The 72,089-nt window shown below is 41.7% G+C and overlaps 1 long non-coding RNA gene across 1 annotated transcript; it reads left to right on the top strand.

Annotated features, from left to right (window-relative positions):
• The first annotated feature begins 19,897 nt into the window (after positions 1 to 19,897).
• On the top strand, positions 19,898 to 60,019 carry LOC311081715. The gene is made up of 3 exons (XR_014605987.1): positions 19,898 to 21,151; positions 50,569 to 50,616; positions 59,593 to 60,019. It is a non-coding gene; the product is annotated as an uncharacterized lncRNA (long non-coding RNA).
• The last annotated feature ends 12,070 nt before the right edge of the window (positions 60,020 to 72,089 follow it).

The raw sequence follows: 72,089 nt of genomic DNA on the forward strand, positions 1-72,089 counted from the left end.
AAATTAATAAACAATCACACATCAAAAATAAAACAAAGATAATAATAAAAAGATGAACATCAATCCAGAAACCCCCACTAACAGGTTTAGTACAGTATACAATATATTACAACAGAAGCGTCTTTAATAATACTGACATAACCCACAGCAGAGGAATCATGTTTAATAACACACACATAACCCAAAGCAGAGGAATCATGTTTAATAATACAGACATAACCCAAAGCAGAGGAATCATGTTTTGAACAGATCCGAGAAGTTGAGATAAAACATCTCTGAATGTCTTAAACTGAGTTTAGAGTTGAAAGTCTAGTTTTGCTCGTATCATCCAGACATGTTTCAGTGAGTCTCATTAGTCTAGTTTCCATCCACTTTTTGCGCTGTTATGTTATCGACAAAGTGAATATGCGATAAAAAAAACATTACGAACTTTGCCGTCTCCAGACTGTTTCCATTCAATTGGCCTTTTACCGATAAGATTGTGTGCGTGATGACGTCACGAATGATGAAAGCGATTTGTCGCATATGTTTTGGTGTATCGCAAAAAAAAAAGTGCCCTTGAGCCGTTTCCATACATCTTTTATTTTATTTTATTTTTTATCGCAAATTCTACCTTTTGGGGTTCCAGTCAGCACCCCCCCAACACCAAACAAACAAATAAAAAAAATAATAATAATGGAGAGAGTATTCAGGCAGTTAATTGAAATTTGCCAGCTTACTGTCATTTCAATTTCACAAATAATTGCAAGTGTCCGAAATATCAGAAGACGACGGCAGAATTAAACAGTTGCTCATCTGATAGGGCTCAAATTAACTACCGTTATGCGACGAAGTCCAGGGGTCTGGGAGAGACCACGCAATACGACGTTCTGGGACGAAGTTGTGGAGAGACACTTTACAGAAAGTCTCTAGGTGCAACATTTTAGAATGACACGGCCGACGTTTGAGATGCTGGGTGGATCATTCATTAAAGTCCCACTCCGATCATATTTTGAGCTATTTTTAAACATTCTCAGTGGCCTTTAAATGATGATTATGCCGTTTTTAGCCAAAATCACAAAACCTGTGCCGTTTCACACACACACACACACACACACACACACACACACACACACACACACACACTCTCTCTCTCTCTCTCTCTCTCTCTCTCTGATAATAATTAATAAATGCACGCAAAATTATCAGTGAACTTGATAAATGTTGCAGATATGTTTTACATGCATGCACAAACAAATGCCTTTCAACTTATCTGTGCAAAATTCAGAATAAAATGAATGTGCAGCAATTTGTACAAATAGAGAGTCTGTAGGCGGCCTACTGTGTTGTTGCCATTAAATAAGCGCATTTAGTGTCATATTTGTTAAAATATTATAATGTTATTTTTTCATCTATGTTGATTATGAAAAGTGAACCGCACGAGTAAGATAGAATGAGCAATATCGAGAGACATGGAGCGGGTCAGACATGATTTTGACCACTTAATTAAGTTAAGTTTTGCTGAAAGACTTTTTTTAAAGTGAATTTCGTTTTGTATAAATTGTATCTTAATTTTAATATTTTTTTTATCAACCTATTGCCTGCATTTAATAAATAAAAATATTTAAATATAGCAGACAACAATCATAGAGGCGCCCACGCGGTCACTTGCATTGCTCGTGAACAGGAGCGCATCTCATCCTAACTTAACGAAACTCAGCATATGCCTCACAGACATGAAATATATCTTAAGAAAGCTTGAAATGTCTTTTTAACAATTTAAAACGAAAAGAAATAGGCTACTCTCTGGTTATGTAATCCATGATGTGCATTTCTCTCTATAGGCGCGTTCACTACTACGGAGATGGTGATCGTCAACTTCATCTTTACAGCTGTTGTTGCTGTTAATAAACTAAAAATAATAAATAGGCCTATAATTTTATTAAACAATAAATTAAATGAAATTGTAATTGTATTAAAAAGCAACAAAAAAATCCTGTTTAATTTTTTTTAAACCTATGCTAATTACGCATTAAATTCAGGTAGGCTACTGAGTCGCTGTCCTCAGTGCCGCAGAAAAGCGCTGAAACGGAGATGAAGGGGAACCCATTTTTTATTTTTTTGGCTTATTTTAACTGGCCCATCCAGTTTTCTTTGATTCACCTACAATCAAAATCCTGGCGCCGCTAGTGCTCACGTGATGAAAATCATGTGACACCACATTTATTTGCGTTAAAGCCCTTTTTTTCGACAAAAAGTGTTTCCAAACTAGTTTTTCGCGTCATTTAAAGTGTCGACATAGAATGTATGCGCTAAAGTTAAACGGAAAAGGATTGTGTCGACATTTGCAAAAAAATATCGATAATTGCCATTTCCATCAGCTATATCGGTAAACATTTTGATGCGCTAAACCTTTTTTCGCAAAAAAACACTTGGATGGAAACCTGGCTATTGTGTCTCATATTTCCTCTCTCTTCTCTGTGTATCATTGTCTGTTTCTCTTTATTTCACTGACAGAAGTTCAGCTGTGTTATTAATGTAATGAAGAGACAATAAGAGAAACGGAAATACGGACACAGCCAGTTGACGTTTTTTTGTGCGAGACTTCCGGTCAGGCACTTCCGGTCACTCACTTTTCACCGTAGCGGTTAATCAAACAAGTCTTCGTAATAACTAACTCACCGTTATGGCTTCGAGGAAGACCGGGATTGTTTGTGCAGTTAGAGGATGTCATACAGTTTTTGCCCGTTGCTTGAACACTATAGACACATGCTTAAACCAAAGTAACATAACTTGAAGTTGTTGTTACTATACCTTAAACAAAGTGTAACCATTCCTTAAACAAAAGCGCTGCTTTGCACTTTAGTTGCAATTCTGTAACACACTTGCTCCTAGACACTACACACTATTTCATACATAAGACACTTAGTTCAAAAATGAAATCTCAGGGTACCACTGGGAAAACACATCTATTCAAAATACAACACACATTGGTTAATTGAAAAGACGTAGACACACACCTGAAAATACTTACTTACAAAACTGAACACCAATCAGCCAGCTACAAAAAGGCCTCAGTTAAACCATTTTGAGAACTTTGCAAGCATGGAGGCAGGGAGAGCTAGAGGCAGAGGAAGAGGAAGACAGAGAGAGAGAGGAGGACGTGGTCGAAGAGGCCACGCAAGGACCATTATTTCGGATGACATAAGAGCAACTTTGGTGGACCATGTCATAAACCATGGCCTGACTATAGCCGCTTTCCGACCGGAGGAACTTTTCACAGTTCCTAGAACTATTAGCTAAAGTACCCGGATGTCGGCGTGTTCGCACCGCAGGAACTAGGAACAATTTTAGTTCTAGGAACTCCATTTGGAGGAACTAATTTAGGTCCTACTTCAGAGTAGGGTCTAAACCAGCACTATAGGAACTACCAGTGACGTTAGTGTACGCTGATTGACCGAACGCATGCGGAACACCAGCACCCGCCATTTTTAAAACAGCTAGAATGTAAACACACAGATTATAGCCTATATATTTATTCCATAAACTAACTATACAAACATGGAAAACAGTGATAGGTGGGTCTCTAAACCTTTATGCTGAAGAGAAAATCCAACGCAACTTTGAGGGGACCAAGCCAAACATGATTATGTTTATCTGCCCAGCTAGCAACACTGGACATCAACCACACGTCATAGGCTAATAACCTTTTTTTCATATACTGTCTACTTTCTATAACAGTTCTATCTAATAACATATTAAACAGTACTGTTAGACAGATTGCTAACTAATAAACACAGAGAATGTGAGCATTGTTTGCTCTGGCGTTCTCAGCGCCGGCAAAATAAAGGTCCGTCGCGCCGTCAAAATAAAAGTCACCGTGCTTGCGTCACTCCCTTACCCCTCCTACCAGTTCCTATGGCCACTTGGCCAGTGCGAACGCAAACAGCAAAACCGAGTTTGGGGGAGAGTAGTTCTTAGAACTGTTTAGAAGTGGACAGTTCCTAGAACTAAGTTCCTGTAACTACTTGGTCGGAAATCGGCTTATGAGGGAAGCTGGGCAGAGAGTCCATCCTAATCTAAGCCGTTTCACAGTTTCATCCATAATAAGGACATTCCGACTGGAAAACAGGTATGTCTTCAACTCTCTACTCTACTCAGACTGTATCTAGAGTATTTACAGTACTGTACCATATCACATTACTGTATCACATGTATTCCAGGGTGGCTAATGCACCTTTTCCAACAAAAGTGGTAGTTTTGTGAAACATACCGTGATAACGTGTTGAGATTGTTTCAGTACTGTGTATGGTAAATACAGTAAAGTTCAGTATACACAGTACTGTAAAAAAGAAGCAAACGAGAACAATTTGTGGTAGCATTTTTCTACAGAATGGCTAGAAGACCTACTGGGGGTGGACGTCAACGCCTGTTCACCCAACAGCAGGAACTTGCCATAGTGAACCTAGTCAGAGCAAACAATGCAATCCGTCTCCACCAGCTACAGCAACAAATACTTGCAGATAGGCAAGTATTCAACAACATAAATCGAGTAAGCATTACAACTATCAGACACATCTTGGTAAAGCACAACATGACCATGAAGCAATTGTACAGGGTCCCATTTGAGAGGAACAGTGTCAGGGTCAAAGAACTTCGACATGAATATGTACAGGTAAGTGTTTCAGTCCTTTACATTTACAATAAAGAATGGGTGCAGTCCAGTAACAGATGAATATGTACCACTGGATTAGTACCACATAGATGCATTCAGAAAGCTACACAGGTACCTGTGTGGTGGGGTGGGTCGGTTCTGTATGTGTAGTAGTGTAGGTGTGTGCTTTGAGTAAAGCCATCCACAATATGTATTTTTGGTTACAGAGAATCTTGGACATGGATGGAGCTGCCCAGCCGCATGAATGTATTTACATTGACGAGGCTGGATTCAACCTTAGCAAAAACAGACGACGGGGACGTAATATAATTGGCCAAAGGGCAATTGTGCACGTCCCGGGGCAGCGCGGGGGAAATATCACATTGTGTGCTGCCATAAGTCTTCGAGGGCTACTGCACCATCATGCCAAACTGGGTCCCTATAATGCGCAACACATAATCACATTTCTAGATGCACTTCATGATGCAGTTGTACAGGATGGACCAGAGCAGCCCAAGTTTGTTGTTGTTGTCTGGGATAATGTTAGTTTCCATCGGGCTGCTCTGGTCCAGAACTGGTTCACTACCATGATCAATTTGAAGTTGTGTACTTGCCCCCTTACTCGCCATTTCTAAATCCTATAGAGGAATTTTTTTCCGCTTGGAGATGGCGCGTATATGACCGCCAACCACATGCCCGTATGCCTCTTCTGCAGGCAATGGAACAGGCCTGCGGAGACATTGAGGTGAGGTCAATCCAGGGATGGATTCGGCACACAAGGGGATATTTTCCCCGATGCTTAGCAAGAGAAGACATTGCTTGTGATGAGATCCTGTGGCCAGACCCCAACAGACGGCAGGATCCATAAGCCCACTTGCGCACAATTGTGTTTTTCTGTGTTTACAGTAGTGTATTGTTTGTTTTATTTTTGATTTAACTGAATTTACTGTACTGTAAAATATACTACTGTAATGTAATGATTTTGAATTCAGTATTTCATTTTTTGGTTGTTGTGAAGTTCCACAGAATGCCCTCTGTGGAACTGAATAAAAACATTAAAAACAAAAGACTGCAGTTTATATAAATATATTATATAAAGTAAATATTTATATAAAGTAGACTAGTGTGTTGCTGCTGATCTGAAAGTGTATTCATATGATGCAAGTGGGTATCATTTTGTCATCAGAGTGACATTTTGACAAAGGATTGTTAGGTTTTGATAGCAGAGTTTCAATTTAACATAGATGTGAATGGTTTATTTCCCAGTGTTGTGTCTTATTTGCTTGTGTGTAGAGATTTGACACAATGAGCCAAGTTTTGCAAAACATGTTCAAGCAACGGGCAAAAACTGTAATAACTAGTACAAAAGAAAGATTTACTTGGAGCAGGAGTGTTTTAATCATCGAACGCGTACAAGAGCTAAATGTAATTGCGAGGCGCCCTACGACCTTTAACGCTACCCCCCGCAAAAGAATGAGGAATCCCTTCGTCTGTGGTTAAAAGCTTTAAATTTGAAGAAATCACCGAAGCGACCGTATGTTTGTTCTTTTAATTTCGTGAACACAAGACCTGATCTGGCAAATAGATGTTTTAGTAATGAAAATTATATACATAAAAAAATCTTGAGCTCAAACTTGACTTTTGACCACTATTTTTAAGTTACTGTACTTGTATTGTCAGCAAAAAGTGAGAAGTCATGCTAAGACAAAAGGCAGTAACTCCACATTATCAATATTTGGTTGCTGATCACCATTAACAAAAGCATTATAGTAACACCTATAAAATCTAGTGATCATGGCATTTATTTTGTATGATTTACAATTATTTATAGTCATCTACTTATTGCTATCCTGTGATTTGGTTGCATTCTGACGGCATTAAGCATTTGACATGACAATACCTCCATAGATATATTAGTCCAGCGTTGGCTCGACTGTGTTTAGGGCAGGGCGGGGCTGAAGGCGCCGGCGAAGTTTTGGCACTCTGCCAGCTAGATGCATGAGTGTTTCAACCAGGTCCGGTACCCAAACTGGGTGAGGCGGGGCTTTAGTTCTTTGTTGTATTCATCTGCTACGGCATGTGTAACATTTTTCTGTCAACTCTGCATAATCCTTTGCGATCGATATTGTTAGTGAGCCCAGGGAAGCGAGGAAACGGAAGAGCCGCACAAAAAACGGAAATTGGACCCATATTTACTTCCGCGTTCGAAAATAAGGCGAATAACATCTCACTGTTACTGATTTATCATGCAGCTCAAAGCATTATGGGTATAATCTCTCATCAGTCTATTCTCATTCATCAACACAGTTTCACTGATCCATAATAATAAAGCCTAAACCCAGGATAGAGTGTGTGTGTGAATGTGGTCTGGACTGTGTGTATGAGGCTCAGTGTGTCAGAGACGCTGTAGAAGGACAGAGTTCCTGCACTGTGATCCACACACACTCCTATTCTACGACTGATGGACTCTACAGGGAGTTTAGTCTCTATGTTATTGTGTATGAATGAGAAACTGGAGGAAGAGCAGAACAAACTCCAGGACTGATCATTACATCCAAACACACACTCATCACCCGATCCCTTCCTGCTGATGCTCTTATATGAAACTGATATACACACACTCCCACTCCACTCAATCTCCCAGTAACAGCGTCCACACACACTCTCTCTACACAACACCTGCTGCCACCCATCAAATCTGTCTGGATGATCAGGATATGGCTGGACTGTGTCAGTGCGAGTAATCTCTCTGTTTCTCTCAGACAGACGGAGGTGTTTATTCACAGTGTTCGGATCCAGAGTGAACTGATGAGAATCTGATGGAGAGAAAACACACATCAGTGAATTACAGAAACTTTCTATCTTGAGTCTTCATTTCAGATCTGACTAGTTCATTTAGGATTGTAAGCAACTAATGATAATAAAGCACTAAAAAAATATCATTCTGTAACAGCTTTTGTCCTGAATGAGGTTCTGACTGAAATCGCCATGGTTACCAAACAGAAAAGATAGGATTCTTATGGTCAAATATTTCTGTATATTTCTTTTACAGTTTTTTTAATTGCTTTGCCACAATTTTCACAAGCAAGTTTTACATTTTCAAAACTCTTCGTACTAATATCACAACAGATCATCAGAAGTGTGTGTGTGTGTGTGTGTGTGTAATGGAGCAGGCTCCTGTACCGCTTCCTCTCCACCACCGGAGGGATCCGTCTCCGGAATATTAAACACCTTCATGAACTCAATATCCCATCATACCTCTTACCTGGGACTGATTGCATTACACACCTGCACTGCACTGATTACACACACACCTGCACCTCATTCACACACACATAAAAGCCACTTCCACACTCCACTTCTCTGCGAAGTATTGCATTGCCCCGGCTTTCAATTCCAAGCGTTTATCTCTGTGTTTGCTGATCTGATTACTGACCTAGGACTGTGTACCCCGACCTCTGATCGTTCTCTGCCTGCCCTGACCCGGATTGCTTATTGGACTTTGCCTTTTGCTGCCTGCCCTGACTTCTGCCTGTGACCTCGTTCTGCTCTGTGTTCTCTCCGTTGATCTGTTTGCTGTTGATTTACCCTGCCTGTTGACCACTCTAATAAAAAGCTGCAGATGGATCCCTCAGCGTCTGCGACATCATTACAGAATACTTCGCCACTCTCCGATCCAGCAGCGGTCATGCAGTTATCCACGGAACTTACGACCCAAGCCTCACGTCTTGATGTGCATCATCAACAACTGAGCCATCTGACTTCTCTCACTGAGAAACTTGTACAGGGTCTGCAAGAGCTCCGTACAGCGATTGGGAACGCTCCCACTGTTCCTGCCACACCATTGCAAGATGTTTCTCCAGCAGCAGCGAGCCCTTCAATCAATCCTCGGCTTGCTTTCCCTGAGAAATTTGATGGTAACACCGCAAAATGCAAAGGCTTCTTGCTTCAATGCACCCTCTTCGTGGATCAGCAACCCTCACTCTATACCACTAACGCGAGCCGTATAGCGTTTGTCTGCTCACTGCTCACGGGTCGAGCATTGGAATGGGCTACCGCGGTCTGGAGACCAGATGGGTCATCATTCTCCACCTTCGGTGAATTCCTCCAGCAGTTTCGTCACGTTTTCGAACATCCCACTGAGGGAGGAAGTGCTGGAGAACAACTGTTAACTCTCTCTCAGGGAAGAAGAACGACGGCTGAATATGCTCTCACCTTTCGTACACTCGCTGCCCAAACCAACTGGGTAGAAGATACCTTGAAAACCCTCTTCAGGAAGGGGTTAACCATCGAACTCCAGTCTGAATTAGCCTGCCGGGATGAGGGGAGAAATCTGAATGAATACATCGATCTAGCAATTCAAGTTGATAACCTAATCCGTTCCAGACGCTCAGCTCGAGTCCCACTGCGCTATCATCAGGAAACGCCCACCTTGCACGAGCCCATGCAAATCGGCTTCACACACCTCACACCCGAAGAACGAGAACGCAGGATGCAGAACCGTTTATGCCTGTATTGCGGTCAGCCCGGACACATGAAGTTCGCCTGCCCAACTCGTCCCTCTTCTAACACCCCATCGGTGAGTTACTGTGCTAAAGCCAACACCACTACATCCAGTTTCACTCTACCAGTTCGTCTAGTTATTCAGAATGAAGTTATCAGTACCACCGCTCTGATAGACTCAGGAGCTGCTGGGAACTTCATTTCTCACAAGTTCGCTGTTCAGTGCAAACTCAAATTAAATCCTTGTCATTCTTCTTTAGCAGTGGAGGCGCTAGATGGTCGACCCCTCGGAGAGGGAAAAATTCACAACATCACTGAAGAAGTCAAATTGCACATCGGATCACTACACTCAGAAAATATCAGATTCTACGTCATCCAGTCCCCTCATCACTCTGTCATCCTTGGTCTTCCTTGGTTACGAAGCCACAATCCGCACATCTCTTGGAGGGAGGGTCAGATCACTCAATGGGGCACCACCTGCCAGAACCACTGTCTATCCAGAGTCACTCGTGTTTCCTTTCAAAGTCCGGATACCCCCACGTCAGATCCAGAAGAACCGACAATACCACCTGATTATGCAGACCTCATCGAAGCCTTCAGTAAGAAAAAAGCCTCTCAACTTCCAGAACATCGCCCAAGTGACTGTGCCATCGACCTCCTTCCCGGCGCTTCTCCTCCTCGGGGAAGAATATTCCCCCTGTCCAGGCCTGAATCCGAGGCCATGAAACGCTACATTGATGAGGAGTTAGCCAAAGGTTTCATCAGACCCTCAACCTCACCGGCAGCCGCCGGATTCTTCTTCGTGAAAAAGAAAGACGGAGGGTTACGACCCTGTATCGACTACCGAGGGTTGAACGACAACACTGTGAAGTTCAGGTATCCCTTGCCTCTTGTTCCTGCCGCCCTAGAACAGCTCCGCCAAGTATTTCACCAAACTGGATCTGCGTAACGCTTACAACCTGATTCGCATCCGTGAGGGGGACGAGTGGAAGACTGCCTTCTCTACCACTAGTGGGCACTACGAGTACTTGGTCATGCCTTTCGGGCTGTCAAACAGTCCTTCAGTTTTCCAGGCTTTCATGAACGACATCTTTCGGGACATGCTGGATAAATGGGTGATTGTATACATCGATGACATCCTAATTTACTCAAGCTCTATGGAGGAGCACATCCAACAGGTCAGGTTGGTCTTGGATCGCCTGATTCAATACCAACTCTACGCCAAAGCCGAGAAATGTGAGTTTCATCAAACAAGCACATCTTTCCTGGGATACATCATCAGCCATGAGGGGGTAGCCATGGACGAGAAAAAGGTCAAGGGGGTTCTGGATTGGCCCTTACCTCAAACCGTCAAGGAACTTCAACGGTTCTTGGGCTTCGCCAACTTCTACAGGAGGTTTATAAGAAATTTCAGCATTATTGCCGCTCCATTAACCGCCATGACTAAGCGTCACACTGCTCGTCTGAATTGGTCAACTGAGGCACATCAAGCATTCCAGGAATTGAAGGCTCGTTTCACGTCCGCACCAATCCTCCGTCATCCAGATCCAGAACGCCCATTCATCGTGGAGGTAGATGCCTCCAACACAGGGGTAGGGGCAATATTATCTCAACGACAAGGCAATCCAGCCAAGATGTACCCCTGTGCTTACTTCTCCCGCAAACTCACCCCGGCTGAACGTAACTACGACGTGGGTAATCGTGAACTACTCGCCATGAAGTTAGCTCTGGAGGAGTGGCGCCACTGGCTGGAGGGAGCAAGTCAACCCTTCATAATTCTCACTGACCACAAAAACCTCGAATATCTCCGCTCAGCCAAACGTCTGAATCCCCGGCAAGCTAGGTGGGCCTTATTCTTCACCAGATTCCATTTCACTGTGACATATCGACTTGGCACCAAGAACACCAAAGCAGACGCTCTCTCACGTCAAACAGAAGAGACAGTTCCAACCCCTACTCACGAGAATATCATTCACGCTAACCTGCTAATAGCCCCAGTTCAATGGGACATTATCACGGAGATCCAACAAGCCAACCTTCAAGTAAGACCACCTCCTGAATGCCCAGCTAATCTCCTCTTCGTTCCAGATTCTCTTCGTCTTCGACTCCTCGAGCAAGTTCACTCCTCACCCAGTTCTGGTCATCCCGGGATCACTGCTACCACCCACTTGCTCCAAAATCGCTTCTCGTGGTCCACTTTGCTGACTGATACCACGAAATACGTTCAGGACTGTACCAACTGCAACACATCCAAATCACTCAGACGTTTGCCTGCTGGACTCTTAACACCTCTGCCGACACCCCGGCGCCCCTGGTCCCACATTGCCATTGACTTTATCACTGATCTTCCCAACTCCCAAGGACACACTACCATACTCACCATAGTCGATCGATTCTCCAAGGCCTGCCGTCTAATACCCTTACCCAAACTTCCCACTGCACTCGAAACAGCTGAACTCCTCTGCAACCAAGTATTCCGCTTTTATGGTCTGCCCGAAGATATAGTTTCAGATCGGGGACCTCAGTTTACCTCCAGGGTTTGGACCGCATTCTTCAAGCATCTCAATATCAACATCAGTCTCACCTCTGGGTACCATCCTCAATCCAACGGGCAAACCGAACGTCTGAATCAGGACGTCATTCGCTTCCTTCGTTCCTACTGTCAGAAACAACAAGCAGAATGGAGTAGATACTTGTTTTGGGCCGAATATGCCCAGAATTCGCTGGTCAAACCCGCCACAGGCATTACTCCCTTTAAATGTATCCTGGGCTTTCAACCGCCTCTGTTCCCCTGGTCAGGTGAACCCACTGAGCTACCATCAGTCACTGAGTGGCTACACAAGAGCGAGGAGGTTTGGGATCAGGCTCACACTCACCTACTTCACGCTGTCAGACGACAGGAGCAACAGGCTAACCGCCACCGTCGTCCAGCTCCCGAGTATAACGTCGGCCAGTGGGTTTGGCTGTCCACCAGAGACCTAAGACTCCGACTTCCATGCCGCAAACTCAGTCCCAGGTATGTTGGTCCGTTTCAAATTGTAAGACAAATTTCTCCGGTATCATTTCGATTAGACCTGCCCACTAATTATCGTATTTCTCCCACGTTCCATGTATCTCTTCTGAAACCTGCCGGTGGTCCGAGAGGAGAGCCGGAGGAGGGAGCCACATCTCAGACTCCCCCACCTATCCTGGTCGACGGCGAGGAGGTGTATCGTGTGCACAAGTTGCTTGACTCCAGACGCCGGGGCAACATTCTCCAGTATCTGGTCGACTGGGAGGGGTTCGGTCCGGAGGAGCGATCCTGGGTCAACTCTGGAGATATCCTTGACCCCACTCTAACTGAGGAGTTTCACCGGATGCACCCGGGAAAACCGGCCCCTCGACCTCGTGGAAGACCCCGGCGTCAGTTGCCTCCTCGCGTCAGGAGCCGCTCGCAGGGGGAGGGCTCTGTAATGGAGCAGGCTCCTGTACCGCTTCCTCTCCACCACCGGAGGGATCCGTCTCCGGAATATTAAACACCTTCATGAACTCAATATCCCATCATACCTCTTACCTGGGACTGATTGCATTACACACCTGCACTGCACTGATTACACACACACCTGCACCTCATTCACACACACATAAAAGCCACTTCCACACTCCACTTCTCTGCGAAGTATTGCATTGCCCCGGCTTTCAATTCCAAGCGTTTATCTCTGTGTTTGCTGATCTGATTACTGACCTAGGACTGTGTACCCCGACCTCTGATCGTTCTCTGCCTGCCCTGACCCGGATTGCTTATTGGACTTTGCCTTTTGCTGCCTGCCCTGACTTCTGCCTGTGACCTCGTTCTGCTCTGTGTTCTCTCCGTTGATCTGTTTGCTGTTGATTTACCCTGCCTGTTGACCACTCTAATAAAAAGCTGCAGATGGATCCCTCAGCGTCTGCGACATCATTACAGTGTGTGTTTGTGTGTGTTACAGTTTTTACCAACTGCTTACACACAAAATCTTTTCATGCCACACGATTTTTGAAACCTCTCTCTCAAAGTGCAAAACTACATACCAAATCTCCAAAAACATAAGCTATTTCTCAGTTTTTTACTCAGTTTTCAATTGCATTAAACACTTTTTTCAAAACACTACACACAATTCTCTACCTAAAACACAAAAATCTAACAGGAAGTGACTTGCTTTCCTTTTCCAAATACAACCAATCAAAATGCTACACTTTTTCACCAGGTCACACACACACTCCTCATATGTGCAAACACGAATTGCTTAACTGATCACTAACCAATCACTGCTTTACTGTAGTTTAGGCCTAAATAGGTCAAAGGTCAGATGATCTGTTTTGAACAATAGATTCCTTATTAACTGCTATAATCACGATCCGTGGTATCGTCGTGCTCGAGAGAAACCGACGGTGTTGAATTCTTAACTCAAGGTATAAAATTATGCATTCTGTCATTTATATCAGTTATAACAGATTTAAATCTCCACTGCCTCTCTATCCAGAGGGTTGTACTGAGTGAACAAAGAAAGTTTGGCGCCACACCCATCTCCCAAATGATTGGCTCAGAAACAGGAGAAAGGCGTGGCTGTGGCTCCTTCAAAACACGGCGCCAGCTCTCTCCTCTTTGCAGTTCGCCAGAGAGAGAGAGACCCGCCTCCTTCCTCCAAGAAACCTTCGTTTGCTTTTTATTTCGTTTTATTCTAAGTCTTTCTTTTCTTGATACTCTACCTCAGTTTGATAATTTCCTTAAAACTCAACGAAACCAACTTAAGACTAAAATCATCTTTGGTTAAGTTTGCGCACGCCCTGAGTTACCATCGCAACAACTCCGCAGCTGACCACGTGTTTCCAGGCTCCTTTGTCCACACAGACGCACACACGAGGGCCATTGGCAAAATACGTAAAGTATATTTCTAAATTCGCAATCCAAAGAAATGCTGTTCTAAGTTTGTCTAAGAATTACTAGAAGCTTTGGGGTCTTGTTGTGAAGGAACGTGTTAAACTGTTTTGCCTTTCTTTCTTTCTCCGACTCTCTTTCTCACTCTTTTACACACACACACTTACACTCTCACACACCCACGCACGCCCTCTCCCACACGTGCTCTCTCTCACACACATTCTCCTACACGCTCTCACCATTCTACACACACACTTAAATTACTCTAACTCACTCTCTCACTCTCTCTCTCTCTCTCTCATAACCTTGTTTTTATTTCTTATTACGATCGTGTCATATTGTTTGTTTGTTTGTTATGCATATTTACTCCTGCGTGTTTTGATTAGTACATGTAATCTTTAGCTTGTTTTATATTAAATTCCATAATCTTTTGAATTAAGTCTGTCTCATCTTGTTCCATTACTGAAGTCCCTGAAAGTGCGATTTAAGTTACAGCTCTACTTTGATTTTACTATTAAAATATCTAAATTGTCTAAAACACACAAATATCGCTCCTGGTGGCCAACAGGGGGGGGGTTATTTGTCGGTGTTAAAGACCAATAGGTTTCTGTTCAGAAATTGTACATGCTATCTGCAGGACAGATAGTTTGCATGATAAATGAACATTACCTTCTATCTAAATTTCCCCTAATTAAAATATAATTCTATCTATCTATATCAGTAGTTGCTACGAGTAATCGTGTTAATTTTTGATATAAGGTGAGGTTTGACCTATTCCCTATTTGGAATAATTTAATTTGTGTAAACGGCATATACATATTCATATCTCATGAATATCACCTCTCACTTGAGCTAACAAATTCCCTAAAATAGAGGCATTGTCGCTACATCAGATTACTTTCACTGTAGAACATTGTATTGAAATGTAGATGTAAACCTATGAAAGACCAAAGAGCTTTAGATTTAGAACAACAGTGTTTACATGGTATATCCAAAAATGTATTATTATGAAAGAAGTGTTTGCCATTTGATGCAAATGCTTCATTCTGACTTGTGTTTATGGCATTTTGAATGCAGTGTTGCATTTTGAAGGAGATGTGAGGCATTTTGCATTTTGTGTGTGCAGTTTTGAGAATTGTGTGTAGAGTTTTGAAAAAAGTGTGTGTGTGAGAGAGAGAAAGAGAGTGTGTGGGAGAGAATTTGTGTGCATGCGTGTCTGTGAGTGTACGTGTGTGTTTGTAAGTTTGTGTGTGTGTGTGTGTGAGAGAGAGAGAGAGAGTGTGTGTGTGTGTGTGTGTGTGTGTGTGTGTGTGTGTGTGACTGAGTGAGTGTGTGTGTGTGACTGAGTGAGTGTGAGAGAAAGTGTGTGTCAGAGAGAATGTGTGTGTGTGTGTGTGTGTCTGCGTGTGTGTGTGTGTGTGAGTGTGTACGAGAGTGTGAGTGAATGTGTGAGTGTGTGTGTTGAGTGTGCGTGTGTGTTTGTAAGTGTGTGTATGTGTGTGTGTGTGTGTGTGTGTGTGTGTGTAGACGTACATTTGTGTAGTCCTGCTGTAATCCAGATTTCTCCTCCATGATCCACACTACAAAACACACAGTGACAGTTAATCAGTAAACACACTCACACACACACACACACACACACAAACTCAAGCACACATTCATAAACACACAAACTCATGTTCATGCGCACACACATTCTCACTCTCTCTCTCTCACACACACACACACACACACACACACACACACACACACTATCTCTCTCACTCACACACACATACACACACTCTCTCTCTCATACACACACACTTTATCTCTCTCTCTCTCTCACACACACACACACACACACACACACACACAGGTTTGTCTTTATATGAGGTTAATGATTCACACACACACACACACACACACACACACACACACACACACACACACACACACACATCAGTTCAGGGCTGTAGGCGATTAATCATCATTTAGTTTCAATTACGATTTCTCGTTGCGTCTGAAAGTTGTGTTGCTGTTAGTTTGTGCCTAAATGTGTGTTTTTACACTTTTAATGTGATTTATACACTCTAGTTTTCAATGAATAGAGAAATTCCATCAAATTGGATTGATTAGCGTATGAATTATATGTCAGGATTATTCAATCATGTGAGCCACACGAATACAGGCCTGCCAGCCTGTCGCATTCTGACCTCAAAGTACGATCACTTTAAACTACGCAAACACCTGGTGACGCCTCTGTTCACGCGCAGTCCTCAAACCATCCACAGCAAAAGAAGAAGAGATCAACCAATCACAGCGCTGGGTTCATTCCTCAAACAGCCAGCGGGGATGATTGACAGATGCGTGAACCCATCATCTCTTCTTTACTACTATTACTAGTTACAGTTTTTCTGAATTGATAAAACACATTTCTTGAAACCATCACTCACTTTCTCAAAACCTTAAACACAAAACCACATTTTCAAGCCACATTCAGAGAACCTCTGACTCTCCCGGCAAAATCACACAATCGCCTCAAAACCATTTTATCTGCTCAAAATCACACAATGCTCTCAGATCATACAACAGACTATGTGTAAGATCTAATGACTAATTACTAATGACACGTCTAATGTGTAAGATCTATATGTAAGACCATGACTAATATTGAATAGTCAATATTATAAACACTACAGATCATTTGTTAGACACTACATCAAAAAATATAAAGTCATTGCTGCGTCCAGTGATGAAACAAAAACCAAAGGGTCTCTTATACTCATTAAACGAAACCTTCCTCTTATTATTGAGAAATGTAGCAATGATAAATCTGGCAGGTTGAGCTATTTCTGCACAAGCATCCAGGGCAAGAAAATAGCTTTTGTTTCTGTCTTTACCCCAGCAGTTTTTGATGCAGTTTCTTTTCAGTGGTTAACTAATCAGTTGCTGCTCTTAAATGAGTCTGCACTTATTATTGGAGGAGACATGAATGCACTTGATTCTTGGTAAATCCTCTACTATATTTTCCAAATCACAAGAGATAACATCAGTAAATGTTCAATCCTTTATGCAAACCCTTAATCTCATAGATGTATGGCGTGTTCAGAATCCATTGGTTGGAGATTACACTGTCTTCTCTTCGAGGCATTAAACATCTCTCAGGTCTCTCAGACAAGGATATGGGGAAAATCATCCTTCTGCAGCTGTCAGAAGGCCTATCCAAGATTGACGCAAGCCAGCTACTTGGAAAGTACAAGGTGTGGTGTTATCACTTCACCCTGTACCCAAGGGTGATGTGGCCTCTGAAGCTGTGCGAAGTCACCTCATCAGCCGTAAGCCGGATGGAGGCAAAAGCCAACTCCTTCATCCGTAAATGGCTTGGCCTACCACGGTGCTTTTCAGCTGCTGGCCTGTATGGATTGAACTCACTCCAGCTACACCTGGAATCCATCACCCTGGGCTATAGGCAGGAGAAAGCAAGGCTGGTGATGAAATTAAGGGACTCCTCCGACAGGACAGTGGCTGATGCAAATGCCAGAGTTGAGACTGGAAGGAAGTGGAGGCCCAAGGAGGAGGTGCAGAAGGTGATGGTAAGACTGCAACATCAACAAGTCGTGGGCATGGTCCAGACAGGGTGGGCAGGCCTTGGATGGAGCAAGCCACCCATCCCATGGTCCAAGGCAAGTAGGAAGGAGAGGAAGGACCTTGTTGTTGCAGAGGTCACCAGGATTGAGCAGGAGGAGATCAGAGTGAGGTCTGTGGTACAGGGGCAGCAGGGGCGGTGGACAACTTGGGAGGGTGTTGCGAGCCGAGCAATCAGCTGGGCAGAGTTCTGGAAACTGCCACAGGCTCGGCTCAGTTTCCTCATTAGGGCAACGTACAACACCCTCCCGAGCCCTAAAAACCTCCACCAATGGCTTGGAACAGAGCAATCCTGTGACCTCTGTGGGACCATCAATGCCTCACTCCAGCATATTCTGTCGGGCTGTAAAACAGCACTGACACAGGGTCGGCTCAGATGGCGGCACAACCAAGTGCTCAGGAAGCTGGCAGAGGTGCTGGAGAAAAGTCGACAGGAGGCAAACAACCAGAGTCCATCAGAGAGCCGGTGCAGGATCCACTTCATTAGGCAGGGGGAACACGCAATGCATACCAGCAAGAGTCAACCCACCAAGCTATTAACACCAGGGCTGGTGTGGAAGATGGAAGTAGACTTGGGAAGGCAGCTCCAGTTCCCACAGGAGATATGCATCACCACCTTAAGACCAGACGTGTTGCTGTGGTCTGCAGCTGTGAAGATAGTAATACTGATCGAGCTGACAGTGCCATGGGAGGAGGGACTGGAAGCTGCTTATGAGAGAAAGAAGGCGAAGTATGCAGATCTGGTTGCGAAGTGCAGGGAAAGTGGATGGAGTGTGAGGCTGTACCTGGTGGAGGTGGGAGCCAGAGGCTTTGTGGGCTGATCAACATCACGTCTGCTCAAGGACCTGGGACTACGGGGAGCCACACTGAGCAGATCCACCAAAGAGCTCTCTGAGGAAGCTGAGAAAGCAAGCCACTGGCTCTGGCTGAAACGATGAGACAAGGCTTGGGGTGTAACATCTAATTAGGTTTTGCTGCAGGGGGTGTCAGGGAGACGTCCCTGTTCACTGCCCCGCCATCATGAGACGTTCTGGGTTAAGGGGTGAAATGTCAATGAGCGGTGGTCCCCAGCTGAAGACCCTACAGCAAAACCGTGCGGTATGCGGACAGGTTAAGGCCTGCCTCAGGGAAGAGGACGCCTCTGCCATGCATAGTCCACCAAAGGCACTGTTGGAGGTGCGACAGGCCTAAGGCCCAGCAGAAAGACCATCTCGCTGTAATGAATAAAGTATGATCTCGTGAATTCAGGATGTGTTTTGAGAGCATCACAATCCTTCCTGCTGTAATATCTGACCACAACCCGCTGCTGACCAAGTTTATTTACTGCTCACATGATAGATCTCCAAGATGGCAATTTAATATATCTCTTCTACAGGATTCTGGGTTTTTAACAGATTTCAAAAATAAGTTGAAAGACTTTTTGAACATAAACCTTAATAGCGTGGATAATCACATGATGGTATGTATGGCCACAAAAGGCATTATTAGATATTTCTCTTTTTCATCAAATTTAAACAAAGTATGAAAGTTACAAATTGAGGAATTACAACACATTTGCCTCTCCAAAGACATCAAGTTGAAGAGAAAATTATTAAGATCTGTTGAAAATGTATTAAAGAACTCTTTCTAATACTAGTCTAATATTAGTCTAAACTAAATGATTTGCTTTGAAGAAAGGCTGAATTCATTATGCATAGAGTCCGGAAGAATTTTTATGGGCCAAGACCCAGTAAGTTATTGGCTTTACATCTCAGACAAAGTGAAGCTAGGGCTATTATTGATAATATTTATTCACCTACAAAAGGCTTAGTAACAAATCCTAGAGAAATAAACAACACTTTTACATAACATTTTAAAGATTTATATTAACCGAAGGATAGTATAGATATAGTTGAGTGTCTTACATTTATACATAACATTGATCTACCACAATTAACACGAAGTGAATCTGAACAAATGAGTCAGAGTCAGCCTATAACACTTGAGGAGCTGTGCGCAGCATTAAACATTAAAAACAGCAAAGAAGGGGAAATCACCTGGGGCCTCATTTATAATTGTTGCGTCGTACAAAACAGGCCCTGAAAGAGGCGTACGCCACTTCCGATGCATAAGTTGTGATTTATAAAAACAAACTTGACAGGAAAATTTGCGCACCTGCACACAAACTCTGACCCATACGAACGTTTTGGAGACGGAGCAGTTTGGCGACACCGATGGTGAGCTGGAGTTTAACCCTTTCATGCATGAATTATGATAACCTCAGTCAGGATTTTTTTCCTATGTGTTTTTATTGCTCTTAGGGCATGAAAAACAAGAATTGATTTTTATTTTATTTTTTTACAAATTTTTCAAAGAGATCTTCAGATGTCCACTTGAGTGGACAGCATGCGGTTATGGTTTAAACTTAAGATATACTATATTAAATATAAGACAATAATCAAACAGATAAAGTATGTGAATTTAACAAACTAATCAATACAATTATATCAAATCATGTGAAAACTATAAAATATACTGTATACAAAAAATATAAATGCAAAATATTGCAAAGGCTTCATACAACTTCATACAAGTTGCACTTCGCGTATCTTTGATATCAGAACATGAGGACATGATTCCATCAGAATTTTCTACAGTCTGTCAAGGTACAACTGTGGAAACCACTCAGATGCTCCCTCCAGTGCACCAGAGTATGGAGATTTACCCTTATTAGCTGATAATTCTGATTATGTTCAAGATGGTGTGGCAGGATTTGTGAATTTTAATAGGTATTGCGAACCTACAAATACACTTCCAGATACATATGCACGCACACACATACATAGAAGTCCAAAGCGCAGAGGACGGAAAGGACGCAAGAATGCCCATATATGGGAAACAGAGATATCAGCGAAAACCCCATCTGAAGCAAGAGACGGTTGATGTTGCAAGGCTCAGTCATGAGACTTAGTTCCTTTGGAAAAAACCCAAGAAACTGCATTAGAACAATGTAACCCAGTTCCGTATAAATATGACTGCATTTTTGACTGTTAGTTGCTGCATTTTTGATTTTGATGTCGATTGCATCCCTAGAGAGAAATCAAATCTCTTCTAGTTTAATCCTAGCTGAATTTCTTTTGGTTTAATTTGCTCTGCTGTATTTTTGTAACTTGAAAAACCTCGGATGAGAACAAGTTCGTATTTACTCCAATTGCTTGAACTGCTTCAAGGTAATTAGCCTTTGTAATATTCACTCATACAGGACTGCCCTGTTGAGCTTGAATAAGCTGAAGTTTTATAACCTGTAACATTTTCTTTTGATTTGCTACGAGTTTTAATTTTTCTGTAACCAGTGTTTTAATCTTTTGTATAAATAAATTTTTATTTCTAAAGACAATCACTGTTCAGTTTTTACTTCAGCTATTACAAACAGTTCTAAAAAGCAAGTCAGAGCAATTTAATAATCCTGTTATAAACAAAGAAAACAAGGATTCCAAGAGCGATTCTGCTGGATGGTAAGCATGAATTTTATTCATATGTCTAGTAAATGTTGATTATTATTGTTTCCTGGGAGTGTAGGGACTACACCTAGATTTACTGGTATAAATTATAACAAGCTAATGAGGGAATTACATCTATTCTGACCTGACAGCAAAAGACCACCTAGACACAGAGATACCAGGGGTTATTCAGGAAAGTGAGAGTAGTACCAGATCTCACCACAATGGACATGCACATTTCTATCATAGCCCTCCTCTGAGAAAACCTAGCGATACGTTTTTTTCAATCTCATCTGAAATGATCAGTGTTGGGGGTAATGCATTACAAGTAACATGCATTACCTAATCAGATTACTTTTTGATCTAACAAGTAATTAACTACAAGTAATATGCATTACCTAATCAGATTACTTTTTGATGTAACGAGTAAAGAAACGCATTACAAGTAACATGCATTACGTAATCAGATTACTTTGTGATGTTATGAGTAAAGAAACGCATTACAATAACGCATATTACATAATCAGATTACTTTTTGATGTTATGAGTAAGGAAACACATTACAAGTAACATGCATTACGTAATCAGATTACTTTTTGATGTTATGAGTAAAGAAACGCATTACAAGTAACATGCATTACGTAATCAGATTACTTTTTGATGTTATGAGTAAAAAAACGCATTACAATAACATGCATTACGAAATCAGATTACTTTTTGATCTAACAAGTAAAGTAATGCATTACAAGTTTTTTCGATGTCAATGAAAATTACATTCTAATAATACAAGTACATTTATTTACAGTAAAAAAAGCCACTGCAGATTAAGTTTTAAATTTCAAAAACAATATTCACATTATAATTATGAATTGTAGCTGAAATATAGCAATTGATGCATGACGTCCACTACAGTGGACATGTGATTAATCAGAGTTTTCTCTCAATCTAAAATCAAAACTTGGAAAATTTTACTGTGATATGACTCATTAGATATTGTGTTGGGCCGTTTAGTGAAACTGACGCATATACATTTATCTAACGGCAGATGAAGGAAAACAGGAAAACCGTAAATCTTCATTATGAGTCCTAATCATAAATATAAGGCATGTTCACCATAACAGTTTAAATAAATAAAAGAATGATTTAACATTTAGATGAAATATGCCATTCTCATTAATGGAGTTAAATGGAGTTAAACACTTTACATTTAACGTCTCACTTCAAACTTCACTTCATACTACATTAAATCATTACTGAGAAGTTACAAATTTTTTTTTATATTCAATAAATGGAAATATTTGTAGTAGATGCAATGCTTTTGAACACTTTTCCTCTGGCATGCTGTGTTTTAATGTTTTAACTACAGAGATAATTGCTTATCATGATAACAGCAGATTGTCTGAGAAAATAATTAAAAATACTATTTGGCCTGTGGAAAAGATTGAGAAAACTTTCTCTGAAAAGTATTTTACACTATTTTATTTATTTATTCAAAAACAAGGCAAGGATAGGCTACTAAATGATTTTTATCAATGTAATGTGACGGCACATCCATATCTCATATCTTCCTAATGTCTTGTAGGCCAGGGGTTCCCAAACTTTTCCATGCCAAGGCCCCCCAAATACCACTAGGTTCTGGCCAAGGCCCCCCTTAGGATGTGTTATTGAACCCATCGACAATACTACGGCACGTGTAGAAATAAATAAATAAAACATCTAGGTGAACATCAGATTATGTGATGGTGTTTGATACCAGCCAATCAGAAAGATTATAGAGATGCACCGATTACAATTTTCAAGGCAGATTCCGATTTTTCATTGAGTTTGACCTGCCGATACAGATTTTAGCCGATTCTGATTTCATTTTTTCTAACCACTTTACAGCACACACAAATATTTTATATATATATATATACAGTGAGGAAAATAAGTATTTGAACACCCTGCTATTTTGCAAGTTCTCCCACTTGGAAATCATGGAGGGGTCTGAAATTGTCATCGTAGGTGCATGTCCACTGTGAGAGACATAATCTAAAAAAAAAAATCCAGAAATCACAATATATGATTTTTTAAACTATTTATTTGTATGATACAGCTGCAAATAAGTATTTGAACACCTGTCTATCAGCTAGAATTCTGACCCTCAAAGACCTGTTAGTCTGCCTTTAAAATGTCCACCTCCACTCCATTTATTATCCTAAATTAGATGCACCTGTTTGAGGTCTTTAGCTGCATAAAGACACCTGTCCACCCCATACAATCAGTAAGAATCCAACTACTAACATGGCCAAGACCAAAGAGCTGTCCAAAGACACTAGAGACAAAATTGTACACCTCCACAAGGCTGGAAAGGGCTACGGGGAAATTGCCAAGCAGCTTGGTGAAAAAAGGTCCACTGTTGGAGCAATCATTAGAAAATGGAAGAAGCTAAACATGACTGTCAATCTTCCTCGGACTGGGGCTCCATGCAAGATCTCACCTCGTGGGGTCTCAATGATCCTAAGAAAGGTGAGAAATCAGCCCAGAACTACACGGGAGGAGCTGGTCAATGACCTGAAAAGAGCTGGGACCACCATTTCCAAGGTTACTGTTGGTAATACACTAAGACGTCATGGTTTGAAATCATGCATGGCACGGAAGGTTCCCCTGCTTAAACCAGCACATGTCAAGGCCCGTCTTAAGTTTGCCAATGACCATTTGGATGATCCAGAGGAGTCATGGGAGAAAGTCATGTGGTCAGATGAGACCAAAATAGAACTTTTTGGTCATAATTCCACTAAACGTGTTTGGAGGAAGAAGAATGATGAGTACCATCCCAAGAACACCATCCCTACTGTGAAGCATGGGGGTGGTAGCATCATGCTTTGGGGGTGTTTTTCTGCACATGGGACAGGGCGACTGCACTGTATTAAGGAGAGGATGACCGGGGCCATGTATTGCGAGATTTTGGGGAACAACCTCCTTCCCTCAGTTAGAGCATTGAAGATGGGTCGAGGCTGGGTCTTCCAACATGACAATGACCCAAAGCACACAGCCAGGATAACCAAGGAATGGCTCTGTAAGAAGCATATCAAGGTTCTGGCGTGGCCTAGCCAGTCTCCAGACCTAAACCCAATAGAGAATCTTTGGAGGGAGCTCAAACTCCGTGTTTCTCAGCGACAGCCCAGAAACCTGACTGATCTAGAGAAGATCTGTGTGGAGGAGTGGGCCAAAATCCTTCCTGCAGTGTGTGCAAACCTGGTGAAAAACTACAGGAAATGTTTGACCTCTGTAATTGCAAACAAAGGCCACTGTGCCAAATATTAACATTGATTTTCTCAGGTGTTCAAATACTTATTTTCCTCACTGTATATATATATATATATATATATATAATAAAAGACCACTTTTACCCAAACTGATTAATAAAAACAAGTTTAAATGGATACATTTTCTATAAATATTTTTGTCTTCATTTTCTTTTCTGACATAGCCTAATCCAGTTCTTGTTCAAACACACTATACATGCAAATTATGTGCATTTTAGGTAGGCTACTTTTTGTGTGAAATCATATTTATTTTGTCCATCAAAAGTGTGCTTTCACTTTAATTGAGCGTGAGCAGCGCAGCAAAAATAGACTCGGCGCCGAAACCCTCCGCTTCACTGCTGCTCATGCGACGCTCCTACTTGACGCTCACGCGCTGCTCCTGCTCGCGGTGTGAATGCACTCACTGAACATGCACGCCGAAAAAAACTCGCGCTGCTCACGCGCCGCTCGCGATCTGAAACGGCCGTAATTCACAAGATTTCCTACATGTTCGTTCTGTGTGCATGTGTGATGCTGATGTTGCGCGATGTTATTCATGCGCGCCCGAGTGCATTTGAATCGGCATATGTCAGACTGAAAATCACGTGAAAATCGGCCAATTCTTGTCACTAGCCGATTAATCAGTTCATCTCTAAAAGATTAGCATTAAAAGTATAATGTTCAGATAGGCTATGCAACAAATTATTATGTTATTTGATAACAATACTCATATTAGCAAATATTTATTTTTTAACGTTTTTTTACTTTTTTTTCACTTTTTTTTCAACTTGCTGCGGCCCCCCTGGCGGCCCCCCAGGGGGCCGCGGCCCCCACTTTGAAAACCCCTGTTGTAGGTGTAGCAACAATGGGCTGTACATTAATATTAATATTAGCTCAAATGATCTATAGGGAATTTTAATAATTAATCATGAATATGATTAATATTTTGTATGTTACAGTTAAATTAATTTATCGCAGCTGAACTAGATTGATATATGAATGATTACCATAACGGGTTATGGTTCGTCATTAATACATCAAATAGTCTTATTTCAGCTCGAAGTAATGGGATAACTTTAATGGAATTAATTTAGTTATCAAACAATCTGTTTGTCCAGCAAACATTGAACGTAAGATTAACTTAATTCTCAAGGAAAATTATCCTTCTTACAAACACGAGAAAGAGTATCTTTTCCAGGCCTTGAAAAGACAACTTTCTATGTTTGTAAAATTAGCTTACTTAAATCGTACCAAGATAAAGCATATAGCTAAGATCGAACATTTCAGGGACTAAGTAACATGGGCAATTAAAACAGAGTCAGTCAAGGACATATGGAATTTAATAATTAGACTAATACTACATCGAAACTACGAGTATACACAGAGTAAATACATATTTACAACAGAAACATACGGATGAAAACATTACAAGACCAAACGGATAACAGATGAGAGAGGGAGAGGATGAAAGGGAGAAAGTGAAACTAAAGTTCAGGATGAGAGAGATCACCGAGATGATCTCTGCATGGCAAAATCACAGGCAATGTAACCTTTTGAGAGACAGCAAGGAATCAAATCACATTAAAAGTTCAATAAACTTATCTTGCAAAATGGTTCTCTTTGTTGCTGAAGAACGCAGAGTTCATGCGTGTGTCCTAAGACCAGCGTGCGTGTGTTTCTTTAAGAAAGCAGGGCTCGCGCTCTCGTGTCTTCTGGTGAGCGCGGTAGCTGGGTTTTCGAAAGAGTCTTTCTCTTTGAGTTGAAGTTGTCTGCTGCGTTTGCTTCGTGGAGTCCGAAGACGAAAATAAAGAAAAGACTTAAATAAATTGAAAACGCTCCCAAAAGGGAGCCATAAGGTCTTCTCGTTGACGAGGCGGGTTCGTGAAAGTGCTCGAACAAAACAAGACGAAAGGAAATACAGAACAGAACTGAACGGAACGCGGAGTGTAACCGCTTTTCTAGGGCACAGGAATTTCACTCCTCCCTGGGCTTGAGCCAATTGGAACGCGAAATTCCAGGCGGGAGAAAAGTTCTTTGTCTCACTATGAGTTTGATTTGCATGTTTTATGGCAGTCTTAGGATCATGCCATTTCTACGTTAAACAATTATAACTGCAGTAAAATGCATTTTATCATAATTTGGTATCCATATCTTTCCTACGGGTATATGGAGGTTCAATTCAAGACCAAATTTGGTATGTTTAAAAGCTACGGCCTAGAAGTACCTTCTTACTCTGTAAGATAAGTATTAAAAGTTTGATTAACAAACTGGGAATAAGACTAACCTAAAATGTGATGTGCATTTACAAGTGGGAATGAAAATTGGACTTTTAAAAAGACCACATGACATATACCTATGAATTCGCAACAGTGTGCACCTCTGAAACATTATTCCTTTAAGGTTTACAAGAATACAAAAACATATCACAGAGAAGAACAATCGTGGAAAAGAGAAATTACATTCAGGTTTGCATATTTCTTCAATGGTTATACATATAAAATATCTAGGATGAACACGTTAATTCTGCTCTCCTGCCAGAATCTCAGTGAGATTCCTTGCTGCTGACATTCCGTTAGGACCATAAAATTTTATGGTCTGGTGGGAGTTAGGGTACAAATATAGTGTATCATTCTTAAAATACCCACTTAGAATTCAAAACTACACACTAGGGAATCACACTATAGACTAACACAAAACTAATCAACATGCATAATGGAATTGTATATAAAAAAAAAGAATATCTCTAAGTTAAACACAAAGGATGTTTGTGTGTGTGTGGGGGTGTGATGTCACGTAGCAGGAGAAGGTTTCGTTATCTCTCTGTGGTCCAGAGAGGAGAAGGGGGTTTGGAATGCAAAACTTTGCAGAGTTAACCGAAAGGTGTTGACTGGTTATCCTCCAAGGTGCAATAAAATGTCTCTAAAGACCATTTGTTGCAGACTAACTGGAGCCGAAGCATGATTTGCACTCACGAGTTCAAAGTGCACCAGCTTTTGTATTCAGGAAGAAATGTTGTTAGCAACACAGAGTATTTGAATTTGTTAATTCAAACCAACGACGAATGATTCGATAGCCAATGTTGTTACATAGGCTACCGTTAAACGTTATCATGTGGATGAATAATCATATGCAAATGATATGCAGATGAGGGTATGCATAGTAAAACTAGGCGTTGTAAACTCCATGTGCACACAATCTTCTGCTGACTGGGATTTATAAAGTGAATTCTGCGCAGGTTCTGGTGACAAATGGTTTTATAAGTCTGAATTTTTTTTGGCGTACGCCATTTTTTGCACACTACACACTACACTACACACTACAGAAGACAGCTGTCTATACCCTCACCAGTCAGCACTTACACTGCAGTACACACTACACTACAGAAGACAGCTGTCTATACCCTCACCAGTCAGCACTTACACTGCAGTACACACTACACTACACACTACACTACAGAAGACAGCTGTCTATACCCTCACCAGTCAGCACTTACACTGCAGTACACACTACACACTACAGAAGACAGCTGTCTATACCCTCACAAGTCAGCACTTACACTGCAGTACACACTACACTACACACTATAGAAGACAGCTGTCTATACTCTCACCAGTCAGCACTTACACTGCAGTACACACTACACACTACAGAAGACAGCTGTCTATACCCTCACCAGTCAGCACTTAAACTGCAGTACACACTACACACTACAGAAGACAGCTGTCTATACCCTCACCAGTCAGCACTTACACTGCAGTACACACTACACTACACACTACACTACACTACACTACAGAAGACAGCTGTCTATACCCTCACCAGTCAGCACTTACACTGCAGTACACACTACACTACATACTAACCTACACTACACACTATACTACACTACACTACACTACACACTTCACTACACTATACTACACACTACACTACATACTACACTACTCACTACACTACAGAAGACAGCTGTCTATACCATCACCAGTCAGCACTTACACTGCAGTACACACTACACTACATACTACACTACACACTACACTACACACTACAGAAGACAGCTGTCTATACCATCACCAGTCAGCACTTACACTGCAGTACACACTACACACTACACTACACTACACACTACAGAAGACAGCTGTCTATACCCTCACCAGTCAGCACTTACACTGCATTACACGCTACACTACACTACACACTACACAATACATAAAGACTAGTATTTTAAATACTATAAATGTATATACCCTCACCAGTCAGCACTTACACTGCAGTACACACTACACTACACTACACATTACACTACACTACACTACACTACACTACACACTACAGAAGACAGCTGTCTATACCCTCAACAGTCAGCACTTACACTGCAGTACACACTACACACTACACTACACTACACACTACAGAAGACAGCTGTCTATACCCTCACCAGTCAGCACTTACACTGCATTACACACTACATTACACACTACACTACACACTACATAAATACTAGTCTTTTAAAGACTATAAATGTCTATATCCTCACCAGTCAGCACTTACACTGCACTACACACTACAGTGTTCAACACCTGTTATAGATGATTTGTAAACGCATGAATAAATCATTTACAACACTTTCTGCATCCCCTAATCTAAAGTTTAAACTGTTCATCACTTGTAAATGTGTTACACATCATTCGTAGATCTTTCTGACCTGTTACAAATGATCTGTACGTGTATAAAAAGCATTTACAACACTTTCTGCACCCTCTAATTGCTACATACATACAAAAAAATTTAACATAATTTATGAAACGCATAGTCATGTTTTGTAAATGATTAGTTAATCATTAACAAATCAATTGTAAATGACTTATAACTGAATGTTATTATAAAGTGTTACCAAAATACATTTTGTCATTGAAGGAATTTAAAATTTTATATATGCAGTACTAATTCTAATTCTGATATTCTCTTGGTTGGGGGTTATAATGTGCTGTTGGGGAAAATAAGGTTTGTGGTTTTAAATAAGGGTTCAATAGGAAGACAAGGTATCCAGAGAAATATGCAAGTTATTGGTGGTTGGTTTAAAGGGAGAGCAGGGGTGGGTATAAGGGCCAGCTAACTGGTGTTGGTCTTTTCTCAGCTTTGTTTTTTTCCTCTTCTTTATTTATCTCTTTTTTTTTTTCATGGATCAGGGTACTGCAATAGTTATACATGATACAAATGGCTGGTTGCACAACAAGATTAAATACAAATATTAATTTTATCTCTTGGAATGTAAAGGGTTTGAATAATATTGTTAAGATGTTTCTCGCATTAAGTGTACATGGGTTGGTCACTGTTTTCACTACAAAATGTAGTGAAGGCAAGAGGGGCAGCGATTCTTCTGCATAAGAACATTGCTTTTGAACCTGAATCAGTGATCTCAGATCCAAAGGGTCGTTATGTTATTGTGCCTGGGAATTTTACAAACAGTTTTTTTCTATACTCTCGAATCTTGATAGTCATCACACAGTTATAGGGGGAGATTTTAATTTGGTTCAAAATACAGTATTGGACAGGTCGTCTTCAAAACACACCACGTTGTCCAACTGCCAGACTTCTAGAGACCTAAACTAAACAGATTTGCCTATCAAATCCCTGTAGGTCAAGGTTTCCAACTAGTAAAGTCTTCTCTTTCTTTTCGCATGTTCACCGTTCATATTCATGGATTGATTTCTTTTCTTTTGGATGATAGAATACAGATACACTGTTAATTCCTGCGACTATCATAGTATAGTCATGGTGTGTTCAAGTCATCTCGTAAAGATCGTATTTATGACTTGAACGCACATGAATCTTGGTGTAATTTTTGACTCCTCTCTATCTTTCCACTCTCACATTAATTCTATCACTAAATCGGCATTCTTTCATCTACGTCGTATCGCTCAGCTCCGTCCCTTTATCAGTATCTCAGACGCTGAAACTGTCATCCATGCGTTTGTCACATCACGTCTTGATTACTGCAATGCACTTTTCATTGGCCTGTCTGCTAGCTCCATTTCCAAATTACAATACATTCAAAACTCTGTTGCCAGAATACTCACCCACACCAAGCGTTCTGCACATATTACCCCAATTCTGCATGATCTTCACTGGCTTCCTGTGGCCTACCGTATTAAATACAAAATTCTCCTTCTCACTTTTAAATCTCTGCATGGCTTGGCTCCCCCCATCTCTGTAACCTGCTCCTCCTCTACACCCCGACTCGCACTTTACGATCCTCTGATTCTAGCCTTCTCGTCGTCCCTCGGCATCGCCTTGCTTCAATGGGGGGCAGATCATTCAGTGTTGTTGCACCCAAAATGTGGAACTCTCTCCCCCCGATCACTCTGTTCTGTTAACACTATTTCTGAATTCAAATCCATGATCAAAACTCACCTATTTTCTGAATGTCATAATTCATGAGGTTATTTTTTCATTTTGTTTTATTTTTTTAGAGTTATATCTGTTTGTATTCTGCTGGTTGCCGCCCCATCTACCTAATTTTCATTTACTGTACTTGCACTCTCATCTACCTACTGTTGTTTTGTCTGCTGTCTTTGTCAATTGCCTTATTGTTGTTTGTTTATTGTAAAGCGTCCTTGAGCCCTGGAATGGCGCTGAATAAATAAAACTTATTATTATTATTATTATTATTATTATTATTACATGAATGCCACCACAATGTCGTAAATACGAGTGGGAAGCTCGGGATTTTCTTTAACCCTCTGGGGACCAAGCTGTTTTTGGGGTCCTTGAGATGTTCTGACATGCCTTGACATTTGTGCTTTTTTCAGTTATTTATAAACATGTTAATGGCAAAGGTGTAAATTCACTCTATATAACAAAATATATAAAATGAAAGTTGCTGAATTAAGACCACAAAACACATATTAAATATGTGTCCACAAGACTTTTGACTAATGGATGTTGTCCCTTTGAGTTCTAGCTTCAAAATGATGTAAAAATAGTCTTGCTTTATCGTTCACAAAAAAAAATACATTGATTTAAATGGTGTAAAACAGGTTTTGCTTGGAAAGCCAATATGCAAGGGGGAGGAGTAGTTTACACCTTAGATTACAATGTCCCACCCACTCTGCATAATGAGCCATTCACTCAGGTGTGAAACTGACTGAGCCACAATGCAAGGACAAAAGATGTATTTAGAAGAAGACTTATATTGACCATTTAAGATTTCGCTTACATCTCACTTGTAAATATGTTTTGCTATTTTATTAAAAATGTTACAATTACAACAATAATTACAATTTCAACAATATTTCAAGTGTACTCTTTCTTTGTAAAAAAAAAAAAAGATTATAGGCCTACATTTTATCATATGTATTCATTAGTTTGAATATAGCCAACATTGGAACTTCTAACATCTTAGTCTATGAATTTATTTTTGACAAAAATAGTATTTTTTTTGCAGTTTAATACGTTGCTTATACAAGTACATTTTATTTCAACATATTCCAGTCGATTTTTACTCATCTCAGTAGGCTATAGCAAAGCAGTTTATTCTTTCACACACAGACGCGCGATTCATATTTAGGCTAAACAGTCTTTACAAATATGTCCCCTTCATTCATCTCACAGAAAGGCGAGTCATATTCTAGAAATGCGATTCATCTTTTTGCGGTTTACATAGGCCTACACTAACGTTATTCCATAACGTTATTCCACACGTGAGAAAAGAAAACAGCCTACCTCACTCCTCAGCGGAATCTGCTCCTCATTTCAGGAGATATTGCTCCTCATCAGCACTGTTCTGAGGAATCTTTTCTCCATAAGGTAGGCTATAATGTCTCACTCGCGAGGAGTCGCGACGCGCTTTGTTTACAGCTGATGTGGGCGTTTCACAGCTCTGAAATAGTTCTCAGAATTTGCGTTTGAATAGCACGCGCTCTCCGGGGAGTGGTCACATTACTGTGAATTAGCTCGTAATGAGCTCGACAGGAGTCGCTCTCTTTTTATACAGATTACAGAAGCTGAGAATATTTGTTTTTTATATAAATGACTTCATTTAAAAGATGCGATCTCAAGCTTTATGCCCGTGGGTCTGTTTGCCTGTTTTACTGAATTTTCGCGGAGTTATAGATCATTTTCGAACGCGTTTCAAATGGGAGTTTACTGACAGAGAGAAGGCAGAAATCGCATCATGTTAATTTTTCTTTATTTGTCAAAAAGCAAAACACTTTATTTTTATTGTGAGTATACAGAAAAAAAATAGAAACTGAACAGGATCGATTGATGTATTACACGAAAATGAAAGATCAAAATTAACAGAGCATTTAGTGTTTATTTTCATTGCTAAAAAAAAAAAACGAGCAAAACGCGCGGGCGCGTTTGTGGTCCCCAGAGGGTTAAGCTCCGACATTTACGAGTTGTGGGCGTGTCAGTGAGAAACATGGTGGAATACCACAATACTTAAAGGTATTTAGCAGTGATATTGTCAGGCTTTTCTATTTACAGCGAAGTAAGCTAATTGCCTGCACAGAATATGATGGCATTATAATATAACAATGTAATATGTAATGATAAAGTTTTTTAGTGGCTTCATAAATTAATTAAAAACACCTAAAACCTAGAAATAGAGTTTAAGAACCTTGCTTTATTTTTGTGTAATTAATTAAGAGAAAGTACACTGCCATCTTACTCTGAGGAAAGTGACTTGAACGCAGTGCCGTTGTAAACATGAACTTCCCACCTCCTAAGTACGAACTTCCCAGGAGGACTTGAACGCACCATCATCTCCGATCATGCCCCCACCTCTTTGGATTTAAGGTTTACACAAGCCAGAACTTATTCTAAACAATGGAGATTTAGTTCACATTTACTTTCTGATAACAACTTCAAATATTTCCTCACATCTCATTTAAATATATATTTTGAAATAAATTACAATATTTCTATTAGCAGCATCACACTGTGGGAGGCATTCAAAGCTTATATCCATGGACTAATAATTGCATGTGTGTCAGAGATCATCCTGGTTGCGTATGCAACCCACCATTCCCTGAAGGAGGGAACGGAGGACGTAGTCGATGTCGACTGAATGGGATCACGCCAGGGAGCCAATTGTCTTCAAACGTGCGAGCCAGGCAAATTAAAACTTTGCGTGCGTGATCTGCATCACATTCTCCGCCCCGCGGAGTGGGTATAAATACGGAAGTGGATGCACGCACTAGTTGCTTTTCGCTGAGGAGCCGTGAGAGCTCGGTCAGCGGTGGTCCTGCTATAGTGGCAAAGGGACTACGTCCTCTGTTCCCACCTTCAGGGAACGGTGGGTTACATACGCAACCAGGACGTTCCCTTTCAGTCGAGAACGTCAGATGTAGTCGACGTCGACTGAATGGGATCTTAGGCCCTGGAAAACACCACTACAGCTGCCACCTTCCAGTGCCTGGGTAGAAAGCCTCAATTCCCCCCGCAATACTGAGGCGGCGAAGGCGAGGCTTAGGCCAGGGAAGTCAACTGCTGTTCCTACAGGACCACTGGGAAAGCGTACCTTTGAAAAGGAAGGAGAAGTACGCTGCGGAAACCACACCCTGTCCCGAAGGGGAGGTATTAAGTGGGATATACACATATGGACTGGTGATCAGGCAGTACAACATATGGAAATGTCAATGGGATGACTCCAGCTTAAGAGGGGGGAGGATCACCAACAGTGGAATAATACACATATGGGATCACCGTAGGGATCACAACATATGGGCCCAGCCTAACATAGGTTCTACTAGTGCATACGAGTGGCAGGCCTGGCTTCGGATGGTCCATGTCATCCGAAGCCGCAGGGTATGGAGGAACTCAACAGGGTTCAGAGCAATATATGCGCACGTATCCAGTCCATAGGAGGTGAATGGCGCAGCAAGCCGACACTTCGAACTGTGCTTACGGTGAAACTGGCTTCATGTGAAGGGAGCCCATGGGAAGCAACGGTTCAAAACATATGCTAGATGTGTATAGGTGTCGCCCAGCCCCCAACTCTATTTAACATCTGTTTAGTAAGGCACTGTATGCCAAGGCCTGGGAGGGAGCATCCTTAGAAGGAGCTCACCGCCCAGGTGGCCTGTGCATCTTGGGATTACTCACCAAGACGAAGGCAACCACTCTAAGTGGGCCAACCTCTACTTGGAAACAGCCTTCCCTTCTGCTGATTTCCAAAACAGATAGAGCTGGTCTAAGGTCTAGGCTTTGCATTCTGATCACGTATAACCGCACTGAGGCGGACGGACAGAAAAAAGCCAGGGCTGGGTCTGCCTCCTCCGGGGCAGCGCTTGCAGGCTCACCACCTGGTCCCGTAGGAGAGGTAGGAGCCTTGGGCACATATTCAGACCGGGGTCTCAACTTGTGAGAGATGGCCGGCCGAATTCCAGGCACAACTCGTCGACTGAAGGTAGCAAGTCCCTACCCTCTAGTGGAGACCATGTGAGCAAGAGAGCTGTTTCTAAGAAAACAAAATCTTTTAACTCACTGCCTGCGATGGCTCAGGGCGATCTCTATAGTGCAGTAGCACCAGAGAAAAGGCCAAGAGGGTAAGGAGGGGATGCAAGGTCTTTATAGATCTCCTTGCTCGCCTCAGGGACCTGATGACCAAGTCACACTCCGTCTGCCATTTTGAGGTGGGGGACAGCCCTCACTCCGCCAGCAGTTCTTAAACAGAGCACTGAAGTGATTGAACACCTTCGGGATCTCCTCACGGAGAGAAGACTCGATTCAACAAACCGGTTCGACTTCTGTTTAGGGAGCAAGCTTCTTTCTAGAGGTGCTCACAGAAGTGATGGTCTCTACTGCATAACAATTCTTGCGGTAGACCAGAACCGCAGCGTCCCGTTTTTACCAGACCTGGGACTTTCCAAGGTCTAGACGTGGGTGCCATCGTGCCCCATCCCTGAGAATATGTCAGAGGAAGGTGTCAGGAAGGCTGTCGAGAGGAGGAGGTTGGTTGCAATAAGGCAACTAACAGACCTGCTTCATTGCCCAAGACAGGAGCAATGCTCAACACCAGGTGTGAAGGGTATCACTGATCATCAGGAGCATTTCTGCTCAACAGCTGGTGCGATGAAAATCACTGAGCTTGTACTCTTCCTGGATTAAGCACCATAGTGCAAGAAGGCTCTGCATTTCTGCGGAGCCCAGGGCCAGCTGTGGCCAGAGTTTTTGTCGAGGGTTATCCACTCAGACAGAGAAAAAACAACTGATGTAGGACGAGTTTGGAGGGGCAACAGATGTGGCTGTGCGGCCCCAAAGTGGTCCGAACAGCTGGCCAACTGGGGATGGAGTCTCCACTGTATCTGGACCAGAGGCTGTCGTGAGGCTTATGAGCGGCACGAGTGAGCAGGACAGAACAAAATAGGTGGAATGAAGCGACCTTAGAAGCTTCTGACTCCAAGGAGGGGGTGGCGGGCGAGTTGCAACCTGCGAGGGGAGCGTGGCTCAACGGTCGCAATGTGTCGGAACAGTACAGCTCGCTGAGCAGCGGTGTCTCGAAGCGAGGAACTGAACACAACTCAAGGCAACGAATGCCAATGCAGTCAGGCGCCCAGAGATCTGTTACTGCATGCCCTTTGTACGTGGCCCCTAGCCTAGCTTGCTATGAGCTGAGGGATTTGGCGACAGGCCAGTGGAGCGTGTCGCTGTGCCACGGCCACCTGAAGGACTCGGTCATTGAGCTAGTGCTGAAGCGGTCTCATATGGAGGAAGCCAAGCGGCTGCATCTTCCATATGCCCCAGGAGCCTCTGACATTTCCAGTGGGACCCTTTCTCACTTCTACGCGGTACTAAGTTGGCACGCCTCGTTTGAGAGATGTGCTGGACTGAGACCACCTCCAAACTAGAAAAGAGAAACTCGGAATTGGGGCGAGATTACTCTTTCCCAGTTGACCTGAGGACCCAACTGGCTATGAGCACTCGAAGGGTAGGACCATGTATTGATACTTTGTGCCCTCAAACGCAAGAACACAGTAAGTCTGTGGAACGGAAGGATAGAGATCTGAAGTACAGGTCTTTCAGTTCGAACGCTGCAGACCAAACTTGGGAACAGGCATAGAAAATGCAGGTCTGTGTTTACAGGTGAACGGTGGCTTTCGAAAAAGGGCCGTTTTAGCTGACACAGAACCAAGATGGTCATAACCCACCGCATAGTAAGGGTACAATGAAGTGCAGGCTCTGACGCTAGACTCCAAACCGGCTGGAGGGAAAGGCTAGCACGCGTCCTTCACCAGTAGGACTGCGGGGCACACACACAGGACAGGAGCCCTGCTCAGCACCTAGGTATGATGAATCTCACTAAAAAAATCTCTTTAGGAGCATTTTTGCTCAATATCTAGGTGTGATGAATATCACTGAGCCTGGTGGAAGCCGAGCGAAATGAATCGCAAGCCGGGTCTGAAGGTACCATGAGGCCAAGCTGGGCATCGGTTGGAAGCGTCTCAGGCTTCAACAAAACCGGACCAGGGGCCAGAAACCACAGATGTACCCGAGGTGGGGCAGCGAAGTGGAGGACAGGGATCCGGCTCGAGAGGCCTGAAGGTGGCCCGAAGCGGGATCTGAGTGTGCGGTGCAACACTTACCTGACTCCGCATGAGAAGGCGGATGACTGGGTCCTCAAACGCGCCCAGCTGCCAGCTGGTGAAGAAGAGGGGGCTGATGGTTGTAAGGCTTTACAGGGTCACACACCATCAGACTAGTCCTCTTAGGGCCCAGGAATAGAGAATTGCTCTTTCTCTGAAAATGTGGGTGCCGCTGGCTCCGCTTTTTTGGGAGCCAGCGGCGGAACAGACACACACAAAACGAAGAAACTTCCTCCACCGGATGAAGGGAGTGGATCAGTGACCATTCCCCGGAGCAATCCTCCATCCCTGGGTGGTCCGCTCAGGTCAGCGTTTCCGCTGTCGCTTGCCACCTGGCTTGGCAGCGCCTGAAGCGGACGGGGCGCCCCTTCTGCGGCCGGCTCCATGCTGAGACCTGAGTGGAGGCTGCTGCGGCGTTCCAGTGGGAGCGGGGGCGGCTGCAGACGGACGCCCTCGGCGATGAGCAGGCGGAGGATCTACCGCCGACGACCTGGTGGAGGCAGCAGCAGGCCGTCGGGGTAGGATGTGCCGGATAGCCTCCGTCTGCTTCTGGGCGGCAGAGAACTGCTGGGCGAAGCTCTCTACCGCGTCGCCGAATAGCCCAACCTGGGAAATGGAAGCGTCCAGGAACCGAACCTTGTCCGCCTCTCTCATGTCCGCCAGGTTGAGCCAGAGATGGCGTTTCTGGACCACCAGGGTGGACATCGCCAGACCGATTGCACTAGCTGCAACCTTCGTGCCCCGGAGGGCAAGATCAGTTGCAGTGCAGAGCTCACCCATGAGATCACGGTCTGGACTACCCTCGTGCATGTTCATTAGCGCCTGGGCCTGATGGACCTGCAGGAGCGCCATGGCATGCAAAGAAGAAGCAGCCTGCCCACAGGCTTTGTAAGCCTTGCCCGTCAGAGCGGACGAGAACTTACAGACCTTAGAGGGGAGACGAGGATTCCCCCTCCAAGAGGCAGCGGTCACCAGACACAGCTGCATCGCGACTGACCGCTCCACCGGAGGGATCACCTCATATCCCTTAGCCGCTCCTCCATCAAGGGTAGTGAGGGGGGAGGAGCTACTCAGGCAGTTTCTGGCAGAGAAAGGTGTCATCCATGCCTTCGTCAACTCCTCATGCACTTCAGGAAAGAATGGTACTGGAGTGGTGGGTTGAGAACATGACCAGCCCGCTCCGAGAAACCAATCATCCAACCGAGACGGCTCGGGACACGGTGGTTCATTCCACTCAAGCCCTACCGCCTTGGCGGCCTTTTTCAGCATAGCTGACATCTCTGGATCCAGCTCGGGCAACGCTGGTCTCCCAGAGGGAGGCAGCGCAGCCGGGTCGTCATCTCCAGAGGCCAGCTCCCCTTCCGATGCAGCGATAGACACCCTGTCCTCTGGAGGGGCACCGAAAGAGACGGCTGGTCGGTCCACTACAGAGGGACCAGCACGCTCATCGGAGGCCTCCACCGGCTGCGGCGTGAGGGATCCACGGGGCTTTGCCAGGTGGATTACCCCTCACCGTAATCCTCAGTTCACCCAATTCAGACGGCACTCGAAGTTTCTTCTGGGAAGGTAACCTTCGTGAACGAAGACGAGTCTCGACCTCAACGCCGAGATGGTCATATTCCCGCAATGGGAACATGAGTCATCCACCAAAGCTGCCTCAGCGTGCTGTAAGCCCAGACAAGTGATACAGCTTTCATGACCGTCAGAGGGGGACAGAGCCTTACCGCACCCAGAAACGCACGGATGGAATGGCATCTTGAAAAAGACGCACTCACACGCGTGGTGCTCTTTTAGAAATGGGACCCATCACCAGTGCCGGAGCACACAGGGAATGCCCGCAGCAACACTAATCCCAGCGAACTGAGACAGTGAAGCACTCACTTTTTTGCCCTCAACCAACCGTCAACACACAAACTAACAATTACTTTGTTGCTGTTAAAACTCAAAGCTCGCGACCACCGCTGCATTGCACTGTAGAAACCACCAGCAACAAAGCAACTAGTGCGTACATCCACTTCCGGTGATGGTATTAAAAAGTCTTCTGGTATTATAAAATGAGTGTCTCCCAGTCATGAAACCTGTCTGGTCAGGGGAAATAACAGCAGGCAACGCTTGCTGAAGGCGAAGGGCAAGAACCTTAGATAGAATTTTAAATTCCACATTTAACAATGAAATTGGTCTGTAGCTACTGCAAAGTGGATGCCTCAGACATGGTTGTTGGGAGCCGGCCTGAAAGAAAGGCATCATTATATACTCTTTGTAGAATTGGGGCTAAAACGGAGGAGAAAGTCTTATAAAATACGATGGTATGGGGGAATATTATATTAACATTTGATAAACATTGGTCAAAATGTTTGGGCCATTCCAAAATTTTGAGTTACATTCTGAGGAAAAAGGATTAGAATAGTATTTTGAAAATAATCAAATTAATTTCCTCCGGGTCGGAAACTGTCACTGTTAAAATGTTTAATTTTAGGGATCAGTCTAGATGCATAGACAGTTCGAGAATGAAAAAGCAAGTGATCTGACACTAATTAACAGGGAGGGAGGGCAGTACACTCACATGCACACAAAACACACTCCTTGTCGGCCGCGCCCGCGTGATCGACTCACTCATCCATTTGCGTAGAGATGTAATATTATGATTTCCGTAATTATTATTATTTTTTTTTTATATTTGTGTAACGGGTGGACCGGCCCACATTGGCCAGCAGCCCACCGGGAAAAGTCCCGGTGCTCCAGATGGCCAGTCCGCCCCTGTTGGGAAGTGAGGAAAAGTTTGAGGGCATTACCCAGTTTGGAACCTCTTATAAACAGTCCCGTTATGTAGACAACCTTCTTTTATATATAATTAACCCAATTTCATCGTTACCGCCAATCCTCAAGATTTTTTAATAATTCGGCAAACTCTGGTTACAAATTGTATCTTCAAAAAAGCTAATTGTTCCCTATCAATTTAGCAGCTGAGACACTTTCCCAACATAATTTCCCCTTTAAGTGGTCTCAGGAAGGATTCAGATATCTAGGCGTATTCACCACTGAAAACACACAGATATCTTTAGAATGTTTTAAATTTTTTAATTGATGTTTATAAGGCAGTATAGAGAAGTGGTCCCCTCTTCCTATTTCGTTAATTCTAGGGGTCTCAGTATCATCAACGATCTGTATAATAAAGGATTATTTTTATCCTTTTCAGAATTGTCAGAAAAGTTTGATCTTCCTAAAACGCATCTTTTTCGCTTCTTTTAGATCAGACATTTTGTACATTAAGGGCAGAGGGGAGAAAAGCAGAGCTGTGTTTCATTAAATTTTTATGTATACAAGATGCACAAAATGCCAATAAATATATTTTGAAATAAGAAAAGTTGGGTATGTGCACATGCGTCACCCACTGGACCTTACCTAACACAGTCCCCCTTTCAGACATACTACATAAGTTGCAAAACTATTTTACTGATGAAATCGCAGGGCAGCGCTGACAACAAATTTCTGTGCACTTGTATGAGTGTGTGTGTCTGTACTCTGTTTGTGCGTTTTTATGGGAGAGCGGGATAAAGTGAATACAAATTTATTTTGTAGGAAAATCATGGAAATGGTTTGTGATTAATATCCTGTTGTTTGTTATATTTTATTTGTCTTTGTGGGTTTTGGTTCTTTTGCTGTTGTAGGCTGTCAGGACCTCTGAAATAAATGAAATTATTTTGCAAAGTGATATGGAACTGTAATGCAGTCAAGACCTGCCTAGAACTACTTTACCTGTGTGTTTACTGTAAATAATTGCACACCTTATAATGTCCGTCAACCAATCAGAATGAAGTATTCAACAGCCCCGTAGCATAACTAGAGCGAAACCTCTGTAAATTCTCAATAAGAACTTTTGTAAATGTAGTAATGTGAGTAATTAGTGAAGATTGAAATGCTGTTTTTGGAGTTGTTTAATCAACTCTTCATGCTTCACATACTTGAGTTTATCCAGTCTGTAGTTTGGATGGTTGAGTTTATCAGTGAGCAGCTTGACTCCTGAATCTCCTGGGTGATTGTAGCTCAGATCCAGCTCTCTCAGGTGTGAGGGGTTTGAACTCAGAGCTGAAGACACATAACCACAGCCTTCCTCTGTCACCATACAGCCAGACAATCTACAAAGACATACAGCAACAGTCCACATGACATTAGTTTGGCAATCAGACGTTACTATCACACACAGATCTTGGCTGCGTTTCCCAAAATAATCTAAGAATAAATGACTTTTTTTGAAAATATATAATTTACATTTAGACAAGAAACATTAACAGTCATACAAATACGAGTGAATGTGGGCATATTTCAAAATAAATTATTATTTGCAAGCATTTCAAATGCATTAATTTACCAGTGAATTATAGTTGCTAATAAATTCTTCATTTCCTTAAATAACTTCAAAAACATTTTTTTTTTTAACCCTCTGGGGTCTGGGCTGTTTTTGGGGCCCTAGAGATGTTCTGACATGCCCTGACATTTGTGCTTTTTTCAGTTGCTTATAAACATATTAATGGCAAAGGTGTAAATTCACTCTATAAAGCACAAACAGGGCTACAATAATATGTGAGCCACGTGTATGTACATGTTTTCATTTTTGAGAGAATAATGTTTATGCATGGATATTGAAAAAACTAAAAACTAAAATTTCTGAAATAAGGCCACAAAACACATAGTAAATATGTGTCAATAAGACTTTTGACTAATGGATGTCCTCGCCTAGAGTTTTTTCTTCAAAATTATGTGAAAATAGTCTTGCTTTATCGTTCACATAAAACCATACATTGATTTAAATTGATGTAAAACAGGTTTTGCTTGGAAAGCCAATATGCGAGGGGGGCGTGAACGAGGAGTGGTTTACACCTTAGAATACAATGTCCCACCCACTCTGCATAATGATGAGACATTCACTCAGGTGTGAAACTGACTGAGCCACAATGCAAGGACAAAAGATATATTTAGAAGAAGACTTATATTGACCATTTAAATTTAACTTCTGGCAAAGATGAAGTTGACGATAGGCTAATGACTCGCGATCTTCGCAGTAGGCTAGTGAACGCACCGGAGAAATGCACATTTATTAGGCTACATAGTTTTTTGTTTTGGATGGTTTTGTTTAGAACCAGCTTTCTGTAAATATATTTCACATTTTTTAGACATGTGAGGCGAGTAGGCTACGGTCTGGTTCATGATGATCTCCAGTTCAAGCACCTTATGTTGTGATTGCTAGCCTATATTTACTTTAAATCCAGGAAATTTGTTAATGAAAAAATTATTAAAATTAAGATACAATTGATACAAAACGAAATTCGTTTTAAAGAAAGGATTTGTACTTTCTGTTTTGAGGTCTCTGTGAAAGTTTGAAAGTCTTTTAGTGCTTTTTTTAGAGCGCTCGCGTCCATAATGGAGAACTGTCACGTAATATTGTTTTTTGCCAGCTGTGGTAAACAGCGCGCATCTATGCCGTTCATTCATTCATAAACAGAAACCCGAGAAGGAAAAAAAAACTTACTAGTATTCCTCAGCTCGTATTCCCCGTATTCCTCATTATTCCTCACAGCGCTGCGAGACCGTGTAAACAAGTAATGATCTGAATAAACTTGTGTTTTGGTTTTCTCGAGCTGATGGGGGCGTTCACAGGTTTGCGTGGATTACCTCAGCCATTTGCGTTTGAATAGCATCCGCTCTCCGTGGGCGTGTCACATTACATTTGAATTAGCTCTAATGAGGTCGACTGGAATCGCTCTCTTTTAATACAGATTTCACAAGATGAGAATATTTGTTTTTTGTATAAATTACTTCATTTAAAAGAAGAGATTTCAAGCTTCATAAAGACATATCTCACGTGCCTGTGTGAGAAGTATTCGCTGAGTTATGATTCATTTTCGGACGCGTTTCAGAATGGACTACACGGACAGAGAGAAGGCAGAACTCGCTTCATGTTTATTTTTCTTTATTTGGCAAAAAGCACAACACTTTGTTTTTATTGTGAGTATACACAAAAATAATACACATTTAACAGAATCGATTGATGTATGAAACTCCTATGGAAAATCAAAGTCAACAGAGTATTTATGAGTTTCTTTTACACTGATAAAAAAAAAGCGAGCTGGTATCGCCGGCGATACCGTCGACCTCAGGGGGTTAAATCTGTTTATTGAACTTTTACAATAATACCAGGATACATATACAGGAGAATAGTGAAAAATATATGAAGCTCATAACATCTCTCAGCCAGTCATCAGAAGATGGAGGGAGATTGTGTTTCCATAGCAGAAGAATGCGCCGTCTAGCTAATAATGTTGAGAAGGCAAAAGCCTTTGAAGAATTTCCAAACAAGCCAGTGACATTTGAAGAAAGTCCAAAAAGTGCAACCAAAGCTCAAGGCTCAATCTGTCTCTTTGTCACTAAAGAAAAACAATTAAAGATTGATAGCCAAAAAGAAGTTAAGGATTGGCTTAACCAAAACATATGTAGTAAATCAGCAGGGGCCTGATGGCAACGATCACAGAGATTACTTATTACTTAGTTACTTATTACTAATCTCCTAATTAAATATTACTTGTGGACCTGCTGGTATCAGCTGCAGGACACTAAAGGTGTGTGCTGATCAGTTGGCACAGCCCTTTCATAGGTTGTTCCAGCTGTCACTAGATATAGGTGTCGTTCCCAGTTTATGGAAACAATCCCTAATAGTGCCTGTGCCTAAAACCAATAGACCTAAGGAACTCATGGATCTGCACCCTGTTGCCCTTACCTCTGCACTTATGAAATATTTCGAAAAAATCATTTTAAAACAACTTCTCCATGAGGTTTCACCTCTTTTAGACCCGAATCAATTTACCTATCGTTCAGAGAGGTGTTGAGGATGCGCTGCTATCCTTGATTAACAGCACTCATGAGCACCTTGAGCATGCTGAGAGCTTGGTCAAGATTGTGTTCATTGACTTCAGCAGCGCTTTCAATACGATCCAACCACACCTGCTGGTGAGAAAATTGGTGCATTTGGGAGTAAATCCCCAACTGATTTTATTGATATATGACTTCTTGATGGACTGTAGTCATTTATATCATCCAAAAAATTAAAAATATACAGGGGCACCACAAGGGTGCGTTCTGTCGCCCATCCTGTATACACATTATACACCAATAACTGTCAAGCTTCCTCTTCAGCCTACACCTATTTTAAACATGCTGACGACACAGCACTGGTTGGTTTTTTAAAGTATGACATTTCTTCTGTGAGTGGATTTCAGAGGGAATTACAGGGTTTCACTCAGTGGTGTTCTGATCATTTTCTTGAACTCAATGTGAAGAAAACAAAAGAGATGGTCATAGATTTTAGCAAAAACAGAATAATAGTTCCCCCCTCTAAGATCAATGGTGAATTAGTGGAGAGGGTCTCAACCTATAAATACTTGGGAATTGATTCTAAACTAACTTTTAATGAATGTGCACTGAACAAAACTAAGAAAATGCATCAGCGGATGTACTTCCTTAGGAAACTATATCATTTTAGATTAGACAGACACATTCTTGTAATGTTTTATAAAAGTCTCCTCCAGAGTGTCCTGTCCTTTGGCCTTATTTGTGTGTTTGGCAACATGCATGTTAAGGACCAAAAGAGACTGCAGCGCATGATCAAGATGGCCAGTAAGATCATCGGACTTGACCAGGTGTCGGCAGCTCAGCTGTACAATGAGCTTATCTTAAAAAAGACTGACTAAATCCTCAATGACCCCAATCACCCTCTCCAACATACATTTATGAGAAGTAATAGGTCAACTGGTAGAATTTTACAACAGATAATTAGAAAAGAAAGGTACAATAAATCATTTGTACCTACGGTGATCAGATTGTATAATGATCAAGCACATCGCAAGCTATCACATTTTTAGCTACCTGATAATATTAGTTATTTTTAACGTTAGATGTTGGAATGTGATTGTCATTTCTGCAGTATTGTTATTTTTTTTATATTGTCACTGTTAATTTCTGTTATTGTTATCTCTTTTTTATATATACTGTATATGTTTACAGGCTTGACTGTGTCTGTTTTTAGAGAATATGTTGTGACAAGGGCACGTAATGAATGACCACATGAATTTCCCCTTGTGGGATAATAAAGTTCACCTTGACCTATAATATTATGACCTTTGATATTTAAAACTATGGGAAGCAACTTTAAACATTGAAGCACTCGTTGGTCATTCAGAAATTGGAAAATGTATTGGATATAACTCACTTTTATTTATATTCAATTTATAACCGGAGAAGAGGCTAAAGGAATTAATAATTCTCAAAACTTCAGGTAAAGAAACATCCGGATCAGAGATATAGAGCAACACATCATCAGCGTATAAGGAAATGTTGTGAACAGCACCAGCTCTCCTAATTCCCTGTATGGCCTGCTCACTACGAATGGCAATTGCCAAGGGTTCAATTACCAATGCAAAAAGAAAAGGTGAAAGTGAGCAGCCTTGTCTAGTGCCACGTTTCAAGAGGAAAATAGAGGATGATACTCCATTGGTCCGGACTGAACATATTGGGGAGGAATATAAAAGTTTTATCCAGGATACGAATTTGTTTCCAAAACCGAATTTCTGTAGCACACAGAAAAGTTAATCCCATTCCACCTGATCAAAGGCGTTCTCTGCGTCCAGAAGAGCCTCTGATGGGTGAGAATCAGAGGAATAAATTATATTCAATGCCCTTCTTATTTTATGAGACCATAGTCAGTTTTGAATAAAACCAGTTTGGTGGTTGTGTATGATTGCTGGTAAAATCAATTCAAGACGCTTTGCAAGCATTTTAGCCAGTATCTTTACATCTACATTCAAAAGACTGATGGCCTGTACGAACCACATTCGTGTGGGTCTTTGTCTTTTTTCAAAATCAAAGAAATACAAGACTGACGAAGGGCTGGAGGCAGGCAGCCATTATTAACCCTCTGGGGACCAAGCTGTTTTTGGGGTCCTTGAGATGTTCTGACATGCCTTGACATTTGTGCTTTTTTCAGTTATTTATAAACATGTTAATGGCAAAGGTGTAAATTCACTCTATATAGCACAAACAGGGCTACCATAATATGCAAGCAACGTGTATGTAGATGTTTGTATTTTTAAGAGAATAATGTTTATGCGTGGTTATTGGAAAAAATTAAAATGAAAGTTGCTGAATTAAGACCACAAAACACATTAAATATGTGTCCACAAGACTTTTGACTAATGGATGTTGTCCCTTTGAGTTCTAGCTTCAAAATGATGTAAAAATAGTCTTGCTTTATCGTTCACAAAAAAAAATACATTGATTTAAATGGTGTAAAACAGGTTTTGCTTGGAAAGCCAATATGCGAGGGGGAGGAGTAGTTTACACCTTAGATTACAATGTCCCACCCACTCTGCATAATGAGCCATTCACTCAGGTGTGAAACTGACTGAGCCACAATGCAAGGACAAAAGATGTATTTAGAAGAAGACTTATATTGACCATTTAAGATTTCGCTTACATCTCTCTTGTAAATATGTTTTGCTATTTTATTAAAAATGTTACAATTACAACAATAATTACAATTTCAACAATATTTCAAGTGTACTCTTTCTTTATATATAAAAAAAAAAAAAAAAAGATTATAGGCCTACATTTTATCATATGTATTCATTAGTTTGAATATAGCCAACATTGGAACATCTAACATCTTAGTCTATGAATTTATTTTTGACAAAAATAGTATTTTTTTTGCAGTTTAATACGTTGCTTATACAAATACATTTTATTTCAACATATTCCAGTCGATTTTTACTCTATAGCTATAGAGAAAGTTAGCAAAACTTTTTTTGGCTATAGCAAAGCAGTTTATTCTTTCACACACAGACGCGCGATTCATATTTAGGCTAAACAGTCTTTACAAATATGTCCCCTTCATTCATCTCACAGAAAGGCGAGTCATATTCTAGAAATGCGATTCATCTTTTTGCGGTTTACATAGGCCTACACTAACGTTATTCCATAACGTTATTCCACACGTGAGAAAAGAAAACAGCCTACCTCACTCCTCAGCGGAATCTGCTCCTCATTTCAGGAGATTTTGCTCCTCATCAGCACTGTTCTGAGGAATCTTTTCTCCATAAGGTAGGCTATAATGTCTCACTCGCGAGGAGTCGCGACGCGCTTTGTTTACAGCTGATGTGGGCGTTTCACAGCTCTGAAATAGTTCTCAGAATTTGCGTTTGAATAGCACGCGCTCTCCGGGGAGTGGTCACATTACTGTGAATTAGCTCGTAATGAGCTCGACAGGAGTCGCTCTCTTTTTATACAGATTACAGAAGCTGAGAATATTTGTTTTTTATATAAATGACTTCATTTAAAAGATGCGATCTCAAGCTTTATGCCCGTGGGTCTGTTTGCCTGTTTGACTGAATTTTCGCGGAGTTATAGATCATTTTCGAACGCGTTTCAAATGGGAGTTTACTGACAGAGAGAAGGCAGAAATCGCATCATGTTAATTTTTCTTTATTTGTCAAAAAGCAAAACACTTTATTTTTATTGTGAGCATACAGAAAAAAAATAGAAAATGAACAGGATCGATTGATGTATTACACGAAAATGAAAGATCAAAATTAACAGAGCATTTAGTGTTTATTTTCATTGCTAAAAAAAAAAAAACGAGCAAAACGCGCGGGCGCGTTTGTGGTCCACAGAGGGTTAATGGAGTCTAATAACATGTTTAGGAGAGGTGTTTTAAGTGTTTGAGAAAACATCTTTCTGCACAGGGAACCCATCGGGCCCAGGGGTCTTGCCATTCTGCATACTCTGGATTGCTAGCACTATCTCCTCTGTGGAAAACGTTAATTCTAGCTCTTCTCTCATTGCGTCCATTATTGTAGGTATGGGCAAAGGTTTTTACATTTTTCCTTTAACTGAAGCGTAAGAAGTTTACTTGGCTTGTCACCATACTCAAAAAATGCATGTTTAGTCTTTAGCAATAACTTTTCTGCCTGATGAGTTGATAACATTAAAATCAGATTGAAATTTGAGTCTCTTTTTGTAAATTTCAGGATCTTCCTTCGTTGTTTATTTACACAAGCTGAATATGAAATGACTTGACCCCGAGCAAATGCTTTCAAAGATTCCAAAATTGTGGAAGATGAGGTCTCAGGGGTGGTGTTTATCTCCAAAAAGTTATCTAATTGGGGTTTTAATGAATCACAGAATTTTTTCTCAGAGAGCAGTAGAGAATTAAATCTCCGACTTCGAGAACCAAACATCTTATCCTGAAACTGAAGAGAAAGTGAAAGTGGAGCATGGTCAGATATAAGAATGCTGCCATATGAACAGGCCCTCACTTTAGACAACAATTTATTGTCTAAGAAAAAGTAATCAATGCGAGAGTAGTTATGATGGACATGAGAGAAAAATTAGTATTATCATGCTCTGGGATATGAAAACACAAGTAGTTAAACCGATTGAAGTGTAATTGTAGTTTTAGAGGCTTGGGCAGGTTTAATGGATGAACAGTCTAGAGAAGGGCTCAGAGAACAATTAAAATCACCTCCCATAATAAGATAGTGTGAGTTTAGGTCAGGGAGTAAAGAGAATATTTTCTGAAAACAATTTTAGTGCTTATATTAGATAATATATATATTATATATTAGCCAGAGTCACGGTTAAACCATAAAGAAGCCCTGAAACTATAACATATCTACCACCGGAATCAACTAAGGTTTGTGAAGGAGAAAACGGAATACACTTGTTGATAATAATCTCCACCCCTCTAGATTTACTGACAAATTTAGAATGATAAACTTGTCCAGTCCATTTCTTACAAAGTCTGGCATGATCTGAGTTTTTTAAGTGTGTCTCTTGCAAAAAAACAATATGAGTATTTAAAATGTTTTAAATGTGACAACATCTTGCTGCGTTTGATTACATTGTTTAAACTTTTGACATTGCAACTGGTAAAATGAACACATGAACAACCTGACTGTGCATTGAGTAAGCTAGTGGACATTGGTAACAACAACAACAAAATAAATGATGTAAATGAAATATGAATAGTGTGACTTTCTTCTGAGATTAAGTGAAATGACAAAGAAAACGTAAAAGGAAAGAAAAAAAAAGGGGAAAAAAAAACATATACTACATTAGTACGAACATTACCCATTATCACACAACACAAACTTTATCTCTGCTGAACTTTCGGAGAGAGCTCTGTTACTAATTGTAAATATATTAAGAAATAGGGAACAAACCACAGTTCACAGACTGCATATGAAACTGTAAATAATAAAAAGTCAAAGTTTCATGTACTGTAAATGTTCATAATGCAAAAAGTCAATAGAGTGATACAACGTAGATCTTTAATGACATGACCAATCAGGGCGCAAAAAGGATGTTACCTATATGACTCCGCTCACGTAGGCCTACTGTCCTGAGTGGAACATTGTCCAAAAATAATCTGTCATTACCTGTAACCACAGCAGCTATACCTCGCTTGACTGTTTGGGTTTAACCACGGTGGTAAGAAACATAGAAACTGCTTTGGGGGTGTCAAAACTGTAATTCGCTGTTGAATGAAAGGAGAAGACTGCTGGCATACAGTATCCTGAATCTGACACCGGCTCCATGTAGTTCAGCCTTAACTGATTTAAACTGATCCCGGTTTCTTGAGTTCTGCAGAAGAAGTCTGGAAAGATCAAAATCTTGGAATCCTTATAGTGCAACTCTCCATGCTCGCATGACAAGCGTAAAAAATTTATTTTTTCTTTTGGTCTGTCCATATAAACTTCCCTCGTCCACTTCACAAAGTGGAACGCACTTTAAAATGGCGGCAGGGATTCCCCCGAGGTGAAGTGCTTAGGGAAGTTCGCAAGTGCATGTCTAAAAGTGGATTGGAACGCAGCCTCAAACTCAGCTCCTCGAGGGCCACCGCCCTGCAGAGTTTAGCTCCACCCGAATTAAACACATCTGATCCAGCTAATCAAAGTCTTCAGGATTACTAAAAACTTCCAGGCAGGTGTTTTGGAGCTGGTTGGATTTAAACTCTGCAGGACAGTGATCCTCCAGGAGCTCAGTTTGAGACCACTGATTTACTGTGAACTGAGACGCTCTGACACACTGAAAACACAGGATCATGAGTTGCTTGTGTGTAAATGAATAGAGTAGCTGTGTCCCAATGTGAAGGCTGCATCCTCTGAAGGCCGATTGTGTCACAGCGGCGCGACGAAGCGTCACAGCGGTGCGACAAAGGATGTCCCAATTCAATTCTGCATCCTTGGAAGGTCGCATTTGAAGGCCAATTGCGTCACCGTGGCGCGATGAAGGCTGTCCCAATTCAATTTTGCATCCTTCGAAGGCCGTATTTGAAGGCCGGTTGCGTCATTGCTGAGCGACAAAGGCTACCCTGATTCAAAAGCGACGTCAAATGCGCCCTTCATTTCCCTGTGAAAGGAAGGATACATAAAAAGGATCCTTAGCGCCCTATCCTACCCCATAAGTCATTGCGTGCCGGTGACGACAGCTTTTTTTTTTTTTTTTTAAGGCGGCTGAGACTAGAGTTCGGTGGTGGACAGCAAATTCACATTTAAATGTAAGTATTATGTTTTCATTTACTCAAATAGCTAGCGAAACCAGAGTTAAAGTTTCTTATATACTTCATCTTAACTCCTTCGTCACCATTGCATGGCTTCATTTGTCAGGTAGTTTGAGGCAAAACTTATACGTGCTAATATTAGTTTAACCCTCTGGGGTCGGCAAATGCACCCCGCGTTTTGCTGGATTTTCTTCACATTTTAGCACAATAAACTTAAATTACTCCGTCATTTATGGTCATACAGAAAAAAGAAATATAAAAAAAGAATCTGTGATATTTCTACTTTTGTATGTGTCCACTTACAATCAAATCAAAACATTGTGCTTTCGTAAAATAAAGAAAATAAACAGGGTGTGCGTTCTGCCTCTCCGTCGCGGTGAACTTTTTTTTCTTGAGCACGTCTATAAACTGAAACAAAACTCAGCGAATACTATTCACACATTTATGAGCCATATACCTTTATAAACATTTAAGTGTGTACTTTTAAATGATCGGATTCAAACTGAAAACAAATATTCTCTGTTTAAGTAATTTGTATAAAACCAACAAGATGTCCAGAATCTCAAACGCTTGCTCATTATATTTAATTTGACCACGCCCACTCGCGCAAAAGAGATTCACATGCAAATCTCCACATGGAACGCGAACGCGCTCGTTACCTCAAAAACAAAACACCAAAAAACTTCACAAGTCTCTGTTTTTCGCCGAGTTTGAAAGACGTGCCGTGAGCTTACATTGGATTTACCTCAGAAGAAGAAGAACGCGATTTGAAGACAAGAAAGATGTAAGGTAAGAAATTCTTACTTATTAGTTTATGTTATTGTTGCATAAACTTCACATTGCAGTTGAACTGTTGCTAGATATATGGTGAATATTATTATATTTAGACCCGTGTTTACTGTTAAATACTGTGTTTGTGGATATCTGCTCAAACGTAGATATGTATAATATGGTAACCATAATGTTTCATATTTTGGAGCATGCTGTGCGTTTGAATGTATCATATTTTGGAGAGAGATCGCGTTTGAAAAGCAAAATGCACCAAACATTATGCTTTATGTTTTTACTATTATCTCATTTCATATCATCATAATGTATGATATACATTTGAAGTAACATATGATAATCAATATATTTTTCTCTAGCGTAGTTGTTACTGAAATCTTTTGGAAGATTTATAGGCTGCTATAGGTTATTGTTATTATTTTATGCAGCACTGGGCATAGCCTATGCCTACAAGGCACAACAAACCTGGTGTTCATTATAGTATTTATTGTTGGAAACATTTGTGTGTGTGTGTGTATTCTGTGAATTTTAAAAAGCAATTTTAACCAGAAGAATCTAAAATGTATTCCCAAAATCGTGGCCTATAGTTTCTCTTGATACCAGTATGTTCACTTTTTCTTTTTGTTTTCAGGGACCAGATGCCACTGAGTCCTGCTGACTTCAACATTCACATGGGTCTCTGTACATGAACATGGTAAAGTGAAAATCAAACACCTTGGAAATGAAAGGTATGTACAATGTTTTTAGGAATGGCACAAAGGTCTCTGTCTTTGGATCATTGTTTTCAATGTGCTCTTTTGTCATTTGTTGTGTATCTTTGGATTATGTTGTGTTGTAAATAAATCCAAACAATCAAACAGCCATTCTTTTTTAAATCTCCTCATTCTTTGTGCAAGGTTGCTCAGAATGACAGGGCCTGATAGCTCCTAATAGGGCCGTTAGGGGAGGGTCTTTGTCTTTCTCAGGTGTGAAAGACATACATATTAATGTGATCACACCTCCCGCATAAAGCTTTCTCACACAAAACATGTCTTTCAAATTTTAAATCAATATATTGTCTTATCTGAATGAGCAGTCAGGGTGATTTTCACATAGTTTTGGAGCAAATATTCTAGGCTACGTGATACAATTTTCAAAAGTCTTGTGAAGAAATAATCAGTATGGGTTTCATGGCCTTATTTCAGTGACAATTTTTTTTTGTATTTTCACAAACCATGCATAAATGTCATTATCTCAAAACTACAAACTTTTACATACATGCTGCTGATATATTAGTGTAGCAGAGTTTGTGCTGAATACAGTGTAATAAGACTTTAGCCATGACAATGTCACAAGTAACAGAAATAAGCACAAATGTCAGAGCATGTCAGAACACCTCCAGGGCCAGAAAACCCCTCAGACCCCAGAGGGTTAACGATCTATTTGTAATATTTGCACTAGCCTATCATACTTGTGTATTATAATAAATATCACTCACCCTATAAAGCCCACAACAATAAGAAAAGCAGTAGATAAGGCAATGGGGTTTCACTTTTATGTGTTTGTGTAGTGCTGTCATGCAAGCTATGTCTACAAAGGTTTTAACCAAATTTGGGTATCCAGAAATATGATTTCTGAAGTATTTTGTATGCATGTCCTGATGTGTCATATTTTGCAGTGTTAACAATGCACAATGTTAAGATTGCACCCCTGTGTTAAGTACCCTTTTCTGATTTTTTAGAGCAATTCAGGAGAAAATGGGTCTGGGGAAGGTAACTCCCATACAGGCAAAAAATATATAAATAAATAAATAAATAAAAAGAAAATTTATACACACATCTTTGCTGAAATGTACTGTGCTGTTGTTGTTAATGAACCATGGTTAATTTGCTCTGCCTTAGGATTGCAGCACCACTTCCTGCTCAGCTACTGTTCGGACACTCTTGCTTACTGCTCCGCGCTTTGCTCTATCGCTTTTATATTTTATCCTATATTTTTATATTTTATCTCCTTTTATCACCTAATTTTAACTTCAGCAAATCAGCACAGTGCTCAAACGACAAAGTTTGGACTACTACAAAAACGCAGAATTCTTTTACCCGACCAGATTACATTCCGGGGAAAGGAAAACACAACTGCCTATATTCATAAGGATAAGAGAGAAAATGCCTCTTCTGGTTCAAGAATCTACTTGCTGCACTAACTGCCAGTAGTTCTTACCCTATACCATGTGTCAAAATGATTGATGGCTTCCGGTTGTCATTGACCTTTCCGGTTGACCTTCCGGCCTGTATTGTTATGGATTGACCTATTGACCCTTCCTATCCCTTCGATCATGTGTTTTGACAGGTTGATCTTCCGGTGTCTTTCCGGCATATGTTGTTATGGTGTGCCCTATTGACCTTGCTAGTCCTAGATCATGTGGTTTGACAGAAAGTTTTTGCCCTATTTGAACCTTTTTATCCCTAGATCATGTGTTTTTGACAGAAAGTTTGAAGGCGCTGTTATATAGATGTGTCAGCATCTCCTCCGCATTCCAGAGTCCATTGTATATAAATGGGGTCAGTGTGTTCTACAACCACCACCGCTAGAAACATGAGCTACATGAGCATGGACGGTTTATCCTCCCCTCAACCCCCAGAGACGGGGCTGACCAGCGGGATGATGGAAAGTCTGACTATGGCACCGAGAAAACCTTTTGGTCACATCCGTTTGACAAGTTTTCTCCATGAAATTTCGGAATGGACTAAAGCTGAATTTATGATGTGTAGTAACCGTGTATTCGGATACAAATTTCACAAACCAACTCGAGTTGTTACGCTCTACACCACTGACGGCGTCGGCGAGTTTCAGGCTGGGGAAGACGCGTGTCTGGTATTTCCTGAAAAAGACTGGTCTCTCTTCTACAATCGTGTCTGTAAGGATCTGAATGATGGTGGCGAGGAGCCTTTGTACATTTCGGAGTGGGACGGGGTAGCCGATAATGTCCGGTACCGTGTGGTAGGTGACCATACTAACAAGAGGCCGTATGATTCTGTGTTCATATTCAGCTGTAAAGACAAGACAAAGCTCAACAACACGCGGTCGGGGCGCATCCTGCCTAACGAGCATCACGATCTGTATGAAATGCAATTTTTGTTCAAGTGGTGCGATCTGGATCTGCTGAATAGGGTTTTTTCAATCATCAACAAAATGTTCAAATGGTGCGACATGCATGACGGATACAACAAAATTAAAGTGCAGCTGTTCCACCCTGAGAGATGCGCGCGCAGCAGCACATTCGCTCTGCCATCCCCGCCCATTTACTACGGCCATCGACGGCCAGACCTACCCAAACGGCGTCTATAAATCAGGTCTCAAGTGCTACAACGCCCCCGCCCCTTTACTACAACGATCATAAATTCCGGCGACCAGACCCCCCATACATCATTTATAAACCATGGCTGAAGACGGCGCTTCAGAACCCGATCATGTATGCAGCTGCGGAATCTCTTTCGGCAGCATTCTCGACCCTCCCGACGACAACGCCCGCGGACCAACGGATCATCACAAAGACTGGGCTCAGGCTAAAACTATCAAACGTCGCATAAACTTTGAATCGTGCATTGAAAACGATTGGGGTCCGGGTAACATTATCAACCCTGAACCATTGGACCTCCAAAACGACAGGGATCCTGCTGAAACTATCAAGCGTAGCTTAGACAGGGATTCGGGGATTGAGTGCGACTGCGCTTGCACTAAACCTTCACCACCACCATCCAACAAAAAGCTCGGATCTCGCAACCTGACTTACCTCATCAACCCGGAATCGTCCAACAATGAATTCTACTACAGTTCGGTTAACAATATCAAGCCCGACAAAGACTGGGGTTCGGGGGTCCACTGCGACCGTCCCCATGGGTCAGACAAAAGTTTCAGGCTCCATAACGATCGGGAATCGCACGACGCATCTACAATCGATGGGGCCCTGCATCATGCTAATCATGGCTTCGACGTCACAGACGGGTGTTTCAGTGACGTGGGATTCAAAATCATAAAAGCCGCGACCGTGGTTTTGCTCCAACATCTCATCGGCAAGAAGCTCAAGGACGACTGCGAGGGGTGTGAGATTGATCATCCCAGCCAACTGCAACATTCCTGCCTGTTTGACCCTCCTAACTACTACTTTGACACACATTTTGATGAACTTTCAGTCAAACTGTTTAGACCCTATTTTCATGCCATCATCGGTATCCTCCTAGGACGGTTGGGGTTAAAATCTCACCCTCACCGTATTCAAGGAACAGTCGTGCACTATTTCCTCGCAGGGTTTGTCCAGAAGTCTCGCGCTGATTTCTTCTAGCTTAGCGGCGATGAATGGTTCGTCTTTTAATTCGTGCAGAATAGTCCCGACTGTTCCTTGAATAAGTTCCTTGTCTTTACAGCTGAATATGAACACAGAATCATACGGCCTCTTGTTAGTATGGTCACCTACCACACGGTACCGGACATTATCGGCTACCCCGTCCCACTCCGAAATGTACAAAGGCTCCTCGCCACCATCATTCAGATCCTTACAGACACGATTGTAGAAGAGAGACCAGTCTTTTTCAGGAAATACCAGACACGCGTCTTCCCCAGCCTGAAACTCGCCGACGCCGTCAGTGGTGTAGAGCGTAACAACTCGAGTTGGTTTGTGAAATTTGTATCCGAATACACGGTTACTACACATCATAAATTCAGCTTTAGTCCATTCCGAAATTTCATGGAGAAAACTTGTCAAACGGATGTGACCAAAAGGTTTTCTCGGTGCCATAGTCAGACTTTCCATCATCCCGCTGGTCAGCCCCGTCTCTGGGGGTTGAGGGGAGGATAAACCGTCCATGCTCATGTAGCTCATGTTTCTAGCGGTGGTGGTTGTAGAACACACTGACCCCATTTATATACAATGGACTCTGGAATGCGGAGGAGATGCTGACACATCTATATAACAGCGCCTTCAAACTTTCTGTCAAAAACACATGATCTAGGGATAAAAAGGTTCAAATAGGGCAAAAACTTTCTGTCAAACCACATGATCTAGGACTAGCAAGGTCAATAGGGCACACCATAACAACATATGCCGGAAAGACACCGGAAGATCAACCTGTCAAAGCACATGATCGAAGGGATAGGAAGGGTCAATAGGTCAATCCATAACAATACAGGCCGGCAGGTCAACCGGAAAGGTCAATGACAACCGGAAGCCATCAATCATTTTGACACATGGTATAGGGTAAGAACTACTTGCCTGAAAGTCTAAGGCCTTAAATAACCGTACAGCAAACCCAACTAATCTGGTGCCTATTACATGTCAAACTAAGATTGCTGTGGGGACAAAAAGTGTGTCTAGTATGAGTGCGTGTGATGGTAAGACTGTTAAGTTAGCACTTTTAAACATTCGCTCACTTAAAAATAAATCACTTCTAGTCAACGACTTAATAACCACAAACAACCTGGATTTTATGCTTCTAAATGAAACATGGCTAGAAGACAGCTGCAGTTCAACAATCCTCAATGAAGCAGCCCCTCCTAACTTTACTTTTATGAGTGTCTGCAGAGCTGTTAAGAGAGGTGGGGGTCTAGCTGCTCTTTTTAAAGACATCTATCAATGTAAGCAAATATCATTTGGGAATTACCAAGATAATGTAGAAACCAATATGGCAAAAGAAATCAAAACTGTTTTAAAAACTTTTGATCTGACTCAGCATGTACATGGACCCACACACAATCGTGGACACACTCTAGATTTACTTATCAGTAAGGGTCTAAACATTTCATCGATTGTTATTAAGGATGTAGCACTGTCTGATCATTTCTGTATTTTCTTTGATATATTGATCTCTCCTGCCATTGAAGCTAGATCTGTGTCTGTCAAGAAGAGATGCTTAGATGAGAACACTAGTGTACTATTTATGAAGGCTATATCTTTAATACCAAGCATATCTGCTGACTCTGTTGATTTTCTCCTTGATTCTTTTAACTCAAAAGTTAAAAGTGTAATTGATGATATTGCTCCTGTGAAAGTCAGGAAGAAGAGTGGCAGACAAAAAGCACCTTGGAGAAACAGTGCAAAATATGAAAAGACAATACAGAAAAGCAGAGCGCATGTGGCGGAAGACAAAACTTGTAGTCCATTATAACATCTACAAAGACAGCCTTCATGCTTTCAATATGGAACTAGGCAAAGCTAGACAGACTTTCTCCTCAAATATTATAAACTGCAATTTAAACAACACACGCACTCTTTTTGCTACTGTAGAGAGACTGACAAACCCCCCAAGCCAGATTCCCAGTGAAATGCTCTCAGACAACAAGTGCAGTGATTTTGCTTCTTTCTTCTCTGAGAAAATCAATAATATCAGAAAGGTGATCAGCACATCCTTGAGTTGCGCTGGGGTAAGACAGATCAGACCACCTGAGAAAGTAGTTACTATGTCTGATTTCAAAGAAATTGATGGCAAAATTTTGGTAGAAACCGTACAGCACCTTAAAACATCAACCTGCGCTCTTGACACACTTCCCACATCTTTTTTCAAAAGTGTGTTAAACAGTTTAGAAGCAGATCTTCTAGAAGTGGTAAATGCCTCATTTCTCTCTGGGAGTTTTCCAAACTCCCTGAAAACTGCAGTTGTCAAACCCCTCCTGAAAAAGAGCAATCTGGATAAGAACATATTAAGCAACTATAGACCGATCTCAAATCTTCCTTTCATAGGCAAGATCATTGAAAAAGTTGTCTTCAATCAGCTGAACAAATTCTTGAGCTTGAATGGATCCTTTGACAATTTTCAATCTGGTTTCCGACCGCACCACAGCACAGAGACAGCGCTCATAAATATAATAAACGATATTCGCTTAAATACTGATTCAGGCAAATTATCATTGCTGGTACTACTCGACCTCAGTGCTGCATTTGACACTGTCGATCACAACATACTTCTTGACAGGCTGGAAAACTGGGAGGGGCTTTCTGGTATAGTCCTAAAATGGTTCAGGTCATACTTAGATGGGAAAGGTTATTATGTGAGTATAGGAGACCATAAGTCTGAGTGGACATCCATGACATGCGGAGTCCCTCAAGGCTCGATTTTTGCACCACTCCTGTTCAACCTGTATATGCTCCCAATGAGCCAAATAATGAGAAAGAACCAAATTGCTTACCACAGCTATGCAGACGACACACAGATCTACTTAGCCCTATTGCCTAACGATTACAGCCCCATTGACTCCCTGTGCAAATGCATTGATGAAATCAACAGTTGGATGTGCCAAAACTTTCTTCAGTTAAACAAAGACAAAACTGAAGTCATTGCGTTTGGAAACAAAGATGAAGTTCTCAAGGTGAACGCATACCTTCACTCTAGGGGTCAAACAACTAAACATCAAGTCAGGAATCTTGGTGTGACACTATCTTGTGAGTCAGACCTTAGTTTCAGTAGTCATGTCAAAGCAATAACTAAATCAGCATACTATCATCTGAAAAATATTGCAAGAATTAGATGCTTTGTTTCCAGACAAGATTTAGAGAAACTTGTGCATGCTTTCATCACCAGCAGGGTGGATTATTGAAATGGACTCCTCACTGGCCTTCCCAAACAGACCATAAGACAGTTGCAGCTCATACAGAACGCTGCCGCCAGGATTCTGAGAAGAACCAGAAAATATGAACATATCACACCAGTCCTCAGGTCTTTACACTGGCTCCCAGTTAGATTTAGGATTGATTTTAAAGTATTATTACTGGTATATAAATCACTCAATGGCCTAGGACCTCAATACATTGCAGATATGCTCACTGAATATAAACCCAACAGATCACTCAGATCATTAGGATCATATCAGCTAGAAATACCAAGTGTTCACTCTAAGCATGGCGAGTCGGCTTTTAGCTATTATGCCAGCTGCAACTGGAACCAGCTTCCAGAAGAGATCAGACATGCTCCTACAGTGGTCACATTCAAATCCAGACTCAAAACACTTCTGTTTAGCTATGCATTTACTGAATGAGCACTGTGCCGCTGTTCGTCCGACTGTTTGTACTGTACTGTATTTTATTTTTCTAAACTGTTTTAATTATTATTATTTCTTTGTATTATTTTAATTTCTTCTATGTAAAGCACTTTGAATTGCCATTGTGTATGAAATGTGTTATATAAATAAACTTGCCTTGCCTTGCCTTGCCTTGCCAAGTGTCCTGGGACAGGTGAGGGTGTGAGTGTGAAACCCACTGCTGAAACTTGGCCCTGGTTTGTCCTCAAGAATGAGGTGTTGGGACAGAGGCAGTGGTTGCCCACAGTGAGGAGGAGCCAGGAGCACTAGCACCAGCAGCACCAGCAGCACGAAGGCGGCGAGACAGAGAGGACGAGTTTTTGGACTTGATCAGAAAAGACATGCAACTACAGAGGGAGGCAGAGGCGAGGAGAGCACAGGAGAGTAGGGAGAGGATGAACAGGCTGTTTTCTCTTCTTGAGAGAGTGAGTGAAAAATATATATATTTTTCTACATATTCTTGTTTAACTTTTTTTTCACTTTTATTTCTTAAAAGGAAAGAAAAATTCTGTACATTATTTTTATGCAACTTTAAATGTGTAAATAAAAGAGAATGAATTGTTCTGGACATTGTTTATTTTTGTAATGACAGTCATAATTTCTACATGAAACTAATTCTTCTATACCTTTTTTTTTTTCTTCAAATGAAATTGGTAAATGTAAATCATTTGTTCTATAGGCTACATTAAAGTACTTTTTCCAACTATTTACAACATACGTTAAACATATCAAAATCAACATAAACATTTAAATTTACAGTACATAAAATAAGAAAAAAATGATGTAGACTTTTATTGAGCTTAGCAGGGAGACCCTGATGGTGCTGCTGGACCGGGATGTGCTCCACAATAGAGACCCTGGTAAGGCCCCTCTGCTGGTGGGACATCATCTGGGATGGTCTCCAGAGTGTTTGAGTGCATATTTCCACTTTCCACTATCCACTAAGTTGTCTACCAACAGGTTTGCAGGGCTGACTCAACCGACGGCTGCCATGTTACTGAGTTTATTTTTTTTTCAAAAAGAGTATATTTCTGAAAAAAGTCCTTTTTAATAACTACTAATACCGCATTGGGGAAAAACTACTAAAACCTTAGTTAAGCAAAATTATCTTGCATACTATAATGTACTTAAAGTATCAAGAGTACAACTAAAAGTATCTATTCTGCAGGGACAAAAAAAACCCTTGTCAGGGTTTTTATGATGGTTTTGGATTTATATTATGCTACTACTGCATTACTGCGTATGTTGCGTTTTACTTCTGAATATTTTCAAGGTTGTTACATTGAAACTATATACTTTTGTGATGTGAGGGGGGAAAAAGTACTTCAGTAGGTTATTTCACATTTGTACGTGAATACTTAACGAAGTATGCAGTTCTGAAAATTAAAGTAACAAAATGTAGGCCTATTGTCACAATATTAACAAATTGTTGCCAACTATACAGCTACAGCCCATATCAAAGGGCGCATCTGAAGCGCTCGGACCGGTCTAGCCTACGGAGGATTGTTCTTGACAGCTGCAGATGACGAGCGGGAGAAATACTGGACTTTTTTATATTCAATTGGGTTTTATATTCAAACAGGGCTAAACCGGAATTACATGACCTGGCAGTGCCGGGGCTGAAACATCCTCATCATGTCCTCCAGTAAAATATAAAACATAAAAATGACAATAGCCAATTCTGGCTCCATAGCTGTTTACTCAATTATATCAAATGAATTATCAGGACTTCCGGTTATGGCGTGGAGATAAGCGGTAACGTTATCTTGCGTCGCTTCCACTTTCATCTAATTTCATCAATAATCGCTCTTGCATTACTAATAGAAAGTATTTACTTATATTTCATATATTCCTAACAAATATGGCACCTAAATTGTTGAAAAATAAAGGAGGGAAAACGTCAAAATCTGATCGGAATGAAGGGCTCTCCACCTCCCTGTTACACAAAGTTCGGAGGCCGAGTCTTGAGAAGCAGAGACATCGAAGGAAAGTAATCCCGCAAACTTGGATAATATTCTTCAAGCAATCATCTCATTAAAGTCCGAGTTTTCTGCTAAATTTGAATCAGTATTAACCATTTTGACGGACGTTAAGAATCAAATAGGTGACTGCTCCGCTAGACTGACAGAAGCAGAGGAGAGAATATCTCAGACCGAGGACACCGTTAACAAACTGCAATCTACAGCTAAAATGTTGGAAGACAAAATAAAGTCGCTGTCTGCTAAAACAGAAGATCTGGAAAATCGCAGCCGGCGTTCCAACGTACGGCTGGTGGGGCTGCCGGAGAAAGCTGAAGGCAAGGACGCGTGTGGCTTTCTGGAAAATTGGCTTCCTGACGCACTGGGGATGGAACCTCTTCGCTTTCCGCTGATCATTGAACGAGCTCACAGAATCGCAAGTGTCAGATCAGACGACAAATCACCGCCGAGGGCATTAATAATGAAGTTCCTCAATTACAAAGACAAAGTCCGGGTATTGAATGCGGCCAGAGAAACAAAAAAGAGGTTCTGTACAAAGGCAAGCGAGTGATGCTCTTTCCTGATTTTTCAGCCGAGGTCAGCAAGAAATGCCAGTGCTACAATGAGGTCAAGAAAAAGCTTAGAGCAAAAGATTTGGATTACAGATTCTTCTTCCCCTCACGGCTACAGGTGTCTTTCAATGGAACATTATATACTTCTGAGAGGTGGTCGAACTCCTGGACCAGACGGAATTCCTATAGATTTTTATAAGAAGTTTAAGAAAAAATTAGCCTCTCCTATCTTAAATATGATTAAAGAGTCATACCAACAAGGTGTACTCCCACCATCTTTAAGAGGTGCACTGATTATGCTCCTTCTTAAACCCAACAAATTAAAAACAAAGTGTGAATCCTATCGTCCAATTTCATTACTAAACTCTGATACAAAGATACTTAGTAAGATATTGGCAAAAAGACTAGAAAATGTCTTACCAAATATAGTGGACCGCGATCAGAATGGATTTGTGAAAGGCCGTCAGGGATTTCACAATGTACGGATGTTGTTTCATATTTTACATCATAAAAAGGGCTCTCCAGATACAGCAATTTTATCTTTAGACGCAGAGAAGGCCTTTGATAGGGTGGAGTGGCCTTTCCTCTGGGAGGTTCTACAAAGGTTTGGTTTTGGGGAAGTATTTTGTTCATGGATTAAGTTATTGTATACACACCCTACAGCAGAGGTTCTGACCAATGGAATAATTTCAAGGCCTTTCAAAGTAAATAGAGGCACCCGGCAGGGATGTCCTCTGTCACCACTTTTGTTTCTCTTGGTAATTGAACCATTTGCTATTGCAGTAGGGGATGAAAGCAACATTAGTGGAATTAGGTTCGGCTCAATAACACACTGCATATCCCTATATGCAGATGATGTTTTATTATTTCTTACAGAGCTCAGCCAATCTATTCCAGCTTTACTCATCTCATAAAAAGGTTCGGGAAATTTTCTGGCTATAAGATAAATCAGTCTAAATCCTCTATTTTATTTCTTAATCAAGAGGAAAAGTCAAAATTATCATACTTAACTTCCAGTCTTAATGTTACAGATTCGTTTACATACTTAGGACTCCAGATTGTGACAGATATAGAAAAAATAACCTCATTGAACTACAATGCCCTAACAAATTCAATTACTAAGTCTGTAGATAGATGGTCAGGTTTAGCAATCTCATTAATTGGTCGCATTAATATATTAAAAATGAATACACTACCCAAAATAATTTATTATTTCCAAAATATCCCTTTGCCCCCCACTACCTCATTTTTCACCATTCTACGAAGAATTTTTATCCAGTTTATTTGGAATAATAAACACCCAAGAGTCCGGACATCTTTGCTTTACCTACCATACGATAGGGGAGGATTGAAACTCCCAAATATTCAAGCATACTATTGGGCATCCCAGTTAAGAGCGATAATGTTTCATTTTTCGGCAAGTGCTCCTCCTAAATGGCTAGAAATAGAAAATTTATTTGTGAAATCGAAGATTCCTTTTAACTTGTATCTTTATTCAGCCAATATAAAAATATTACAGAAAAATTTGAGTGGAATATCATTTAATCCAATAGTACTGAACATGATTAATGTCTGGGGGAAATTACGAATTCATCTAAAGGAAAAAGAGTCTCTATCTGTATTTAGCCCAATATGGGGGAATGATAATTTTATACCTGGTCGAAAGGATTTAGGCTTTCGACTCTGGGCTCAGAATGGTGTGTGGAAAGTTAAAGATCTATACAAAGATGGCGTTCTAATGTCATTTACTGATATTACTGATAAGTTCAAAATCCCTAAAAAACATTATTATAAATATTTGCAAATTAGGAATTTTATACGTACTGCCCGGGGACAAGGACTTGCTGAGCCAGAGCTAACTAATCTAGAGAAATGTGTATCTAAACCAAGCCTTGGTGGAGGACACATATCTTACAACATGTTATTGTTAGGTTCTCAGGAGTCATCTACATCCAGATTAGCCATGTGGGAACAAGACCTTGGATTGAAGATAGATAAGGAAAAATGGGAACAAACATGTGCAAAAGCTCAAACACAGACAGTTAACAGCAGACTAAAACTGTTACAGTACAATTGGCTTATGCGTACTTATATAACTCCGGTAAAACTAAATAAAATTTATAGCAACATACCAGATACTTGTTTTAAATGTAACCGTGCAAAAGGCACATTAATTCATTGTATGTGGGAATGTGATAAAATAAAAGAGTTTTGGAAATAAATTAATAATATGATATGGCATATAGTCTCAGTGAGATTGCCACTGGATCCTGGGCTTTTCATTATTGGTATTCATCCAGATAACTGGAAAATTAAAAAGGACACTCAAGTATTGATAGACGTGTATTCTACATGCCAAACGGCTCATCGCCATTTATTGGAAAAAGATAGAAAGGCCTACTATAACTCGATGGTTAAGAGAAATATCTTCATGCATTGGAGTGGAAAAGATAACATATATTCTTAAGGGTAAAGAAGACCAATTTAAGAGGATTTGGAGTCCCTTTTTATTATTTATTGAGCAAGGGGATATGAACAATATAATAGAGGAGGAACAAAATGCTTGATTAGGTATTATATTCATTTGAAAATATATTTTAATTTGCACTAACCCTATTTTATTTCATTTATCTTATCTGTGGCTATTATTGATTGCAGTGTATTGTTAACTCTGACTTCCAAAGTACATACTTTATTATCCAATGTTGGTTTGTGCTATTGCACTTTCCATGTAATATGAGCCCCGGTGTTTGTTTGTTTGTTTTTGTTTTGTTTTTGTACATTATATGTGATGTTACAGACATGTGATGTACATTGTTGTGTAAGTGTTTTAAGAAAATGCAATAAAAATAGTATTACGCAAATGAATTATCAGGATGGCAGCTGTCCTCTCGCACTGTTGCTTGGTGCCAGGAGCGGTGATCGAGAACACCTGGTTGCACAATTAGGAAATCCTACGAAGGCTACATGATGCGTCCTTCGAAGGACGCATAGGCTGCATCCTTCGAAGGATGCAGCCTTCACACTGGGACACAGCTATTGCCATGCTTCACTCTGAAACACAGAGCATGTCAGTGTTAGTTTTATTGACTAGTTTTGGCCACTAGAGGCCCTCATTGTGTTTCATTTCTGTTTCCCACCATCGTATCATGTGTTATTGTTCTCACCTGTGCCTCGTTTCCTGTGAGTGTATTTAAGTAGCTCTGTTCCACTGTTTTTTGCTTCGTGTTTGATATGTTGAGACCAAACTCTCTACTCTTTGGTAAATTCATCCTGTGCTTTTTTATTTTATTTATTTGCTCTATTTGATTTTCTGACATTTGCTTTTGTTGTCCTTATATTTTTCTCTTTGGCATTTTTAGATGTTTTTAATTGACCTTTTTGGGAAACACTCGCCCTCTTGGCTTTTTGTGTTGACCCCTTGGAACAACTGGAGTTACAGTTTTGGAATAACTTTATCATTAGAATTCTACATTCAGCCCTCACAGCCTAGTTCTAACCTTGGTCCTTACAGTCAGAATGTATATTTATATGAATACAGCCATATCCTGTTCTCTCAACAATGCATTTTTAGTATTAATAAATAAAAAATTTCAGTTAATCGCCATTTGGTGTGTGGTATTAATTTTGAACCCTGGCTGAGATGCTAACTGTGTCAAGTGCACAGCCACTAGATGGCTCTGCTAGCTTGTTCAGTGCTGTCAGAAGCATATCATGCATGAAATAGAAGCATTTTACAGTTTTAATAACTGTTTAAAGCCATTTTGAAAATTCAATCTTCATACAGTCCATTCCCTTCCCCTCACCCCAAACAATATTTTTCTTAAACTAATGTAGTCCATGTGGGTCATACGTCTGTATAAATATGGAAAAATATCATCAAATAAGCTTTTGTTCGCCAATTTTTTACTCGTATGTTAAATATATAGTATGTTTTGTCAAAAATAAAGTCATCAACTAAGATGTTATTATAGTGTTTGTTCCAATGTAGGCTATATTCAAGCTAATGAATCCTTAACTTTGAAATGCGTATGATAAAATGTCATTCCTGCAAATGTTTTGTCATTTGCGGGTGCTAAGCGGCCACTTACCTTGCTTATTGGTTAAGGCAGCCTCTGATTACAGCATTGTTAATTATTTTAAAACCATTCACCTCAGTATCTCCAGCTGACAGTTTGGACTCTTCAGTCCATCAGAAAGAAGCTTCACTCCAGAATCCTGCAGGTCATTGTTACTCAGGTCCAGCTCTCTCAGAAAGGAGTTTGAGGATTGTAGAGCTGATGATAAACTCTCACAGGACTGAGCTGTGAGATTACAGCTGTGTAGCCTGTGTAGAGAACAAAACAAAGAGCAGTAGTAATGCTTATTAGCGTTTATAATCTGGAGCTTGAAAAAAACTTTAACTGTAGTGAATTAAGCCAAGCTAAAACAATTATCTCTTCATAAAACATCAAACCAGCATTTATTTTCACACACATTACTTTTATTCATTTTTCTGAACTGTCTAGGCCAGCAAGTCGCCCACTTAAAATGAAGGCAATTACAAAAGACTAACAGTGTTTATAAATGAATTTAAAGGAGACTCTTACAGTGCTCTTCTGGTGTTTTTGATCACTGGCAGCAGTGTCACCAGTGCTTCATCAGATCTTCTGTATTTCTGCAGTTCAAACATCTCTTGAGTCTCTTCTGACATCAGGAGCACAAACACCAGACCAGACCATTGAGCAGAGGAGAGATTCTGTGCTGAAAGTTTTCCTGAGCTCAGATTCTTCTGGATTTCCTCCACAAAGTCATCTTTTATTTCACTCAGACAGTGGAAGAGATTGATGGTCCTCTCTACTGATTCCTCCTCCTCTATTTTCTCTTTGATATAGTTAACAGTGTTTTTCATGTTCTCTGTTCTGAGTTCCAGTCCTGGCAGTAGTCCCTTCAGGTCACTCTGATTGGACTCCAGTGAGAGACCCAGGAGGAACCGGAGGAAAAGGTCCAGGTGTCCGTTCTCACTCTGTAAAGCTTTCTTGACTGCAGCATTATGAAGCTGAAACATTGGCTTTTTGGACAGTTTCCATGTCAGTTTTTCTCTCCAGGATTGAAGAAATAGGTCAGCTTTCTCATCTTTGCCCATCATAAACACATAAAGAGCAGCAAGGAATTCCTGTACACTGAGATGTACAAAGCTGTAAACTTTTCTTGCTGCTACCTTTTCCTCCTGAAACATTCGAGTGCATAACCCAGAGTACATCGGCCCTTTTCTGACATCTAGTCCACATTTCTCAAGATCTTCTTTGTAGAAAATCAGGTTTCCTTTCTCCAGCTGTTGAAAGGCCAGTTTTCCAAGCTTTAGAATAATCTGATCAAAAGACACTGCATTGGAATTAGGTTCGGGCTCACCGTATTTTTCTTCCATCTTTTGCTTCTGAGAAATTAAGAAGCTTGTGTACATCCCTGTGAGAGTTGTGGGAGCTTTGTCATTACTCTTTCGAGCCAGTAGAGGCTCAAGAACAATAAGAGATATCCAGCAGAAGACAGGGATGTGGCACATTATGTACAGACTTCTGGATTTCTTGATGTGACTGATGAGGTTTCCAGCAACCTCAGGACTGTTTTTGATGAAGAATTGCTCTTTCTGCTCATCGTTAAATCCTCGCACCTCTGTCACTTGATCAATGTAGTTTCGGGGTATCAGACTGGCTGCTGCTGGTCTGGATGTGATCCAGATGAGAGCAGAGGGAACCAGATGTGTCTTGATAAGGTTTATTATTATCTTACTCACTGTTGTTTTTTCATTTACATTTATAAATGTGTCATCTTCTTTAAAGTTCAAAGTAAAACGACATTCATCCAGCCCATCAAAGATGAACATAACTTTACCATCACCTTCAGGAAGAGAGGGCAATTCTTCAGGACTACTAAAGAAGTATTTGTTGAGCAGTCCCATGAGACTGTACTCTCCTTTAATCAAATTCAGTCTACGGAATGGAAGTGGAAATATGAAGACTATATCCTGATTTTCTGTTCCTTCAGCCCAGTCAATGATGAATTTATTGACAGAGACAGTTTTTCCCACTCCTGCGATTCCCATTGTCAGCACTTTTCTGTTTCGTCGATCTGTGTCACACTGGACTTTAAACATGTCATTACACAGAATTGGCTTCTCCTTGGCAGTCAGTCGGTTGTGATTTGATTCGATCTGTATCACTTCATGGTCGTTCACTCTTCCTCCAGTCTCATTCTCCACTACATACAAATCAGTGTAAATATCATTCAGGTATTCCCGATGACCCGTCTCTGAATTACCAACCAGTATCCGCTTGTAGTCCTGTTTTAATTTGTTCTTCAGTCTGATACTTGTCTCTGTGTAATCATGAAGAGTAACTTGACTGTCTGCAGTTGAGCCTTTAAGAAAGAGGGGAAAATACATCAAAGACTAAGTGATCGTGTTTTTCATAAATTCATCCTTTTACTATATTCAAATAATCACACTCTTACTGCAATAGTGTTTACATGCACATCTTACACTGATTATGCTGTAGTTGACAACATAAATGGTGATGAAACGCCTCGGTTACAACTGTAACCTCGGTTCCCTGAAGAGGGAACGAGCGCTGCGTCGAATTGACGCTAGGGGAACGCTTTGCGTGATGATGTATTGAAGCACATGTAAAATCAGTCCAATGGTGTGAGGGGACGTCAGAGGCGGGTGACGTCATGAACCAGGAAACTATAAAAACCCTGCCCAAACAAAAGAGCGACAGCTTCATAAGGTCTGAGCAAGAGCTTACAAGCACGTAGGAGATATGGCAGGTGACGCAGCACTCGTTCCCTCTTCAGGGAACCGAGGTTACAGTCGTAACCGAGGCGTTCCCTTTCAAGGGAACTTGCGCTGCATCGAATTGACGCTAGGGGAACGTCTATACCAACGCCACCATAGCGAGAAGTGACTGTCCTGTGTGAAATCCTAAAAGCAGCACTAGGACGAAAGTACCCGAGACCCCGGGGTGGAGTCCAGGTCCAGGGAGTAAAACCTGACAAAAGTATGCGGTGAGGACCAACCTGCCGCATCACAAATGTCCTGAAGGGGCACTCCTGCAATTAGAGCCTTAGAGGCAGCCATACTCCTAGTAGAGTGGGACCGGACAGCCAAAGGAGAAGGCTGTCCAGTCGACTCATAAGCAAGTGAGATCGCCTCGACCACCCACTTGCTCATTCTCTGCTTAGATGCTGGGGACCCTTTGTTAGGGGGTCCAAAACATACAAACAGTTGATCAGTTTTGCGCCACAGGGCAGCTCTGTGGACGTAAGCATCCAATGCCCTGACAGGGCAAAGCAGATTGTACCTTTCCTGGTCCGGATCTCGAAACGGAGGAGGACAGAAGGCCTGCAGAACTATAGATCTGGCCACCTGAGTGGGGACTTTAGGAAAATAACCTGGTCTTGGATGAAGAAAAGCTTTAACCAAGCCAGGTGCAAAATCCAAGCACGAGGGAGCAACCGACGGAGCCTGAAGATCTCCTATCCTTTTCAGTGATGAGATAGCGAGGAGGAACAGAGTTTTTAGAGTAAGAAACATAGCTGGCACCTCCTCCAAAGGCTCGAAGGGCGCCTGGGAAAGACCTTGAAGGACAATTGCCAGATCCCATGTCGGAACCCTAGTGCGAGTAGCAGGCCTCAGCCTCAAAGTGCCACGGAGGAAACGAGATACCAAAGGGTCCTTCCCCACAGACATTCCACCCAAAGGAATGTGGTAAGCACCTATGGCCGCCACATAAACCTTTAAAGTGGACGGGGTTAGACCTGCAGTGAACCGCTCCTGCAGGAACTCCAGCACTGTACCAACTGGGCAGTTAACTTGGTCCAGATGACGGTCACTACACCATGAAGTGAAAACTCTCCACTTCAGGGCATAAAGTTTCCTCGTGGAGGGAGCTCTGGATTGAAGAATGGTCTCCACAACCTCGGTTGAGAGACCTGACCCTATGAGCTGGGCCCCCTCAGAGGCCAAGCCCACAGGTTCCACAGTTCTGGTCGGGGGTGAAATATAGAGCCCCCTGCCTGGGACAAAAGGTCCCTCCTGACGGGTAACTCCAGAGGAGGCCCGTCGAGGAGAGACACTAGATCGGGGAACCAAACTCTGCCCGGCCACTGCGGGGCTATAAGAAGTAGGCGTACATGGTCCCTGCAAACTCTCTCCAGAACTCCCGGGAGCAGAGCGATCGGGGGAAAAGCATACAAGCGAAGCCTCGGCCACGTTTGTACCATGGCATCCAGTCCGAGAGGAGCTGGATACGTGAGGGAGAACCAGAGTGGACAGTGAGACGTCTCTCGAGACGCAAACAGATCCACTTGTGCCTGGCCGAACGTCCTCCATAACTGCTCCACCACCTCGGGGTGGAGCCTCCATTCCCCGGGCCTCGGCCCCTGTCTCGACAGGATGTCTGCTCCTACATTTTGGGCCCCCGGGATGTAAGCTGCCCTGAGTGACAACAGCTTCCCCTGGGCCCACAGGAGGATTCGGTGCGCCAGTTTGCATAACGGGCGTGAACGCAAGCCCCCCTGATGATTTATATAGGCGACCACCGATATACTGTCTGAACGGACCAACACATGGTGGCCCCTGAGGTCTGGAAGAAAATACTTGAGAACAAGAAAAACGGGCAGCATCTCTAGGCGATTGATGTGCCAAGAAAGGTGCTGGTCCCCCCATAGACCCCGAGTTGAGCGTCCTTCCAGGATCGCTCCCCAACCCGTGAGGGAGGCATCTGTCGTTAGCATCCTGCGACGACAAGAAGCTCCCAGCACGGGGCCCTGGGACAGGACAGGTTTCTTCCACATATCCAGGGTACGTAGGCATCGCCGCGTAACCCTGATCAAGCGGAAGGGGTTGCCCCTCGGGGAAAACCCTGTGGTCCTGAGCCACCACTGCAAAGGTCTCATGTGCAGCAGGCCAAAAGGTATAACGTTGGACGCTGCTGCCATCAGACCTAACAGCCTCTGGAACTGTTTGACAGTGAGTGACTGGCCTAGCTTTACTCTTTTCACAGCTGACAGGATAGACTCTATGCGTGCAGGTGACAGACGTGCCTGCATCAACAATGAGTCCCACACCACACCTAAATAATTGGTCCTCTGTAGTGGAGAAAGCACACTCTTCTTGGCGTTTAGCTGTAACCCCAACTCTCTCATATGGGCAAGGACGACATCTCGATGCCGAACTGCCAACTGATGCGACTGGGCTAGAATCAACCAATCTTCGATGTAATTCAGGATGCGTATACCCTGAAGACGCAGAGGTGCCAGGGCTGCATCTACGAATTTCGTGAAAGTGCGGGGTGATAATGCTAGGCTGAATGGTAGAACCCGATACTGATATGCTTTGCCCCCAAAAGCAAACCTCAGGAACTTCCTGTGATATGGAAGGATGGAAATGTGGAAATACGCAACCTTGAGGTCTATCGTGACAAACCAGTCCTCAGACCTGATCTGTGGCACGATTTGTCTCAGTGTCAACATTTTGAACTTTAGTTGCATGACAGTTTTGTTCAGAACTCTCAGATCCAAAATGGGACGCAGCCCACCATCCTTCTTTGGAACGATGAAATACCGACTGTAAAACCCGGTGTCCCTGCTGGAGGGAGGTACATGTTCTATGGCCCCTTTCTCCAACAGGGTTTTCACTTCTTGTTCCATTACCAGAACCTGCTCGGGGCCCACCACAGTAGATAGGACCCCCATAAACCCGGGCGGGGCGAGACCCGAACTGTATTTGGTAGCCCTTTTCTATGGTCTGCAGGACCCAACGAGAAATATTTGGCAGTAGCTTCCAAAATTCTACTAGAGGTACCAGCCTCTCGAGACTGGCTTCTGGATTTAGTTGTTGTTGAACAATCAGCTCCTCGCCCTGTAATGGCGCACCGGCAGGGAATGACTGAACTGACTGCTCTGGGACCCTCCTGGGAGGGGGCGGGCATCCCAGGACCACTACGTTTCCGGGTGGACCCTGAGATATGTGCTCGCCGGAGACCGCTGCGCCCTGAAGCACACGAGGTGGCAGGGTTAGCATAACGGTCCCCTGAGGGCACCGAAGGGAGACGGGCACCGTGTAATGAGG

This window comes from Abramis brama, assembly GCF_963993115.1.
Source record: "Abramis brama genome assembly, chromosome: 4".
Taxonomy (NCBI): domain Eukaryota; kingdom Metazoa; phylum Chordata; class Actinopteri; order Cypriniformes; family Leuciscidae; genus Abramis; species Abramis brama.